The 72089-nt window shown below is 44.9% G+C and overlaps 1 protein-coding gene across 1 annotated transcript; it reads right to left on the reverse strand.

Annotated features, from left to right (window-relative positions):
- Nucleotides 1-20691: 20691 nt before the first annotated feature.
- On the reverse strand, nucleotides 20692-56592 carry LOC116986104 (transcriptional adapter 1-like). Its single transcript, XM_033041273.1, has 6 exons — nucleotides 56584-56592; nucleotides 40729-40819; nucleotides 35755-35820; nucleotides 32921-33018; nucleotides 25458-25667; nucleotides 20692-20914 (listed from the first exon to the last, which is right to left on the reverse strand). The coding sequence occupies exons 1-6, from the start codon at nucleotides 56590-56592 to the stop codon at nucleotides 20759-20761; spliced, it is 630 nt and encodes a 209-aa protein (XP_032897164.1). The 3' UTR covers nucleotides 20692-20758.
- Nucleotides 56593-72089: the final 15497 nt, after the last annotated feature.

The following is a 72089-nucleotide window of genomic DNA, read 5'->3' on the forward strand; positions in this document are numbered from 1 at the left end:
TATGGTCCTGAGGAGTCGCCCAAAGAGTTGTACTTTGTTCTGGTCGCCGCTGGATTTTCAACGTTGAAAATTTTCGGCGACCTGTAACGACCCATGACAGGTGCCAACAGTCGCCGAAAAAGTCACGTAAGTGGGACAGGCCCTTAAGGTAAAGCAATGGGTGTCAATGATCCATATCCATGAGTAAATCCAAAAGCCTCTTAAACACCATTATTCACTGGAACGATGAGAGGGGATCTTACAAAACATATAAAATTCTTAAAGGATTGGACATACAGGCTAGATGAAGGAAAAATGTTCCCAATGTTAAACCAGAGGTCACAGTTTAAGAATAAGGTGTAGGCCATTTAGAACGGAGATGAGGAAAAACGTTTTCACCCAGAGAGTTGCGAATGTGGAATTCTCTGCCACAGAAGGCAGTGGAGGCCAATTCACTGGAAGTTTTCAAGAGAGAGTTAGATTTATCTCTTAGGGCTAATGGAATCAAGGGATATGGGAAAAAGCAGGAACAAGGTACTGAATTTAGATGACCAGCTGTGATCATATTGAATGGCTCGAAGGGCATATTTGTATGAAAACTTTCCCCGCACATCTCCTTTAAACTTTGCCTCTCTCACCTTAAAGCTCTGCCCTCTAGTGTTCCACATTTCCACTCTGGGAGAAAGGTTCTGACCGTCTACCGTATCTATGTCTCTCAAATTTTCCATTCTTCTATCGGGTCTCCCCTCATCCTCTGATGTTTCAGAGCAAAGAATAACAAGCAAACGCAGACTGGGCATTTGGCTAATCGTCAAATCTAATAGTCAAATCTAAAATGTAATCGCTCTTCTACAAAAGCATGGACTAGTAGAACAAAAGAATGGTTCGGTGCCAAGTCTGAATGACTTTGTAAATTCTATGGAACACAATATGGAGGACAGGTTGTCTTTTCAATAAAGACATTAAGATGGCAGCCTGCAGCAATAACATGTGCTTCTTCAAGGCCATAAAGAAGCCAAGATCTAACAAAATAGCTGATGCTCCAGAGATAAGTAATAACTTGTTATTTGATGAGCTTGATTTGGATCCAGCTTTCCTATATTGTGAAAGGCTACAACATCTTTCATTCATGCCATATTCAAACTGGGTAGGAGTGTTTTACTGATCAGAAAAATGTACCATATTCAAACTGGGTAGGAGTGTTTTACTGATCAGAAAAATGTATAATTGTGCTAACTGTCCTTTGTTCTGTGAGTGGGAGCCCAAGAAGCACTGAGCAACGTTTGTGCTGATTGTGGATGGCCACTCCCGTCTGACGAATCAATTAAAGATTGCCATGGTCTACCTTTAACAGTTTTTGTTGCTATCTGCTTTTGAAGAAATGAACTTTGACACTATGTCTCTCAAATTTAACATTCTTCTATCAGATCTCCCCTCATCCTCTGATGTTTCAGAGCGAAGAATAACAAGCAAATGCAGACTGGGCAATCATTTCGTGGAACACCTTCGCTCAGCCAACCTGATCTCCCGGTTGCTGGACACTTTAATTCTTCTCCCCATTCCCACACAGACCTTTCTGTCCTCAGTCTTCTCCATTGTCAGTGTGAGTGAAGCTAAATACAAATTGGAGGAACAGCATCTCATATTTTGCTTGGGCAGCTTACAAATCTTGATTTCTCTCACATCAGGTAGCCCCAGTATTCCCACTCGCTCTCTATCCCTCCCCCACACAAGTCGCACCAGCTACTCGTTTTCACCCTACAAACAGCTTACAATGGCCTTTCCTTTATCATCATAACTTTTTTGCATATCTTTCATTCATTGTACTTTATCTCTCCACATCACCGTCTACATCTCTTGTTTCCCTTATCCCTAACCAGTCTGAAGAAGGGTCTCTACCTAAAACATCACCCATTCCTTCTCTCCAGAGATGCTGCCTGTCCCGCTGAGTTACTCCAACTTTTTGTGTCTATCTTCGGTTTAAACCAGCATCTGTACATCCTTCTTACACAACACACAACCTGTTAGTCTGTTTTGGTTAGGCTGGTACATAAGCTTAATTACAAACTCCTGCTCCATAATGAATCATTTTTTAAAGTCTATTTTACTTCGGAGTCACGTGAGTGACTACGTGAAGACCCCGTCCAGCACGCATGCGCGTCATATCGTCCTCGCATTGCGCAAACGACAGGCTGTTGGAGCGCTGCTTCCAACAGCTCGGACCTGAAGGTAAGTTTTTAACTTGTTCAGGTCTCTTTTTTACTGCAGGAAGCTTTCAGAGCTCCTGCTTGAGGTCGGAACCCCAGCGCCAACCGGCTTCCTTCTTCTACAGGGACCGCCGGGGGGGGGGGGGGGGGGGGAAGACCGCGGGTACCCGACTTCGGAGACCGCGGGAAGACCGCAGGAACCCGACGTTGGAGACCGCGGGAAAACCACAGGTAACCCGACTTCAGAGACCACGGGAAACCACGGATAATCCAACCAGAGACCACGGGAAAACCACGGGTAACCCAGCTTCAGGGACTGTGGGAAGTCCACAAATAACCCAGCCTCGTGGACCGTGGGAAAACCGCGGGTAACCTTGTTCCAGGGACCGCGGGAAGACTGCGGATAACCTAGTTCTAGGGACCGCGGGAAGACTGCGGATAACCCAGCCTCGGGGGCCATGGGAAGACCACGGACAACCCTGCTTAAGGGACCGTGGGAAGACTGCGGACAACCCAGCTACAGGGACCTTGCGAAGAACACGGGTAGAACCGTGCTTGGGGGAAACCTCAGCTGCGGGGACCGTGGAAGACCACGGGCAGAACCGTGCTTGGGGGAAACCTCAGCTACGGGAACCGTGCAAAAGTTGCGGGTAGATCCGTGCATGGGGGAAACCTCAGCCACGGGGACCGTGTGGAAGGCCGCGGGTAGAACCGTGCTTGGGGGAAACCCCAGCTACGGGGACCGTGTGGAAGACACGGCTAGGACCGCAGAAGAGCGGGTAGCCAGCGGCGAATTCAGACTCCGGCAGCCCGAGGAGGGTAAGAGCAGGAGACTGAAAGGCCTAGACTGAAATCAGGCCAGGAGGGCCCCTCCGATATGGGTTCGTCCTCGGACGCTTTACCCATCCTAATTGGCCAGGGAGGGCCATATCAGCGCAGGCCTCCTCGAGAGCCCGTGGCAGCACCCTTTTTCAGGGCTGCCTACAAAACTCCCTTCTGCAAAGGTGAGTGCGAGGAGTCAGTTGGCAACTGACTCTGAATTCAAAGCATGTCCGAGGAACAGGTGCTGGCTGGGAGTTACCATGCACCTGGAAAGACATGGGTCCACATACACCAGCAGCCCTACGACCCAATCAAGGATGGAAATTGAACCCACATCGGGGGCTTTTTGGACTTACCATAAAGCCACCGGTAGCCATGACGGTAGGCGAGTCTGGTTCTTTCCGAAACGTGGGGTTGTGGACCATTTACAAGAAGGTTGGATGAGTTTAGTTTACACTGCACAGTACAAGAGACAGTCTAGGAATATGGCGGAGTTGCCTCTTTAGGCAGACTCGCTATTATGACAAATGAGGCATGTTTATTATCAACATCCCAACTCGCATGTGCAGTATATAGGTATGTTGCAAAGCCTACCTGAAGCGTCGTTGAAGATCTGCTGCTGAGGGTGTGCGCGATTTTGGCGCCGTTTAGAGGGGGCGGGTTTAAAACGCGATTTTCTCTAAGCTGTTCCAATCGAAAATGTTCAGCCTAGTTAATTATTAACGAAAAATCGCTGGAAGACCCCGTCGCAAAAGCTATTATTAGGTTTAAAGGCCTTGAATAATAGTTATAGTAGTTTAAAAATCAATCTCTAAACCCGCGACCGCCAGCAACCGCAGGGTCTCATAAAGCAAATAGCAGAAGTTAGGTTGTATATTTTTACATTAAAAAGGGCTTCTAAAGATCCCTTTATACTAAGTTTAATATTGCGAGTAGCTCAATTTGGGCCCATTATATCGCGCAGTATTTTTCTCGGCATTTGAGGCACAAATCTACCGCAATGTGAACGTTCTAAACCAGCGCGTTCCACAGGGACCCACTGGAAAGCTGATTTAAATGGGCATTTATTTACAGCAATTAAACACTAAATTCCTTCCATTTGGCCTATAAATTAATGTAAATGAGATTTAAAAATCATGTTTTATTGTGAATTATTTGTGAATATTATTTGGACATTTAGGCTATTTAAAAATGTTAATCATTTATTAAGAAATGGATAGATGTTTAGATCTAGTAATTGAAGTCTGAAATTAGCTACAATTAGGTAACTAACTAATTATATGCTTTAATTTCAGGTCATCCAAGTAAGATTATTTTATATTTGTTTCAGAATGCTTCAATCTATGATAACTGAAAATTTCATTCAGTTCTCTTAATTTTTAAGAAAGTTATGGGCTTTTGACTGTTCACGATCACAGCTTTTTTGTTATGTCCATAGAAAATCAATAGGGAACAAGATGCTCATTTCCCAGTATGAAAATGGCCATAACCTTTTAAATACTTGAGATATGAAAGTGAATTAGGTGTCAAATTAAACTTATTTTTATGCTTTATCTGATGGGATAAATTACAGACTTGATTTTTAAAATCTCAAAATTTTGTAACATTGCTACAGTATAGACATTGAAACTTCGTGACTATTAATTCCCATGGGGTCAGCTTCATTCACAGGGCACCGGTGATATCTGAAATTTAACTGGATGGGGCAATGATACAGTTAAAACATTACAAAATAGGCTAACTTCAGTTCCCAAGTTATTTACAAAATGAGTGCTTCGGCTGCTCAGAGTTTTAAAAAATATTGTTAAAACTATCTGGATGAGATTAAACGCTGTATTTTGCTAAATTAGCTATATCAGCCACAAAACCCATTTGAGAAATTGGGTTCTCATCTGTCCAGATAAATTTAAATTGATACCAACTGAATTTATTGATGATTGGGATTACCTTTAACTCTATTTAATCGTCTGGGACTCCGCCCTGAGGTAAGGGATTGGAATTAATTGAAGCCCGTAACAATACTGATCAAGCAACCTTCTGTTCATCAAGTATAATTGGCTTACAGCTGTGCTATTTAGGCCTTTGCACAATCCGAACTATACAGCATGCAAAAGAAGTAGGCACACAAGTACCATGTGGTCATTGTTAGCAGCTCTATGCTATTCCACTAAATCAGTAAATCTTTAATTAAATTACATACTGATGCTATTGTTCAGGATGAGAATTTGCTCATGCCATCTAGTTGCAGATGTGGATGGTAGAGTTACCAATTCCTCAGTTACATGGTATCAACTACCTATAGACACTGGGTGCATTCTGGGGATTAAAGGTTTATGCGAATATGCCTATCTGCATGCTCTAGTCCAAGTTGATACACTTCGGTGGTGGCAAATGTCTGTTTACATTGGTACAAACAAGTCAAAATATCTGGTGATAGTTTACCCAAAACTCATTACGGTATACAATATGGGTGTTGGATCACAAAGTAGTAAAATACATTGTGAACATTAAAGACCAAGAAACTTGCATCCAGGCACAATCACCAGTGGAAAATATGTGGCATATCGGCAGCGTTCGTTACATTCTAGCTACACTAAGGAGGAATGTTCTTTTATGTTTTCCTCCATTTCTGCCTCAACAGACAGGTTTGCAAAATTCAGCAAGTTCCCGCCTCAGGCATTTTTATAGTGCCTGCCGGGCTTAGCCAGCCATGGTTCCCACTGATGTGGGGAATGATAGAACCATATATGGTTATTCTAGACACAAGCATTGGTCTAGCCGTGACGCGGGAAACCGTCCTCAGCATGATATAATCAATTCTTTGTATTACAGAGACTGAGAAGACAGTTCCTGCATCTGGGGTTGTTAAACCAACCATGAACGTGCTCGCTGCATATCGCAGGGATAGCACCAAAAAATATCAATATTTCCACATAAGGAGATGGGAGGTATTAGTTTTACAATTATATTACATATTCGGCACGGATGACTGACGTCTTGTAGTTCAGGCTCATATGAGGGCTTGACAAATCATGATGTCTTAAGTGCCGTCTACCATACCTAAATGTTTCATCATACTGGCTGAAAGGAGTAGAATCCACTCTGGGGGGTCACCCTCTGAGCTCTAGATTATGAAGAAAATCTGCAACTCGACAAACTCCCAGGCCTAGGGACGCAGAGATATGGGGTGTTAACGTTGTGCTACATCGCTTCGCAGAAGGGCTCCAGCTACATCCCTGTCCTTGGGCTAACTCACTTATAAGTGGTTATGCTCATAGCCCTGCATGCAGCACTACGGGTCTAGTCATTTCATAAACGTTGACTGGATAGGATGATTATATCTGCAGACTAAATAACACTTATGTTATGACTTAGTCAAGCAGTATAGACCAGGGGCACCAGATCTCAAACTAGATGTTCACATATCCCATGAACCTTCGATTGTGTATGGTCACACATCTACACCAGAATGTTAGATCACTAGAGCCTAGAGACTCTGAACTAGCAATATTGTTAGTTACATCTACCCTCAAAAGAAGGTATCACTTCAGACCATCTTCAGGTGGTTATGGGTCTGGCTTATACAGGAGTAAATACTGACATTTCAAATCACTCCACCAAGGCTGTAACAACCTCAGCAGCAGGGGGACCACATCCTAGTGGTTGCAGGATGGTCAATCTAGCAATTTTCCACACATTTAGTACTAACCCATTACCAGGTTGGGGGGGGGGGGGGGGGGGAATTACGAACTCTATGTTAAGTTCTGTTCATAGTTCCTCCCGGGTAAGGGAGGTTACTTTTGTCATTATTCATGTAAACAAACCACAAAAAATGTACACTAGGTACAACATTTGGAGAACGAGGGGGTAATCGCTGCGTTTGTACACCTCAAGGTTGTTCCCTTCACTCTCTGCTAAACACCAGACCATGACTTGGAGTTCTCTTCTGTGTGTAAATAGTAAGATTAAACGAGAACTTACCAGTTTGAAGTTTGATCTTTATTTTATGAGGAGTTACGATGAGGGATTATGTGCACTCCGCTCCCGCCCTGTATCATAAAGGTCAACTGGTATTCTAGTTCTTCTGATCTTACTATGTTTATTTCATCTACTGTTGTCTGTGACTTCACACCGCTGCTTTGAAGAATGACACGCATGCGTGCTGGACGGGGTCTTCACGTAATCCCTCATCGTAACTCCTCATAAAATAAAGATCAAACTTCAAACTGGTAAGTTCTCGTTTAATCTGACTATTTACACACAGAAGAGAACTCCAAGTCATGGTCTGGTGTTTAGCAGAGAGTGAAGGGAACAACCTTGAGGTGTACAAACGCAGCGATTACCCCCTCGTTCTCCAAATGTTGTACCTAGTGTGTTATAAATGTGAGGTTATCCATTAAATGTGAGGTTATCCATTTTGGTGGCAAAAACAGGAAAGCAGACTATTATCTAAATGGTGGCCGACTAGGAAAAGGGGAGATGCAGCGAGACCTGGGTGTCATGGTACACCAGTCATTGAAAGTGGGCATGCATGTGCAGCAGGCAGTGAAGAAAGCGAATGGTATGTTAGCTTTCATAGCAAAAGGATTTGAGTATAGGAGCAGGGAGGTTCTACTGCAGTTGTACAGGGTCTTGGTGAGACCACACCTGGAGTATTGCGTACAGTTTTGGTCTCCAAATCTGAGGAAGGACATTATTGCCATAGAGGGAGTGCAGAGAAGGTTCATCTGACTGATTCCTGGGATGTCAGGACTGTCTTATGAAGAAAGACTGGATAGACTTGGTTTATACTCTCTAGAATTTAGGAGATTGAGAGGGGATCTTATAGAAACTTACAAAATTCTTAAGGGGTTGGACAGGCTAGATGCAGGAAGATTGCTCCCGATGTTGGGGAAGTCCAGGACAAGGGGTCACAGCTTAAGGATAAGGGGGAAATCCTTTAAAACCGAGATGAGAAGAACTTTTTTCACACAGAGAGTGGTGAATCTCTGGAACTCCCTGCCACAGAGGGTAGTCGAGGCCAGTTCATTGGCTATATTTAAGAGGGAGTTAGATGTGGCCCTTGTGGCTAAGGGGATCAGAGGGTATGGAGAGAAGGCAGGTACGGGATACTGAGTTGGATGATCAGCCATGATCATATTGAATGGCGGTGCAGGCTCGAAGGGCCGAATGGCCTACTCCTGCACCTAATTTCTATGTTTCTATGTTACTTTCAGAAATTCTAGACATCGCACAACAGGGATATGAAACCAGGGTGGACATACACAATTTTAATCTCGTATTTTAAACAGATGGGCTGAAAGGCCTGTTTCCTTGCTGTATAACTATGATTCCAATTCCCACATTGGGTTGCCAACTGTCCCGTATTAGCTGGGACATCCCGGATTTTGGGCTAAAATAGTTTGTCCCATACAGGACCGCCCTTATCCCGTATTTGACTGGTACTACACGGATCGAGGGAACTGTCAGGTCAGAGCGCCACGTCCGGCCCCGCCTCACACGTCCCGACATAGTGCAGCCCCTGGAGTGCAGCAGCAGCAGCTCCTCGCCCGTGGCCCTGTCAGTCGGCAGCCCGGCAAGCTGTCTGAACTTTGGACCTTTGCTTACCGCTGACACCACCACCCTTCCTTCTCATGGCCGACCATCGGTTCATGAGTTGGATGGGGTGCTGGACTTTGTGAGCGACGTCACCCGGGCCAAAACTCCTCAGCTGGCCCGTAGGCTGGGCTTTGTGTACAGCCCAGCACTCGGGCCAACTCATCATTCACCCAGCCACGGCCAAGTCAGTCAACGAATTGCTGTCAGGAACTTGTCCCGTATTTTGACCTTTTGCCCCTTATTTGGGAGTGAGAAAGTTGGCAACCTTATTGCCACAGGTAATCGCACTCTGCCTCAGTCTCAAGTGGAAAGCTTCCTAATGTCGGACAAGTATCTGCAACTAGTGCTTCCCCATAAATTAGAGGAATAGATCGGGTAGAAGAACAGTCTCTTGCTCAGAGCAGGGGAATTGAGGACCAGAGGACATAGGTTTAAGGTGAAGGGGAAAAGATTTAACAGGGATCTGAGGGGTAACCTTTTCACACAGTTGGTGTCTGGAACAAGCTGCCAGAGGAGATAGTTGAGGCTGGGACCATCCCAACATTTAAGAAGCTTTAAGACAGGGACATGGATAGGACACGTTGGGAGAGATATGGGCCAAATGCTGGCAGGTGGGCCGGTGTGGGAAAGTAGGGCCGAAGGGCCTGTTTCCATGCTGTATAACTAAATGCAGAAAGCGATTTTGATTTGCAAGCCCACAAATTTCTCTGCACACTGCTGATATTTTTCTCAGTTCAGTTCAGTTTAGTTTATTGTCACGTGTACCAAGGTACAATGTACAGGTTTTTGTCACGTGCCATCTAGTCAACAGAAAGACAATACATCATTACAATCAAGCTATTTACAAGGTACAGATACATAATAAGGCCATAATGTTTAGTGCAAGGTAAAGCAAGCAAAGTCCGACCAAGTATAGGTCGAGGGTCACCAATAAGGTAGATCAGCACTGCTCTCTGGTTGTGCGGTTGAGCAATTCCTAGCCCAAGTGATGCTGAGAGAATATCACTACATTATTTTGTGAATCATAGATTGACACTGGATGATGCTGGAGTAACTCATCTCTGGATAGAAGGAATGGGTGAAGTTTTGGATCAAGACCCACCTTCAGATTCTTTGTACATAGTGTACAAACTTGTGAGCATCAGCAAGAGTTCTCCTTCAATAAATCACAGAGTACCTTTCAAAGCCCAACCCAAGAGCTGTTCTTCCCTAGTCTGTGCAAACTTCAGGGCAATGCCAGACAAATAACTGGCATATCTCATTCAGTTTGCACAAATTCAGCCTAGTAGATAAGAATTTTGTTTTGCCAGCATGTTTACAGTTCCAATTAAGTAAACAAAAAAAATAATAATGCTTTGTGAATGGTGAAAATAAATGAAGGGTCACGTACCTGAAATGTTAATGTTTCTCCTTCCACAGATGCTGCCTGACCTGCTGAGAGAGTTTCCAGCATTTTGTTTCGGGTTTTGCAGCATCTGCACGTTTGGTTTTCCCAAGGGGCTCTCGCCTGCATTTATTCCCTTGACATCTGCCAAACTTGACAATGAGTTGTAGAGGGAGCTTCATAAATATTGGAAGTTGGTGAGTGGAGGTGGGCGACTTGTGTCGGAAGGAACTGCAGATGCTGGTTTACACCGAAAATAGACACGAAAAGCTGGAGTAACTCAGCGGGTTAGGCAGCATCTCTGGAGAAAAAGGGATAGGTGACATTTCTGGTCGAGACCCTTCTTCAGGCTACTTGCTTTTTTCACACAAATGGTGGTTGAGGTGGGGACTATCCCAACGTTTAAGAAACAGTTAGATAGGTACATGGATAGGACAAGTTTAGAGGGATATAGGCCAAACACAGGCAGGTGGGACGAATGTAGATGAGGCATGTTGGTTGGCGTGGGCAAGTTGGGCTGAAGGGCCTGTTCCCATACTGTACAACTCTATGATATAGCAAATGTGCATAGATATTATATAACCTCACAATAACACATTAATATGGGCCAGAGAACAACATGGCCATTTTACTGTTAGTAAGATGGATGGACAACACAAGAGCAATGGGAACAATACCGAGCTTCCCACAAAAACGCACAGCTACCCAATGTCTTCAGCATCTGGGGAAGGGTCCCGACCCGAAACGTCACCCATTCCTTCTCTCCAGAGATGCTGCCTGTCCAGCTGAGTTATTCCAGCATTTTGTGTCTACCTAATGTCACACTTACATCAAAAATATACCATTAAGGAATGTACGTAGGAGGTCTTTAATCTAGTGTGGGATGCATTACAAATCCAGAGCCTGTGGTCAAGGGAAAACCAGAAACACACACAGAGACGCACACACAGAGACGCACACACAGACACACACAGACAGACACACACAGACAGACACACACAGACAGACACACACAGACACACACACACAGACACACACACAGACACACACACACACACAGACACACACACAGACACATATACAGACATACACACACACACACAGACACACACACACACACACACACACACACAGACACACACAGACAGACACAGACAGACACACACACAGACACAGACACAGACACAGACACAGACACAGACACAGACACACACACACACACACACACACACACACACACACACACACACACACACACACACACACACACATTGAGGAAATTCAGAGTGTCTCCGAGGATCCTCCAGTGTTTCTACTCAGCGGCTGTGGAAAATATCTTGTCCTGAAATATTATTATCTGGTTTGGGAATTGCTGTGCCCAGGACAAGAAGGCTCTGCAAAGAGTAGTGCGTTCGGCCGAACGCACTATGGGAACTTCACTCGCCCCCCCTGCAGGAACTATACATCAGGAGGTGCAACTCCAGAGCCAATAAAATCATGGGAGACCCCTTCCACCCCTGCAACGGACTGTTCCAGCTGCTACAGTCAGGCAAACGCCTCCGTTGCCATGCTGTGAGAACGGAGAGGTTGAGAAGGAGTTTCTTCCCAGAGGCCATTAGGACTGTAAACTCCTATCTGACCAGGGACTAACTTTTACTATACCACTCTACTGCTTTTTTTTTTAAATTGCTGTTTTTTTCCCTTTTTCCTTCCGCCCACAATATTTAATATGTAAAAGAATATGTGATTCTGTTCCATTCTGTTTGTTGTTTGTTTGTCTTTTTGCACAAAGTCCGCGAGCATTGCCACTTTTCATTTCACTGCACATCTCGTATGTGTATGTGACAAATAAACTTGACTTGACTTGACACACAGACACACAGAGACACACACACACACAGACGCACACAGACACACACACCCAGACACGCACACACATAGACAGACAAAGAGACACACCCACACACAGACACACACACAAACTCACACAGACACACACAAACACAGCCACACACAGACACACACACCAATGTTAGCAGAAACTTGCGGAGGAGAATTTACTACCAACCGGATGAGTTATACATGTCATTTGGCACCTAACTATGAGAGAGAACATGTGATTATTGAATTGCTCGAGATAAGAGATCCTGATAATCTGACTCACTTGGGAAGGCAGATTCCACATCAACCTAACCTTTGATTTTGCAGCAAAAGAACAACAGAGTGCTGGAGTAACTCAACGGACCAGGCAGCATCGCTGGAGAACATTTACTTATTTGTAGTTTGCATTTTTTGTGGTTTGTTTACATAGATATTTAGCACCAAGAGGAAAGGCAGGCAGCAATAGTTCAGTCTAGAGGAGGACTAATAATATTGTGCTTTCAAAACCGAAGGAAGTACAAGCCCATGTTCAAATAAAAGCACGCTGAAGTAATTCAGCGGGTCAGGCAACATCTCTGAAGCCAAATAGGCACCATTTAGGTTTGAGACTTCTTCAGGCCTGTTCATAAATTATAGGAACAGAATTAGGCCATTCAGCCCATCAAGTCTACTCCACCATTCAATCATGGCTGATCTATCTCTCCCTCTCAATACGATTCTTCCCCCTTCTCCCCATAACACCCGCACTAATCAAGAATCTGTCAATCTCCGCCTTTAAAATGTACGTTGTAGTTTAGATTAATATAGAAGCAAGGAACTGCAAATACTGGTTTACAAAAAACCCCACAAAGTGCTGGAGTAACTCAGCAGGTCAGTTACCACCTCTGGAGAACATGGAGGTCACGTTTTGGGTCGAGACCTGAAATGTTGCATTGGTTTGTTCTGGAAAAGCCCAGATTCTAAATGAACGTCCAGCAAGTCCAGGTGTCCCTTGAAAATAGCTCCACTCTCAGTTGAAAGAAGGAACCGCATTCTAGTAATGTTAAGATAAACTGGAAATGTTGGCATGTGAAGTTTAAAGACAGACTTGGAACCAAAGACAGCTAATAGTGGATTAAATGTGAGGCAATAAGTGCAATTTGCCATTAACCTTGTGCAAACCCATTACTATGCCCATGCCAAAAGTTTTCAAAGCAAAAAGCAAATAAACCTAATTAATTGTGTTCTATCGGGTTTTTTTTCCAATGTGCCCATAACCATTTTTACTTAAGGTTATTATTATTAATGATCATGTTATTAGTTTGGTGTTCTGACCATTTAGCTGCTGTAGTATCAACTTCAACACAAGTCGTGACACAGTGTCACAGCAGCAGAGTTGCTGAAGGAAATGGATTACAGAGGTCATGGGGAGAACGTACAAACTTCGCACAGACAGCACCCGTAGTCAGGATCGAACCCGGGACTCTTGCACTATAGGGCAGCAACTCTACCGCTGTGCCACTGTGCTACCCATTTAAAGGGCTCTTAAACGCCACTTATCTGTCTTCACCACCAGCTCTGGCAGTGCTTTCCAGGCACCCACAAACTTGTGTCTAAAAAAAACTAGCTCAGAACATCTTTAAATTATGCCCTTTTCTCCATAAAGCTACATCCTGTGGTCTTTGACATTTCCACACTGAGAAAAGGTGGCTAAAATATTTTGTGAGTGATTTCCTGCTATTGCGATAGATATCAGATTGTACATTTACACACTTCCAGCTTAAGGAAGCTTATAGATTTATAATATAGAACAAACAGTGCAGGACAAGAACAGACCCTTCAGCCCACAATGTCCATGCCAAACAAGATAGCAAGACCATTATCCATATAATTTACAGTCTCATCTTGACCACTTCCGTCTGTGCTGTATATTGATTTTAGAAAAAACGCTACCATATATTGCAATGATATTTGGCCATCTTACTCATAGTCCTCCTCCGCTGATCATGCCCTGAGGATTTTTCCCATCGATGAAAAATAAAAGAATTATGAGTGTTTAAAAAACCTTACGATCCTCTCGCCTGTCAATCACCGTGATGAAGGTAACGCCCCTTCCAGGGTAGGGGCTATAAAACCCCAGATGACTGGACATGACTCAGTCACTCTGCAAGATTGCGAGGGAGAGGCCACGACTCCCATTCCAAGCTGTGAATCAACTGAACTGTAAGTCTGCAATGTACTTGCAATAAATGATTTGTTAGCCCTTAATGAAAACGAAATTAGTTGTTTGGCCTGCCCTGTCTTTGAAACTGCAATGGCAGTGGAAGAGAAATGAAAATGCAATCAGCTGTTTGGCTTGGCCTGCCCTGTCCTTGAAACTGCAGTGGAAGTGAAATGAAAATGCAATCAGCTGCTTGGCTTGGCCTGCCCAGTCCTTGAAACTGCAATGGCAGTGAAAGTGAAATGAAAATGCAATCAGCTGTTTGGCTTGGCCTGCCCTGTCAGAGAAACATAGAAAATAGGTGTAGGAGGAGGCCATTTGGCCCATCGAGCCAGCACCACCATTCATTGTGATCATGGCTGATCGTCCCCTGTCAATAACCCGTGCCTGCCTTCACCACATATCCCTTGACTCTACTAGCCCCCTAGAGCTCTATCTAACTCTCTCTTAAATCCATCCAGTGATTTGGCCTCCACTGCCCTCTGTGGCAGGGAATTCCATAAATTCACAACTCTCTGGGAGAAATATTTTTTTTCTCACCTCAGTCTTAAATGACCTCCCGATTATTCTAAAACTGTGGCCCCTGGTTCTGGACTCGCTCAACATAGAGAACTTTTTTCCTGCATCTAGCTTGTCCAGTCCATTTATAATTTTATATGTTTCTATAAGATGCCCCCTCATCCTTCTAAACTCCAGTGAATACAAGCCCAGTCTTTTCAATCTCTCCTCATATAACAGTCCCGCCATCCCAGCGACCAATCTCATGAACCTACGCTGCACTGCCTCAATCACACGGATGTCCTTCCTCAATTTAGGAGACCAAAACTGTACACAATACTCCAGATGTGGTCTCACCAGAGCCCTATACAGCTGCAGAAGAACCTATACTCAAATCATCTTGTTATGAAGGCCAACATTCCATGAGCTTTCTTCACTGCCTGCTGTACCTGCACGCCAACTTTCAGTGACAAGGACACCCAGGTCTCGCTGTACCTCCCCCTTACCTAACCTAACCCAACCCCATTGAGATAATAATCTGCCCCCTTGTTTTTGCCACCAAAGTGGATAACCTCACATTTATCTATATTATACTGCATCTGTCAGGCATCTGCCCACTCACTCAACCTGTCCAGGTCACCCTGCAACCTCTTAACATCCTCTTCACACTTCACACTGCCACCCAGCTTTGTGTCATCCGGAAACTTGCTAGTGTTGCTCCTAATTCCCTCTTCCAAATCATTAATATATATGGTAAACAGTTGCGGCCCCAACACCGAACCTTGCGGCACTCCACTCGCCACTGCCTGCCATTCGGAAAAGGACCCGTTCACTCGTAGTGTTTGCTTCCGGTCTGCCATCCAATTTTCTATCCATGTCAACACCCTACCTCTAATACCATGTGCTCTCATTTTAGTCGCCAATCTCCCGTGCGGGACCTTATCAAAGGCTTTCTGAAAGTCTAGATACACTACATCTACTGGCACCCCTTCATCCATTTTACTTGTCACATCCTCAAATAATTCCAGAAGATCAGTCTAGCATGATTTCCGTTTCATAAATCCATGTTGACTTGTACTAATCCTTTTACTGCTATCCAAATGCCCCATTATTACCTCTTTAATAATTGACTCCTGCATCATTCCCACCACTGAAGTCAGGTTAACTGGTCTGTAATTCCCTGTTTTCTCTCTCACTCCTTTCTTGAAAAGTGGGATAACATTAGCTATCCTCCAATCCACAGGGACTGATCCTGAATCTATTGAACATTGGAAAATAATCACCAATGCATCCACTATCATCCTTCTATTTCTCGCCTAATGAAAGTTTCTTTCAGTTCCACTACCCCCTCAGATCCTCTGTCCTCCAGTACATCTGGGAGATTGTTTGTGTCTCTCCTTAGTGAAGACAGATCCGAAGTACCTATTCATTTCTTCTGCCATTTCCTTGTTGCCCATAATAATTTCACCCATGTCTGCCTTCAAGGGACCCACATTTGACTTTGCTACTCTTTTTCCCTTAACATATCTAAAGAAGCTTTTACTGTCCCTCTTTATATTCCTGGCCAGCTTCCCTTCATACGGCATCTTTTCAGCCCGTATTGCCTGTTTTGTTTCCTTCTGTTGTCCTATGAAAGTTTCCCAATCCTCTCGCTTCCGGCTACTCTTTGCTGTGTTATACATCATTTCTTTCAGTTTTATTCTATCCCTAACTTCTCTTGTCAGCCACGGTTGCCTCCTACTCCCCTTAGAATCTTACTTCCTATTTTGAATGAAATGATCCTGCGTCTTCCAGATTATACCCAAAAATACCTGCCATTGCTGCTCCACTGTCATTTCTGCTAGGATCCCTTTCCAGTCTACATTGGCCAGCTCCTCTCTCATGCCTTCATAGTAGGTATGTTGCAAAACGTACCTGAAGCGTCGCTGAAAATCTGTCCCAGCCCGTGACCGCGATTTTGGTGCCATTTAGAGGGGGGCGGGTTTAATACGCGATTTTCCCTAGGCTGTTCAAATCAAGGTTTTTCAGCCTAGTTAATTATTAACGAAAAATCGCTGGAAGATTCCCTCGCTTGAGCTATTATTAGTTTTAAGGGCTTTATTAAATTGTTATAGTAGGTTAAAAATTAACCTCTAAACCCCCGACCGCCGGCCAGCGGCCGGATCTCATACAGGGGACAACAGAAGGTAGGCTGTTTATTTTTACGTTAAAAAGGGCTTCTTAAGATCCCTTTATACAAAGTTTAATGTTGCGAGGAGCTAATTTTGGGCCCATTATATCCCGCAGTATTTTTCTGGGCATTTGAGGGTACAAATCTACGGCTATGTGAAAGTTCTAAACCAGCGCGTTCACAGGATCCAACTAGAAAACTAATTTAAATGGGCTTTAATTTACAGCAATTAAACACTAAATTCCTTCCATTTGGCCTATAAATTAATGTAAATGAGATTTTAAAATCATGTTTTACTGTGAATTATTTGTGAATATTATTTGGACACTTAGGCTATTTAAAAATGTTAATCATTTATTAAGAAATGGATAGATGTTTAGATCTAGTAATTGAAGTTTGAAATTAGCTACAATTAGGTAACTAACTAATTATATGCTTTAATTTCAGGTCATCCAAGTAAGATTATTTTATATTTGTTTCAGAATGCTTCAATCTATGTTAACTGAAAATTTCATTCAGTTCTCTTAATTTTTAAGAAAGTTATGGGCTTTTGACTGTCCACGATCACAGCTTTTTTTGTTATGTCCATAGAAAATCAATAGGGAACAAGATGCTCATTTCCGAGTATGAAAATGGCCATAACTTTTTAAATACTTGAGATATGAAAGTGAATTAGGTGTCAAATTAAACTTATTTTTATGCTTTATCTGATGGGATAAATTACAGACTTGATTTTTAAAATCTCAAAATTTTGTAACATTGCTATTCATAGTCCCCTTTGTTCAACTGCATCACTGACACTTCCGATTTAACGTTCTCCTTCTCAAATTGCAGATTAAAACTGATCACATTATGATCACTACCTCCAAGCGGTTCCTTTACCTCGAGTTCTCTTATCATATCTGGTTCATTGGACAATACTAAATCCAGAATTGCCTTTTCTCTGGTCGGCTCCATTACAAGCTGCTCTAAGAATCCATCTCGGAGGCATTCTACAAACTCTCTTTCTTGGGGTCCTGAACCAACCTGATTTCCCCAGTCTACCTGCATATTGAATTCCCCATCACCTCAGTGGCATTACCTTTGTTACATGCGTTTTAACTCCTGCTGCAACTGTCATCCTACATCCGGGCTACTATTTGGGGGTCTGTAAATAACACCAATTAGTGTCTTCTTGCCTTTACAATTCCTCAACTCAATCCACAGTGACTCTACCTCGTCAGTCCCTATGTTCTCCCTCGAAGAGACTGAATTCCCTCCCTCACCAGCAGAGCTACCCCCCTTCCACTGCCCACCTGCCTGTCCTTTCTATAGGATGTATAACCCTGAATATTAAGTTCCTAGGCCCGATCCTCCTGCAGCCACGTCTCAGTAATCCCCACAATGTCATATCTACCAATCTCTAACTGAGCCTCAAGCTCATCTACTTTACTTCTTATACTTCGCGCATTCATATTAATTCCTTACACATCTCACTTTTCACATCGATCCCTATTACACTTGGCCATACTCTCCTATCCCTTCATGAGCTTCCTTTCCTGTTAATTCTGGGGTCACTAACCATCCCTTTACTCTCTTTCCCTTTAACTCCACTGTCCTTGAAACTGCAATGGCAGTGGTAGTGAAATGAAAATGCAATCAGCTGTTTGGCTTGGCCTGCCCTGTCCTTGAAACTGCAATGGCAGTGGAAGTTAGATGAAAATACAATCAGCTGTTTGGCTTGGCCTGCCCTGTCCTTGAAACGGCAATGGCAGTGGAAGTAAAATGAAAATGCAATCAGGTGTTTGGCTTAGCCTGCCCTGCCCTTGAAACTGCAATGGCAGTGGAAGTGAAATGAAAATGCAATCAGCTGTTTGGCTTGGCCTGCCCTGTCCTTGAAACTGCATTGGAATGTGGTAGTGAAATGAAAATGCAATCAGCTGTTTGGCTTGGCCTGCCCTGTCCTTGAAACTGCAATGGCAGTCGGTGTGAAATGAAAATGCAATCAGCTGTTTGGCTTGGCCTGCCCTGTCCTTGAAACTGCAATGGCAGTGGAAGTGAAATGAAAATGCAATCAGCTGTTTGGCTTGGCCTGCCCTGTCCTTGAAACTGCAATGGCAATGGAATTGAAATGAAAATGCAATCAGCTGTTTGGCTTGGCCACAGACACTCTGGAGCCATGATCCTCTTATGGTCTTTGCATCTTTTGCATAAGATGTCAAGCAGGCTTTACAAAAGCAGAAATCCTCCATTTTGTCAGGCACCCAAAATGCCCAATATTACCATGTGTAGGATGCGAAACTGGGATAACTTAGGATTGATGGATGGGTGATTATTGTTCTGTGTTGACCATGAGCTGAAGGGCCTGCTTCCACACTGTATCTTTAAACTAAATTAAACCTCTCACTCATTTAAACTGGAGAAAAAATAAGTCCAATTCATTAAATCTTTCATTAAAAGACAGCTCTGTCATTCCATGAGACCAGAGGTGAAGATGGAAAAGTAAGTACAGTGAATCAACACAATATGTGGCAACGTGTAGAATTCACCTGGAGCTTCAGAAAGTACATACAATAAGCATGTGGACCGCACAAGGCCTACAGCAGCAATGGGTACGCTTGGCCAGGCCGACCCTGCAACGCCACCAGGACAACAGAGCTTCATGGTGAGGTCAAGATCCCTGCGCTTACAACAACTGGGACTTGAAAATGGGGCCAAACTGGCGACTCTGTGTACTGTCTCAGTGTACTACTGCTATACACTTGTACTCAGACTGATTCCTGGGATGTCAGGACTTTCTTATGAAGAAAGACTGGATAGACTCCGATTGTACTCGCTAGAATTTAGGAGATTGAGGGGGGATCTTACAGAAACTTACAAAATTCTTAAGGGATTGGACAGGCTAGATGCAGGAAGATTGTTCTCGATGTTGGGGAAGTCCAGGACAAGGGGTCACAGCTTAAGGATAGAGGGGAAATCCTTTAGAACCGAGATGAGAATAACATTTTTCACGCAGAGAGTGGTGAATCTCTGGAACTCTCTGCCACAGAAGGTAGTTGAGGCCAGTTCATTGGCTATATTTAAGAGGGAGTTAGATGTGGCCCTTGTGGCTAGAGGGATCAGGGGGTATGGAGAGAAGGCAGGTATGGGATACTGAGTTGGATGATCAGCCATGATCATATTGAATGGCGGTGCAGGCTCCAAGGGCCGAATAGCCTACTCCAGCACCTATTTTCTATGTTTCTATGTTTCTATGTTTACTCCATCTGAGATGCTTATCTAACATGTATCTAAGTGCTTATGTATGGTGATACGTACTGAACTGTATAAAAAAATGAATTTCACTGTACTTGGTACATGGGATAAATTAAGTATCACCCCATACCATGCCAGTTTAACTTTCTTTGCTTCTGAGAAGTGGAAGGGAGGGAGTAGGGGAGTGGAGGTAGGGGCGCAACTGAGGACTGCGGCAGAAACCCCAAAATGTTTGTCAGTGGCCTTTCAAATCCTCAGATGAATCACTGGCTTCCTGAACGAGGAACTCAACTAATCCAGAGCTCGATTTCAACCCCTGAATTTAAAAAGGTCACCGCAAAGTCTAATTGGTTCTGAAGCTGGGAGCAAAACTCAAAGTGACTGAATGAAAGATATACATTCCAAACCCATGCCTTATACTACAACACAGCTGGCTGGAGGAGTTGACGACAATTTATATTGCAGATGAACTGAGGGAAAAACAATTACTACATAGCAAGATTAAAATAACTGCAGAGATTAAGAGCAGTGACCAAACCATTATTTGTGAACTTTTATGGCTTTCTCTCACAAATACATGTTAACCTTTTACTTTCCTATCTATATTTTCTTCAACAAATTAATTATGGATTTCTCTCACAAATGCATATTAAGTTGTGTTTTTCTTCAACAAATTGTCAATGAACCTTTATGGATTTCTCTCACAAATACATGTTAAGTTTCTTTTTTTCCGCCATATATTTTCTTCAACAAATTAACATGTCAATATACATTTGATATATTCCTTACCAGTCAATAATGTTGTTGTACGCAATAATGCTGTTCTTTGAATATGGCTGGGGATTGATGCTACTTCCAAACGCATATTTAAAATGGCCGTCACGTAAACGGTATGATCCTCTCCTGGATATCACTGCTGTGAGGATGTCCTTCAGGTGATTCTGGGAGACGTAGGATATTTTTTTGCAATTTAAACAGAAAATGCTAGAAAACAGTAGTGACTCTGCAAAGGGAAACAAAGTTAAAGTGGAGGATTTTTCACATTCACTTCTAACCATTCTAGTCCTTTAATAGAAACATAGAAACATAGAAAATATTTGCAGGACGACGCCATTCAGCCCTTCGAGCCAGCACCGCCATTCATTGTGATAATGGCTGATCGTCCCCAATCAATAACCCATGCCTGCCTTCAAATAATTTCAGGAAAAGGTCCAGTGATTTTGTTTTCTCAAATTCCTTTGAGGGCAGCTGGTGAAGTGAATGCAAAAGTGGGACTGCAAATGTGAATGGGTGATCAATGGTCGGTTTCGCCTCGGTAGGCGAAAGGCCAGTTTCCATGTTGTACCTTTATTAAATGAATATGTTATTGAGTTTTCTTCACATTATTTACTTAGGACTTTGTTGTGTTGGTTGGGCTAGTATTTTGTTGTGTTGGTTGGGCTAGTATTATGTTGTGTTAGTTGGGCTAGTCCTGTAAACTTCCCAAAGCCGTATTTACTTTAATTTAGTTTATTATCATTTGTACTGAGTTACGATGAAATGCTTTTTTGTTGCCTGCTATCCAGTCAGTGAAAAGACTATACATGATTACAATCAATTTTACATCGGCAACTAAAGATACAGAACTGAAACTTGTAGGCTGCTAGTGTTCTCTCTGAGCTATGAATCCCTGTCTGCAACTTGCAGGGAAACAAGCTACGTATCTGAAAAGACAGGACCCAGAGTGGCAACATGCATCGTGGGCAGGTCTTAACAACCCTACCCACAAATCAGATCAAATAAAACTCTGATTTAGACTTGAAATACAGTGCGGAAACAGGACCTTCAGCCCACTGAGAAAGTGCCGACCAGCGTTTAACTCCTTACACTAGCACTATCCTACACACTAGGGACAATTTACAATTTTTACCAAAACCAATTAAACTACAAACCTGTATGTCTTTGGAATGTGGGAGGAGACCAGAGTACCTGGAGAAAACCCACACGGTCACGGGGAGCACATACAAACTTCTACAGACAGCACCTGTAGTCAGTATTGAACCCAGGTTTTTGACGCTATAAGACAGCAGCTCTACCGCTGTGCTGCCCTAATATCTGATAACTAGCAAGACAGTGCTCCAGATTTTCTTGTTGTCAAGGACATGGAAAGCCTTTGATTTCCATGACATTTAGAAGCATTCAAAAATAAATTGTACAACACAATTTTAAATATATACTAATTCCTTGATGTATGAAAGCTCACTATAAATTCTCACTGAAATGCCTTTGGCTCTTTGGGTTGCAAGTCTTCAATATTCCATGTTATCTTTCGTTATATCAAATGACATGTATAAAATATGCTGTACCAAAATGGTAACAAGCATTTCATTATGGATCACAGCACTCTTGGCATCCTCCCACTCCATTGTGTTGTCTGCTATGTAAGTAACTGTGAATTATTACCCTGCATATTGTAGACACAAAATGCTGGAGTAACTCAGCAGGACAGGCAGCATCTCTGGAGAGAAGAAATGGGCGACATTTTGGGTCGATACCCTTCTCCAGACTGATGTCAAGGGAGTGAGTGAGACAGAGATAGTATGTAGTCAGAGACAGTAAGGTTTAAGAACTGGGAAGGGGAAGGGGATGGAGAGAGAGGGAAAGAAAGGGCGATTTGAAATTAGAGAAGTCAATGTTCATACCGCTTGGGTGTAAGCTACCAAAGCGAAATATGAGGTGCTGTTCCTCCAATTTGTGCTGGAGCTCATTCTGGAGGAGGCCCAGGCCAAAAAGGTCACATTGGGAATGGGAGGGGGAGTTAAAGTGTTGAGCAACCGCAAGATCAGGTCGGTTAAGGCAGACTGTCGGAGGTGTTCAGCGAAACAATCGTCGAGCCTGCGCTTGGTCTCACAGATGTACAGACGTTGACACCAGGAACAGCTTTCCTACGCACCATGCATATTGTGTTCCCCTCACAATAGCTTCAAAATCCCCAGCAATTCCCAAGAAGTCACTTTCACCAAGAAATCGCGGCAATAAACATGCTGGAAGTAATTAACAAAAGTAAATTGGTGGACATTAGTTTTAGAGATACAGCATGGAAACAAGCCCTTCAGCCCACTATCTTCACACCAACCATCGATCACACTAGTTCCATGTTATCCGACTTTCTCATCCACTCCCTACACACTGGAGGCTCTTTAGAGAGGGCCAAATATCCTACAAATCCACACGTCTTAGAGATGTGGGAAGAAACCGGAACACCTGGTGGAAAACCACAGGGTGAACGTGCAAACTGCACACAGATAGCATCGGAGGTCAGGATCAAACCCGGGTCTCTTGCGCTGAGGTCAGAGCTATTCATTACATCTTGCAGTGCAAGCTTGCCTTAACAGCACTGAGAAAAGAAAACTTAATATAAGTAACAGTTACCATATCAGTGATTCAAATTGAAGATGACCAAAGACCAAATATTTAGAGTATTGTGTTCAGTTCTGGGCACCATGCTATAGGAAAGGGTACAGAGAAGTTTTATAAGGATGTTGACAGGGCTCGAGGGTTTGATCTACAGGGAGAGGTTGAGTAGGCTGGGACTCTAGTCCCTGAAACGCAGGAGGATGAGGGATGATCTTATAGAGGTGTATAAAATCATGAGAAGACTAGGTCGGGTAGATGCACAGAGACTCTCGCCCAGAATAGGGGAATCTAAGACCAGAGGACATAGGTTTACGGTGAAGGGGAAAAGATTTAATATAATCTGAGGGGTAACTTTTTCATACAAAGGGTGGTGTGTGTATGGAACAAGCTGCCAGAGGAGGTATTTGAAGTTTAAGAAGCAGTTAGACAGGTACATGGATAGGACTGGTACATGGATAGGACAGGCTTGGAGGGATATGGACCAAACGCAGGCACGTGGGACATGTTGGCCGGTGTGGCCAAGTTGGGCCTGTTTCCACACTGTATAACTCGTGACTGTGTGACTATAAGCTGTAACTGAAGGAGTCTGCAAGGCTCATTAGAATTATTGGAAAAGGGAGATTAGAACAAGAGTAGGATCTTTAAAATCATATGGCCATAAGTGATTGTAGAATTAGGCCATTCGGCCCATCATGGCTGATCTATCTCTCTCTCCTAACCCCATTCTCCTGCCTTCTCCACATAACCTCTGACACTTGTACTAATCAAGAATCTATCTCTCTGCCTTAAAAATATCCACTGATTTGGCCTCCACTGCCTTTGTGGTAAAGAATTCCAGATTCACCTCCCTCTGATTAAATAAATTTCCCCTCATTTCCTTCCTAAAATAACATCCTTTAATTCTGAGGCTATGGCCTCTAGTCCTAGACTCTCCCACTCATGGAAACATCCTCTCCACATCCACTCGATCCAAGCCTTTCACTACTATATATGTTTCAATGAGGTTGCCCCTTATTTTTCAAATCTCAAATCAAAGTGGTTAACAGTGAGCTGATGAGTTATCAGGATCATGTACACGTTAGTATGCTGATAATAGATTAACTTAGAGGGTAGAAGATAGAGTTAATTCCAAAACATTGCTGGAAACAGTGGGACAGGCAGCATCTCTGGTGAAAATGAATAGGTGACATTTCAGGACGGGACTGTTGTTCAGACCCAAAATGTCACTTCCCCCTGTTATCCAGTGAAGCTGCCTGACCCGCTGATTTACTCCAGCACCTTGTGTCTATTTTTGTAAACCAGCATCTGCAGTTCCTTGTGTTTCCATTTATCCAGAAACAATTTGGAATACCAGGTCTAAGTGTTACAAAGAGATAGCAGATGAGATGAGTTGAGATGGAATGAGGCAATATTAGGGAAAAATGTCGGCAATGATGACAGGGATATACGGTTCAAAGTCCAAGTTCAGTTTAACCAGCACCTTCAGTTCCTGCCTACAAATTCAGTTTAACCAGGGTAACAACATCCCCAACAGTCAGGTTAACTGTCACATGGTTACCAGAGAGAAGGATGGAATTGGTGACAATTTAAAAGAACCTGTGGCGGCGAACTAAAGTCATAACTTTGGTCTTCCCAGCACCCAGGTGAAGAAAACGTAGATTTATTTAGTTTAGTTTAGAGATACAACACATAAACAGGCCATTTTGCCCACCGAGTCAGCGTTGACCAACAATCACCCCATACACGAATACTATCCTGCACACTAGAGACAATTTACTGCAGCCAGGTTAACCTACAAAAATGGACGTCTTTGGAGTGTGGGAGGAAACTGGGGCAGCCGGAGAAAACCCACATGGTCACGGGGAGAAGGTGCAAACTTTGTACGGACAGCACCTGTGGTCAGGATCGAACCTGGGTCTCTGGCGCTGTAAGGCAGCAACTCTACTACTGCGCCACTGTGCTGCCCAGCTTTACTGCTTGTACATAGGAGACAGATGATGCTGCAGTATAGCAGGATGCAACTCGGGTTAAGTGAACAAGAACCTAAATATGTTTGTAATGAAATAAAACTGAACATTAATGCAATACCTCCAATGTATGCACCACTGCCACCACCGCATCTTCAGAAACATTATCCAACCCACATTCAAATGCTGTTACGATCATCCGGCCTTCTAATTGCCTTCTAGTGGGAAGCACCATGGTGTGAGTGCAAAATTTCACATTATCCTCCTCTTGGGCATCCTTCATCACAAAGTTTTGTATCCCAGACAAAGGGTTCTGTGCTTGGAAACGATGCTGGAGGAAGATGCAAGCACTTCAGCAAAAAGCTTCATGAAATATGAACGGGATCTGATCCTGGCATTAACTTGACAAAAAACGATCAAGTACAATGTTATTCCAAATTTGCTATTTATAAGCAATTCTAACATTATCTCCATTGTAGATGGACCAGGGCAATGTTTGGCTGAATGTTGCTCGATCTGGGTCACTGCCCACATGTACTGACCTGTGGAGGCCCATTCCTATTTTACTTCGGAGTCACGTGAGTGACTACGTGAAGACCCCGTCCTGTACGCATGCGTAACATATCGTCTATCGCATTGCGTGACGACTGGCAGGGTGCACGTGATTCTCCTGCCTGCAACAGACCTGAGGTAAGTTTAAAAAAAAAAATACTTTCAGGTTTTAAAATCTTCTTGCACGAACCTCTACTTAGAGGTGCTGCTAAAAGTCCGGGGCTAAGTCGGGACGGAGGGGAAACCCCAGTCTCGGACTTCAGGGAACCCCGGTCACGGGGGATCCCGCCCACGGACCTAGGCGCTCGGAACCGCGGAATGCGGGTAGCAAGCGGCGGCAAATTCACCTTTGAGCCGCTGGCAGTAAAACCAGCGGCTTCACATTGGTGGAGAACCCGCTCGGTAGACCGCGGGAAGCGGGGAGCGGATGGCGGCGGATTCGCCTTTGAGCCGCTGGCAGTGGAGCCAGCGGCTTCATATTGGTGCCGGGGACACCTGGACAGCCGCTTCGGAGACCGCGGGAAATGGGGAGCGGACGGCGGTGGATTCACCTTCGAGCCGCTGGCGGTGGTGCCAGCGGCTTCATATTGATGCCGGGGTTACCGGGACAGCCGCTCCGGAGACCGTGGAATACGGGGAGCGACCTGAGAACCCGCTCCGTAGACTGCGGGATGCGAGGAGCGGACGGCAGTAAGTACTGTGCCGCTGGCAGTTAAACCAGCGGCTTCATATACCCGCCCCTCGACTTTGTAAATCGCGGCTATCCCTTTGATAGGGACCGCGGGGATATCCCGGCTGCAGTTACTGCGGGGATACCCAGATCGCGGGGGGCGGGGGGGAGGGAAGAAAGCCCCAACTGGAGAACATCGTGGAGAAGCCCTGTTATAAGGGACCGCGGAGAAAAAGCTCGGGGGAGAAATAACCCGCAATGGAAGTGTTTCTACAAGGACCACAGAGGAACCCCAGCTGTAACAAAGCACGACCACGAGACCAGGCTCGGGAGGAGCGTTGCCCCGCAGCAGAAAGTTTTAAAAGGACATGCAGGTAAATTCCTTACTCGAAGGGCGTTTTGCGCTATTTTGTGAGAATATGTTACAGGAATGGACCGCATCCAGACTGACTGCGGAGGACTCACCGCCGGCCGGAGCAACTGTGATTGCATATCCCGCATGAAGCGGTTGATGGATCAGAAGCTCCAATGTGACATGCTCCGGTATATGGAGCCTAGTCACCAGGGGGTCCTGGGACGCCCATGGCAGCACCTTATTGAGGGCTGCATAATGCATCTCCCTCGACAGAGGGGAGCATTAGGAATCACTTCTGGGCTGACTGAAGACAGGGGTTTGGCTGAAGAAACCACAAGTGTGCAGGGGGTGCAGGAACAACACTACCAGCAGCAGGAGCTCGACGAGTGGCCATCGGGTTCAGAAAGACCACATCATCACGCAAGACCTCACATCTTCGACGGCAGCACCCCTACGCACCCACCAGCAAACCACGATGAACTGAAGCTGGTGAAAGCTTGAAGGCCGTACAACCAGGACAAAGGTCTTTTTTAGGCCACAGCCCAGAACGGCCTTCCTGGAAGATGTACCAACCTCATACTCAAGCTCCTCTACCTCCCAGGAGCAGATGTAAAATCATGCACATATGTTTGACGCAGCTCCTGGGTCGGGTTGCATAAGTCCTCCCATTCGGATAAAGGTATGGAACCTCATCGATGATGTCTCCTGTCACGGATACAAGTTGGGAATATTAAACTGGTTTGAATATTTACACTGGTTTGGGATAAAACTAGATTAGTTTATACTGCACACAGGTATGGTTGGAGTTGCCTTTCAAGACAAGGCTCACAAGAATGGGATGTGGACTGATCATTGTCAACAGCCCCAACCCACATGTGCAGTATAGAGGATGCTCTTCATTGACTATAGCTCTGCATTCAATACGGTCATCCCCACCTAGCTCACCACCAAACTCCACCAGCTAGGCTTCAGCTCACCGATATGCGCTTGGATCCTGAACTTTCTCACGGAGCGACCGCAGGCAGTGAGACTGGGCCCGCACCTGTCCTCCACCATCACCCCGAGCACCGGCACACCACAGGGTTGTGTACTAAGCCCCATGCTCTACTCCCTCTTCACTCACGACTGTGTCCCTGCATTCGACACCAACACCATCGTGAAGTTTGCAGACGACACAACAGTGATTGGGCTGATCACCAACGGTGATGAAACAAACTACAGAGCAGAGGTGCAGAACCTGGCGGACTGGTGCGCCAATAACAACTTGGCACTAAACACCTCCAAGACCAAGGAGCTGATTATTGACTTCAGGAGGTCCCATTCTGGAGAATACGCCCCAATCTCCATTTACGGGGAAAGTGTGGAGAGAGTGTCCAGCTTTAAGTTTCTGGGCACCCACTTTTCAGAAGACCTCACATGGTCCACGAACACTGCCGTGCTGGTCAAGAAGGCACAGCAACGACTGTTCTTCCTGAGGACATTAAAAAAAGACTGGTCTGCCCCAACAGCTGCTGACAACGTTCTACCGCTGCACCACAGAGAGCATACTAACGTATGGCATCTCTGTGTGGTATCTCAGCTGCACGGAGGCGGAGAGGAGAGCTCTTCAGCGCGTCGTCAACAGAGCGCAGTGGATCATCGGGACAGAGCTACCAGCCTTGGAGGGCATCTACCACACGCGGTGCCTCAGGAAGGCCCTCAGCATCCATAAGGACTCATCACACCCCTGCCACGGTCTGTTTCAACTACTTCCCTCCGGCAGACGTTACAAGGCCTTCTACGCCCGAACCTCCAGACTCGGGAACAGTTTTTTCCCCAAGAGCTATAGCGGCTCTGAACCGGCCCTAATGAGTGCCCCCCCACCCACCCCCTTTGGACAGTCTCCCTCAGATGGTCACGTCAATCAATTCAGCTTGCTTATTTATGTATTGTATTTATTTACCTTTCTTGTACATCAGTGGAGCTGCACACTAAATCTCGTTGCACTGACGTGCAATGACAATAAAAGATATTATTATTATTATAATTATTATTCTGAATAACTTCCATGTGATCATTTCCGCTCATAGGGTTGAAGATATTTGAAATTTAACTGGATGAGGCAACGATTCACTCAGCTGCGTTACAATGGGCTAACTCCAGTTTCCAGATCATTTACCAAATCACTACTATCAGTGCTTCGGCTGCACAGAGCTAACAAATAAGTAGCATGGCCAATCTGGATGATATTGAACATACTCTATTTTACTAAATTAGCCTTATCAGCCACATAGCTATATTTGAGGAATTGGTTCTCACCCGTCCAGTTAAATTTAAATTAAGTTGATACCAACTGAAACTATTGATTGTTGGGATACAATCATCCATTTATTGGTCTGGGATCAGCTCTGAGACAAAAGATTAGACCTCTGCTATTTTTAGCTGAAACAATCAAAGTCACAATGATGGACAGCTTTGCTCCACTAAAACCTCTTATCCGTAAATCTTCAGTCATTTCCAAACTGATGCTATTGCCCAAAGATGGGTAATTTACTAATACCATCTCTAGTTACGGAGGCAGATGGGATTAGCATGAGTTATCAAGTGTTCAGTCATGGTATCAACTGCCAATGGATACCAGGTGCATTCTGTGCATTAAAGGGTGTGTGGATATGCATATACGGCATGCACAAGTCCAAGGTGATACACTTTGGTGGTGGTATATGTTAATCACAAAGGTACAATCAAATCAAAGTATCCGGTGATAGTTTTACCAAACTGCATTTAGCACTAGTGTATTATTATGCAAAATCAATGACAACACAGAATGAATGTGTGATCACAAAGTATATAATGACAATGTGGATTGATAGAACACTAACTATTGAGTTGCTTGCATCCAGGCTCAATCAACGATGAACGAGGCATACAGTGGCGAAGGGTGCATTCTCGCTACACTAGGAAGGAATGTTCCTTTATGTCTTCCTCCATTTGGCCTCAATAGACGGGTCTTGCAAAATTCAGCAAGATTCCCACTTCCGGGTTTTCATAGTGCCTGCCTGGGTTATACAACTATGGCTCCTGCTGAGGCTAAGAATGAACATAAAACCTTACATGGTTAATTCCGGATAAAAAGATCCTGTTTCAGTTGTGATGTTGAAACCTTCCTCTGCATGATATATCAATCATAGACTTACAGACTCTGAGAGATCGTTTCTGCGGCTCGGGTTGTCAAACCATAAGCGTTAAGAGTGCTCACAACAGATTGCAGGGATAGCACCAAATAGCAGCAATAGAGATGGGAAGCATTGTTTATGCTTCCTTATGTTTAACTCGGCACATAAAAATTCAGTTTTATGGGATTATAACATTGTTACTATTCCATTACTGTGCCATAAGTACCTCCTATTCATTTGGCTGATGAGTACATAAACCACTCTGTCCGGTCTCACCCTCTGATATCCAGAGATTGAAGGTATCGTCAGCTTAAAACCTCCCAGGCTTAGGGACGCAGAGATATGGGTTGTTAACATTGTACTAAGTCACTTCACCGATGGGCATCAGCAACATCCCTGCCCATGGTCATACTCACATACTAGTGATTACGCCATGGCATTGAGTACAGCGCTATGGGTCCAGTCATTGCAACACTGGATAGGATGATCATATCTGTGGGCTATAATAACATGTTTTGTTTATGATTAATCAAGCAGATTAGACAGGGACAAAAGACCAAACTAGTTGCATATCCCATGGACCTTGGGTTGCGTGTGATCACGCATTTACACCAGTATGTCAAGGTTCCTAAGAGCCTTATAGACTGACAGCAATATTATTAGTTACATAAAATCTTGTTAGAACAAATCACTACGAACCTTCTCCAGATGGTTATATGGGTCTGGCATATACAGGAGTGTACATTGACATTGAGTCTCACTCCACCAGGACCGCTTTACCTCAGCAGCAGGGATGGACCACATGCTAGCAGTTGCAGGATGGTCAAACTATTGATCTGTCCAAATATTCAGAATAAACCTATGGCCAGATCAGGGGTATTTGCCAACTCTATGTTAGGTATGGTTCATACTTCCTCCAGGTTGAGGGAGGTTACTATTACCACTATTATTCATTAATAGCATCAACATATCTATATCTATGTCATGTCTGAATGCATTCTTAATGTTGACTCATCATTGGCCTACTGATGCAGTGTATGACGCCTGGACTCGGTTCCACGGCATGAAATCACAGAGCTTTAAAATCTTCACGTAGTCACTCACGTGACTCCGAAGTAAAATAGTAAGATTAAACGAGAACTTACCAGTTTGAAGTTTGATCTTTATTTTATGAGGAGTAACGTTGAGGGATTACGTGCCCTCTGCTCCCAGCCCTCTATCATAAAGTTCAGCTGGTATTATGGTTCTCTTATCTTACTATGATCAGTTCAACAACTGTTTTCTGTGATTTCACACCGCTGCTTTGAAGATTGACACGCATGCGTACTGGACGGGGTCTTCACGTAATCCCTCAACGTTACTCCTCATAAAATAAGGATCAAACTTCAAACTGGTAAGTTCTCGTTTAATCTTACTATTAATCTTCTGTACCCATGAATCAGGCTACAAGGTATGAGTTCATAGGGCTAGGAACAGAATTAGGTCATTCTGCCCCTCATGTCTACTCCACCGTTCAATCATGGCTGATCTAACTCTCCCTCCTAAATTCACCTCCATAACCTCTGTCACCTGTCTAAACAAGAATCTGCCTTAAAATATCCATTGACTTAAACCTCACAGCCTCCTGTGGCAATGAATTGCACAGATTCACCATCCCCTGACTATAGCAAGATCCCTCCCCCCTCCCCTGAGCCCATCTTGCACCCATCTCCCCCTCCCCCTCCATTTCAACACAACTCGAACCTCGTAAATCCTCTAGCTTCACAATTCGCAACTCACTAATCCTTTTATTTCACTCCTTGTACGTGTTCATCTCTGGCCTTTGTCCAACCATCTACCCATCACTAACCTGCCTCGCCTGTGTTCACCTGTGACCTACCATGCTTTGTCCTGCCCCTCCACTCTTCTGGCTTCCTTCCTCCCAAACCTGCAATCAGTCTGAAAAAGGATCCAGACCCGAAACACCACCTATCCATACTTTCCAGGGATGCCACTGACCACTGAGTTACTCCAGCATTGTCTTTTCCTCAGGAGCCTCTGATGCTCAGAAACATTAATCATAAGTTCAAGGAGCAGGATTAGACCATTCAGCCCATCGAGTCAACTGCACCATTCAATCATGGCTGATCTATCCTTCCCTCTCAACACCATTCTCCTCCCTTCTCCCCATAACTCTTGATAGCCCAACCCATCAAGTGTCTGTCACTCTCCACCTTGAAAATACCCTGAAAGGGATGTGATTCGGCCATGAAAATGTGAGTCTTTCTATCTTTAAAAGCCACGGATTGGGTTAAATAGTCATCATCAGAGCATGTTTTGGTTGTAATTACCGATGTTAATTATTTTAAAAGTTGATGTAAATAATTGGAAAAAAAACTAGTTAACCAAAACTAACTAACCAAAACGCATTAAAACAAGCACACCTCCATAAACACATTAAATTAATTAATAAGATTTTTTGTCTCCCCATCCTCCAGGCCTGGAAACCAAATAAAGCCTCCAACTACATAACTGAGATGGAGATATGGTGGGTGACTACAATCTGCGGCTTTTAATATTTAAACTGTAAAGATTTTTATTTAGTGATCATTGGTAACACAATGCAGATAAAAACATAATAACACTTTCTTCTTTTGCATGCTTTTTTTGCCCTGAATCACCCCGTTATAGTCATACAGTGGAAACAGACTCAACTTGCCCATGCCGACAACATTACATCATTACATCCACGGAGTATCAGGAGCCTTTAGTTTGTTCTTTTTAATTACGTGAAACTGAAATAATTTTACCAAAACGTCTTCCAAAACGAGCTCAGCAAGTAGCCAAAAATTGTCGGCTTCAAAGTAACTCACTTCAAACTTTGCTCGGAGGGCTGGGAACTTATTTTTGCTTTTATATTTACCGGGTTTAGCAGCTGATTGACTGTTCCATAGTAGAGAGGACATACCTTCTGTAACGTGAACAGTACAAAGGCAGTATGAGTTGGCTTCATTTCTTAAGAGTCACTCGTAGTCTTTACGAATGCTATTGATAAAATTATCATGCGGGTGGCACAGGACATTTAACAGCAGCTGACTATCAGATCAAGGCAATTTAATGTGAACAAAATGCATGGCACGTGCCACATTCCCCACATGATTTAATAAAATAGAGGAAAGTCCCGCAACACTGCTCCTGTGAAATAAGGTGACAGGAATGAGTGGGTTAGCATATGATGAGCGTTTAATGGCACTGGGCCTCTATTCGCTGGAGTTTAGAAGGATTAAGGGGGAACCAGTTAGTCTAACATCGGTAGTGGGGAAACTGCTAGAGTCAGTTATTAAAGATGGGATAGCAGCACATTTGGAAAGTGGTGAAATCATTGGACAAAGTCAGCATGGATTTACAAAAGGTAAATCATGTCTGACGAATCTTATAGAATTTTTCGAGGATGTAACTAGTAGCGTGGATAGGGGAGAACCAGTGGATGTGGTGTATCTGGACTTCCAGAAGGCGTTCGACAAGGTCCCACATAAGAGATTAGTATACAAACTTAAAGCACACGGCATTGGGGGTTCAGTATTGATGTGGATAGAGAACTGGCTGGCAAACAGGAAGCAAAGAGTAGGAGTAAACGGGTCCTTTTCACAATGGCAGGCAGTGACTAGTGGGGTACCGCAAGGCTCAGTGCTGGGACCCCAGCTATTTACAATATATATTAATGATCTGGATGAGGGAATTGAAGGCAATATCTCCAAGTTTGCGGATGACACTAAGCTGGGGGGCAGTGTTAGCTGTGAGGAGGATGCTAGGAGACTGCAAGGTGACTTGGATAGGCTGGGTGAGTGGGCAAATGTTTGGCAGATGCAGTATAATGTGGATAAATGTGAGGTTATCCATTTTGGTGGCAAAAACAGGAAAGCAGACTATTATCTAAATGGTGGCCGACTAGGAAAAGGGGAGATGCAGCGAGACCTGAGTGTCATGGTACACCAGTCATTGAAAGTAGCCATGCAGGTGCAGCAGGCAGTGAAGAAAGCGAATGGTATGTTGGCTTTCATAGCAAAAGGATTTGAGTATAGGAGCAGGGAGGTTCTACTGCAGTTGTACAGGGTCTTGGTGAGACCACACCTGGAGTATTGCGTACAGTTTTGGTCTCCAAATCTGAGGAAGGACATTATTGCCCTAGAGGGAGTGCAGAGAAGGTTCACCAGACTGATTCCTGGGATGTCAGGACTGTCTTATGAAGAAAGACTGGATAGACTTGGTTTATACTCTCTAGAATTTAGGAGATTGAGAGGGGATCTTATAGAAACTTATAAAACTCTTAAGGGGTTGGACAGGCTAGATGCAGGAAGATTGCTCCCGATGTTGGGGAAGTCCAGGACAAGGGGTCACAGCTTAAGGATAAGGGGGAAATCCTTTAAAACCGAGATGAGAAGAACTTTTTTCACACAGAGAGTGGTGAATCTCTGGAACTCTCTGCCACAGAGGGTAGTCGAGGCCAGTTCATTGGCTATATTTAAGAGGGAGTTAAATGTGGCCATTGTGGCTAAGGGGATCAGAGGGTATGGAGAGAAGGCAGGTACGGGATACTGAGTTGGATGATCAGCCATGATCATATTGAATGGCGGTGCAGGCTCGAAGGGCCGAATGGCCTACTCCTGCACCTAATTTCTATGTTTCTATGTTTCTAACCTCATTGAAACTTACCAAATAGTGAAATGCCTGAATTGAGTGGATGTGGAGAGGATGCTTTCACTGGTGGGAGAGTGTAGGTCCATAGGTCATAGCCTCAGAATTAAAAGATGTTCCTTTAGGAAGGAGATGAGGAGGAATTAATTTAGTCACCAAGAGGATGGTGAATCTATAGAATTCATTGCCACAGAAGGCTGTGGAGGCTGTTAATAGATATTTTTAAGGCAGAGATAGATAGATTCTAGATTAGTACAGGTGTTAGTGGTTCTGGAGAGAAGGCAGGAGAATGGGGTTAGGAGGGAGAGATGGATCAGCCATGATCGGAGTAAAGTTGATGAGCCGAATGAACAAATTCTGTTTTATCACTTATGAAGGGTGGAGACTGGGAGCATTGAATGCTACGCGTGCAGGTGTTAGCTGAGAGAACAGAGAAATGGCTAGTTGAAATAGAAGTAGAAACAAGGAACTGCACCCGCTGGTTTAACAAAAAAGAGACACACTGCCGGAGTAACTCAGCGGCTCAGGCAACATCCATGGAGAACATGGATAGGTGACATTTCCGGTCGGGATCCTTCTTCAGGATGATCTTTGTTACATCTCCCAGATATACCTATTGATATTCACTAGCCTTTACCCTGTTAATTCAGCTAACAACACCACTTACAGTATATCATTCACTTATTGTCAGTCTCCACCCAAGAGCGGGGCAGAAGGACTTTCCTCCATTTTATTAAATAATGTGGTAAATGTTCATGCATCATTTTGTAAGAAACATAAGATCACTGCAAAATGAGGCGGCCAGAATGGGAGGAGTTACAAATGTAAAGGTTGAATAGAGAAGCAAAAACAGGGAGGGATTTGAAAAAATCGATGAGAATTTAAATTCGCCACATCTCAATTAGAAGACGAAAGTCCGTAAGCAGAGGAATAATGACACAGCATGAGTCAGGAGAAGCACTAAAACAGATAAGTATTGGGTATTTTTGCAGAAAATATTAAAATCATTTACCTGGAGCCGAAACCATAATCTGACATCTCGTGAGGATCACAAGCAAGAAGTCATTATGAAAATGCACTGCAAAACAAAAATGAGTTTTTCCTTTAATAATTTCATGCTTAATCCACCACAGTTTATAAAACAAGTCTGTGCTCATCCAAGACCAAAACCGTTGTCAATGCAAAAAAAACATGAGCAACCCCGTCACTTTTCCCTGCTGTCTCAAAATTATTTGCTTTTCATGTACAAATCTAATTCAATTAAAAAAGTTATTACTGAATCTATTGTCTCCAATCATTTAGGGATTTGGCTGCAGTGAGACTGTCCTTGCTACCTTTAGCCTCACGGTCGACAATGTTCACCTAAAGTATCCGAACATTTCGGATGTTGAGCTGAATATTAGCTAAATATATTTCACAGTGATTCCCCACATGCACAGAGAGAGAACATACCTCATCAGTCTGGTGAGTTGTTCATCAAGTTTACTCCAGCTGATTTAAATTACTGTATTACGATACAATAACACTTTATACATCCCTGGAGGTCACCTGTTTCCCTTGGAAAATACTGTAGCTTAGTTGATTGTCATGTGTACAAAGGTACAGTGAAGAGCTTTTGTTGTGTGCTAACCAGTCAGTGGAAAGACAATACATGATTACAATCCAGCCATCCAGTGTAGATACATGATAAAGGAAATAACATTTAGTGCAAGATAATGTCCAGTAATGTCCAAGTAATGGTAGTCCGAGGGTCTCCAATGACAAAAGACAATAGACAATAGGTGCAGGAGTAGGCCATTTGGCCCTTCGAGCCAGCACCGCCATTCAATGTGATCATGGCTGATCACCCCCAATCAGTACCCCGTTCTTGCCTTCTCCTCATATCCCCTGACTCCGCTATTTTTAAGAGCCCTATCTAGCTCTCTATTGAAAGCATCCAGAGAATCTGCCTCCACCGCCCTCTGCGGCAGAGAATTCCACAGACTCACCACTCTCTGTGAGAAAAAGTGTCTCCTTGTCTCCGTTCTAAATGGCTTACTCCTTATTCTTAAACTATGGCCCCTGGTTCTGGACTCCCCCAACACCAGGAACATGTTTCCTACCTCCAGTGCATCCAAGCCCTTAACAATCTTATATGTTTCAATGAGATACCCTCTCATCCTTCTAAACTCCAGAGTGTACAAGCCCAGCCACTTCATTCTGTCAGCATATGACAGTCCCGCCATCCCGGGAATTAACCTTGTAAACCAACGCTGCACTCCCTCAATAGCAAGAATGTCCTTCCACAAATTAGGGGACCAAAACTGCACACAATACTCCAGGTGTGGTCTCACTAGGGCTCTGTACAACTGCAGAAGGACCTCTTTGCTCCTATATTCGATTCCTCTTGTTATAAAGGCCAACATGCCATTCACTTTCTTCACTGCCTGCTGTGCCTGCATACTTACTTTCATAGACTGATGTACAAGGACTCCCAGATCCCGTTGTACTTCCACTTTTCCCAACGACGCCATTTAGATAGTAATCTGCCTTCCTGTTTTTGCTACCAAAGTGGATAACTTCACATTTATCCGCATTAAACATTATCTGCCATGCATCTGCCCACTGCCCAAACCTGTCCAAGTCACCCTGCATTCTCATAGCATCCTCCTCAGTTCACACTGCCACCCAGATTTGTGTCATCTGCAAATTTGCTAATGTTACTTTGAATCCCTTCATCCAAATCACTGATGTATATTGTAAATAGCTGCGGTCCCAGCACCGAGCCTTGTGCTACCCCACTAGTCATTGCCTGCCATTCTGAAAGGGACCCGTTAATCCCTACTCTTTGTTTCCTGTCTGCCAACCACTTCTTTATCCATGTCAGCACTCTACCCGCAATACCATGTGCCCTAGTTTTGCCCACTAATCTCCTATGTGGGACCTTATCAAATGCTTTCTGAAAGTCCAGGTACAATACAACAACTGGCTCTCCCTTGTCCATTTTCCTAGTTACATCTTCAAAAAATTCCAGAAAATTAGTCAAGCATGATTTCCCCTTCGTAAATCCATGCTGACTCGGACCGATCCTGTTACGGCTATCCAAATGTACGGCTCTCATCTTTTATAATTGACTCCAGCATCTTCCCCACCACCGATGTCAGGCTAACTGGTCTATAATTCCCCGTTTTCTCTCTCCCGCCTTTCTTAAAAGTGGGATAACATTAGCTACCCTCCAATCCACAGGAACTGATCCTGAGTCTATAGAACATTGGAAAATTATCACCAATGCATCCACGATTTCTGGAGCCACTTCCTTAGGTACCCTGGGATGCAGACCATCAGGCCCTGGGGATTTATCAGCCTTCAGTCCCATCAGTCTATCCAACACCATTTCCTGCCTAATGTGGATTTCCTTCAGTTCCTCTGTTAGACCAGATCCTCTGGTATCATAGAAACATAGTAAATAGGTGCAGGAGGAGGCCATTCGGCCCTTTGAGCCAGCATTGCCATTCATTGTGATCATGGCTGATCGTCCCCTTCCAATAACCCGTGCCTACCTTCTCCCCATATCCCTTGACTCCACTAGCCCCTAGAGCACTATCCAACTCTCTCTTAAATCCATCCAGTAATTTGGCCTCCACTGCCCATGGGAGTTCCATAAATTCACAACTCTCTGGGTGAAAACGTTTTGTTTCACCTCAGTCTTAAATAACCTCCCCTTTATTCTAAGACTATGGCCTCTGGTTCTGGACTCGCCCAACATTGGGAACATTTTTCCTGTATCTACCTTTTATAATTTTATATGTTTCTATAAGATACCCCCTCATCCTTCTCAACTCCAGTGAATACAAGCCTAGTCTTTTCAATCGTTCCTCATATGACAGTCCCGCCATCCCAGGGATCAATCTGGTGAACAAGCATGTCCTTCCTCAAATTAGGAGCCCAAAACTGTACACAATACTCCAGATGTGGTCTCACCAGAGCCCAATACAACTGCAGAAGAACCTCTTTACTCCTATACTGAAATCCTCTTGTTATGAAGGCCAACATTCCATTAACTTTCTTCACTGCCTGCGGTACGTGTAAGCCAACTTTCAGTGACCGGTGTAAAAGGACGCCCAGGTCTCGCTGCACCTCCCCCTTACCTAACCTAACCCCATTGAGATAATAATCTGCCCCCTTGTTTTTGCCGCAAAAGTGGATAACCTCACATTTATCTATATTATACTGTATCTGCCCACTCACTCAACCTGTCCAGGTCACCCTGCAACCTCCTAACATCCTCTTCACAGTTCACACTGCCACCCAGCTTTGTGTCATCCGCAAACTTGCTAGTGTTGCTCCTAATTCCTTCTTCCAAATCATTAATATTTATGGTAAACAGTTGCGGCCCCAATACCGAGCCTTGCGGCACTCCACTCGCCACTGCCTGCCATTCTGAAAAGGACCCGTTCACTCCTACTCTTTACTTCCGGTCTGCCAACCAATTTTCTATCCATGTCAACACCCTACCCCCAATACCATGTGCTCTAATTTTAGTCACCAGTCTCCTGTGCGGGACCTTATCAAAGGCTTTCTGAAAGTCTAGATACACTGCATCCACTGGCACCCCTTCATCCATTTTACTTGTCACAGCCTGAAAAAATTCCAGAAGATTTCCCTTTAATAAATCCATGTTGACTTGGACTAATCCTTTTACTGCTATCCAAGTGCCCCATTATTGCCTCTATAATAATTGACTCCAGCATCTTTCCCACCACTGAAGTCAGGCTAACTGGTCTGTAATTCCCGTTTTCTCTCTCACTCCTTTCTTGAAAAATGGGATAACATTAGCTATCTCCAATCCACAGGAACTGATCCTGAATCCACAGAAAATGATTATCAATGCGTCCACTATTTCTAGAGCCACCTCTCTGAGGACCCTGGGATGCAGACCATCAGGCCCAGGGGATTTATCATCCTACAGTCCCATTAGCCTACCCAATATTATTTCTCGCCTAATGACATTTTCTTTCAGTTCCTCTGCCCCCTTAGATCCTCTGTCCTCCAGTACATCTGGGAGATTGTTTGTGTCTTCCTTAGTGAAGGCAGATCCGAAGTACCTATTCAACTCTTCTGCCATTTCCTTGTTGCCCATAATAATTTCACCCGTGTCTGCCTTCAAGGGACCCACATTTGACTTTGCAACTCTTTTTCCCTTAACATATCTAAAGAAGCTTTTACTGTCCTTCTTTATATTCGTGGCCAGCTTCCCTTCATACTTCATCTTTTCAGCCCATATTGCCCGTTTTGTATCCTTCTGTTGTCCTATGAAAGTTTCCCAATCCTCTGGTTTCCGGCTACTCTTTGCTGTGTTATACATCTTTTCTTTAAGTTTTATTCTATCCCTAACTTCTCTTGTCAGCCACGGTTGCCTCCTACTCCCCTTAGTGGGAGTATCGCTCTCCAGTTGGTGGTAGGATGGTTCAGTTGCCTGGTAACAGCTGGGAAGAAACTGTCCCTGAATCTGGAGGTGTGTGTTTTCACACTTCTGTACCTCTTGCCAGATTGGAGAGGAGAGAAGAGGGAGAGTCCGGGTTGAGACACAACCTTGATTATGCAGGTAACCTTGCTGAGGTAGTGTGAAGTGTACATGGAGTCAGTGGAAGGGAGGTTGATTTGTGCAATTTATTGTGCTCTTCGATGGAGCTGTTCCCAAACCATGCTGTGATGCACCCTTGATACATTTTGAATGAATACAAAAGGAGGGTTGCATGGGGGAATACAAGCATTGATAAGATGTTTTCTGCGGTGCATCTGTTGAAGTTGGTGAGAGTTGTTGGGGACATGCCGAACTTCCTAAGGCTTCTAAGGAAGCAGAGGCGGTGGGAGGCTTCATTGGCCATTACTTTGACATGGCAGGTCCAGGACAAATTGCTGAGTACAAAGTCACCTCATTATTTTCAGTCAATAAGTGTACAGATATATCTCAAAGGTAAAGGGAATAAGCAATCATATATCTTGCCATTATCATGAGCAAGGAGTCTACTGGCTTCCAAATCAAACTCCTCTTTACTTATATTTTGCTTGAAACAAAGTTTCACATTTGCCCGTATCTGAAAAATGGTAAAAAAAAAAAACTGGAGATGAGAATTGTGTACCAGGCAGCATCAATAAATAATTTTTATAAGTGCCTTTATGGTACAAGAATGTCACAATGCACAGTGTTACACATTGCATGGGTGCAGGCACAGTAGAGCAACGGTAGAGTTGCTGCCTCACAGCACCACAGACCCGGGTTCCATCCTGACTACGGATGCTGTCTGTTCGGAGTTTGTACCTTCTCCATGTGACCGCGTGGGTTTAAGTTTCCACCCACACTCCAAAGACATGCAGATTTGTAAGTTAATTGGTTTTAATGAAAATTGCCCCTGGTGTATGGAGAATAGTGATAGTGTACTGGTCGGCATGGACTTGTTGGGTCGAAGGGCCCCTTTCCGTGTTGTATCTCTAACGTCTGAGGTAATATAATGATGTTGCCAGGACTCGTGGACTTGAGCTACAGGGAGGGATTGGGTAAGCTCGGACTTTATTCCTTGGAGTGCAGGAGGCTGAGGGGTGATCTTATAGAGGTGTATGAAAAGTGAGGGGAATAGGGTGAATACACAGTGCTTATTTCCCAGGATAGAGGAATTAAGAACCAGAGTAATAATTGAGCCTATGGAACTGATGTTAGATGGGTCGTCGCACCAGGCCCATCTAACATCGCCGCCGGATTGGACCTACCGAACATTCCTGCCAGACCGGGGCTCTCCGAACATGGCCGCCGCACCGTGCCCTACTCACCTCGTCGCCTCACGGGGCTGGCCGAACCACGCCGCCCCACCGACCATCCGCCCACAGGGACCTCCCACCCTCCGCCCGCCGACCTGGACTCTACCCCTTGCGCACTCCCACCATCGATTCCGCCAACCCTCGCCACTCCACCGCCCTCCCTCCAGCAGCCCGCAGCCGTCGCCTAACCTGCAGCCTGGACTCAGCACCGGGCCTGAAGCTTCAGCGCTGCAGATTCGCACTCCCCCGGGTTTGACTGCGCTGGGTCCTAGTGCTAGTCACCCTAACCCTGGTAACCTCAGAGCCTGTTCCACTGGGTCTTCCCCATCCTCCTCAAACTATGTGACCCCAGCTCTTCCCCACCCACACCACAGTCTTCATACCCCCCTCCTCCCTGACCACCCACCATGCCCCCACCACACATCGCCTCAGCCACAGTCCGCTCACCTGCCTTCCTCCGGTCCCAACCCCCATCCTTGCAGTGTGTTCACCATCCCCCCTGACCTCCCCCTCTGTGACACCGAATGGTCTGTCCTCAGCAGAGGTCTTACCTTTGTCCCCTTCCGTCCCCACCTCAATGAGTTCCGCGCCCACCACGATTTGGAGCTCTTCTACCATCTCCTCTGCCTCACAGCGTTCTTCCATGGGAAGGAGTCCTCGCCCCTCATTGATGATCCCTTTTCCCGTCTCCAACGTCCCCTCCTCATGGACCCACCCGCATGGCCTACGGCTTTAGAACTTTTTATCAAAAACTGCCGTCGCGACATCAACCGCCTCAACTTCTCCACTCCCCTGCCTCACTCCGATCTCTCCCCTCCTGAACGCACTGCCATCGACTCACTCCGCAACAACCCAGACTGGGTTATCAAACCCGCCGACAAGGGAGGTGCAATGGTAGTCTGGCGCGTCGATCTCTACAAAGCTGAGGCCACGCGCCAACTCTCGGACACCTCCTCCTTCTTACTCCTGGACCATGACCCCACTGACGAGCACCAGGCTACTATCTCTAGCACCATCACCGACTTCATCAACTCCGTCTCCCTGCCCCCACGAGCCTCAAACCTCAACATTCCCCAGTCCCGCACGGCCCGATTTTACCTTCTCAAAATCCACAAACCTGACTATCCCGGTAGACCCATTGTCTCTGCCTGTTCGTGCCCTACCAAACTCATTTCCACATATCTTGACTCCATCCTATCCCTCTTGGTTAAATCCCTCCCTACCTATGTTTAAAACACCTCAGACACTCTCCGTCGTCTCCGCGCATTCCATTCTCTAGGCCCCCATCCTCTCATCTTCACCATGGACGTCCAGTCACTCTACACCTCCATCCCCCACCAGGATGGTCTCAAAGCCCTCTGTTTTTTCCTCGACCGGAGAAGCAACCTATACCCGTCCACTGATACTCTCCTCCGCCTAGCGGAGTTGATCCTTATCCCTCAATAACTTCTCTTTTGACTCCTCCCATTTCCTCTAAATACAAGGAGTAGCTATGGGCACGCGCATGGGCCTCAGCTATGCCTGCTTCATTGTCGGGTACGTCGAACAATCCTTGTTCGAGGCGTACCAGGGCCCCATCCCCTACCTCTACCTCTGCTACATTGACAATTGCTTTGGTGCCACCTCCTGCACCCACACACAACTGACTGACTTCATCCGCTTCACCACTAACTTCCATCCGGCACTCAAATACACCTGGACCATTTCCGACACTTCCCTACCATTCCTTGACCTCACTATCTCCATCGCAGGTGATAGACTTCTGACCGACATCCACTATAAACCTACTGACTCCCGTGGCTTTTTAGACTGCTCTTCATCCCACCATGCTTCCTGTAAGGACTCCATCCCCTACTCCCAATTCCTCCATCTAGGCCGCATCTGCTCCCAGGATGAGGTGTTCCACCAGGGCATCGGAAATGTCTTCATTCTTCAGGGAACGGGTGTTCCCCCTCCCCTAGTATAGATGAGGCTCGCATCAGGGTCTCTTCCAACCCCCGTAACACTGCTCTCTCTCCCCATCCCCCCACTCGCAACAAGGGCAGAGTCCCCCTAGTCCTCACCTTTCACCCCACTAGCCGTCACATACAACAAATAGTCCTCCATCAGTTTCGCCACCTCCAACGTGACCGCACCACACGCCACATCTTCCCATATCCCCCCCATCTGCCTTCCGCAAAGACCGCTCCCTCCGTAACTCCCTTGTCAATTCTTCCCTTCCCTCCCGCACCACCCCCTCCCCGGGCACTTTCCCTTGCAACTGCAAGAGATACTACACTTGTCGCTTTACCTCCCCCTCAACTCCATTCAAGGACCCAAGCAGTCATTCCAGGTGCGACAGAGGTTCACCTGCATCTCTTCCTACCTCATCTATTGCATCCGCTGCTCTAGATGTCAGCTGATCTACATCGGTGAGACCGTGCTTAGGCTTGGCGATCGTTTCGCCGAACATCTCCGCTCGGTCCGCAATAACCAACCTGACCTCCCGGTGGCTCAGCACTTCAACTCCTCCTCCCATTCCGTATCCGACCTCTCTGTCCTGGGCCTACTCCATGGCCAGAGTGAGCACCACCAGAAATTGGAGGAACAGCACCTCATATTGGAACAGCACCTTGGTTAGTCTGCATCCTAGTGGCATAAACATTGAATCCTCCTAATTCCGTTAGCCCTTGCTGTCTCCTCCCCTTCTTAGCTCTCCCTCAGCCCTCGGGCTCCTCCTCCTCCTTTTTCCTTTCTTCTCTTCTCCCCCCCCCCCCCCCCCCCCCCCCCCCCATCCCCTATCAGTCTGAAGAAGGGTTTCGGCCCGAAACTTAAGCCTATTTCCTTCGCTCCATAGATGCTGCTGCACCCGCTGAGTTTCTCCAGCACTTGTGTCTACCTTCGATTTTCCAGCATCTGCAGTTCCTTCTCAAACACTTTGCAACTGATTCACAGTTATCGATAGTGAGAGCAGATATTGGATGGAGGGAAAATGCCAGATGTTATTGTGGGGAAGGTGACTTGGAAGGTTATTAAAACTTTGCAGCAATTGGAAAGGGAAATTTATGTCAAGAATGAGAGTTTTTTTCTTCAATTTCAATAGGTCTTGGGTTAACTAAAGTTAATAAGGAAAAGAGCAAACATGAGTGGAGATTGATCCCTTTTGAAAAGAGGAGGATGAAGAGCTGGAAGCTCAAGCTGGGGATCAGCTAAGGTGAAGAGGATGTGAACTGTGATTCAGAAAATGTCAGGCAATCACGTAAGTGTTCAAAATCTGTAGGAAGCAAAAATAGTGGGTTGCATTTTTTCCTAAGAGATGCAGCGTAGAAACAGGCCCTTCAACCCACTGAGTCTGTGCTGACCAACGATACCCGTACACTGGTTCGATGCGACAGATTAGGGACAATAGGACAATTCATTGCCACAGAAGGTTGCAGAGAATTGGGTATTTTTAAGGCAGAGATAGATAGCGTCTTGATTAGTATGGGTGTCTGGGGTTATGGGGGGAAGGCAGGAGAATGGGGTTGCAAGGGAAAGATAGATCAGCCATGATTGAATGGTGGAGTAGACTTCATGGGCCAAATGGCCAAACTCTGCTCCTATAACTTATGAATATGAATTTACAGCAGCAAATTAACCTACAAACCTACACATCTTTGGAGTGTGGGAGGAAACCCACATGGTCACAGGGAGAACGTACAAACTCCATACCAGCATGAATTCATAGTCAGGATCGAACCCGGGTCTCTGGCCATGTGAGGCAGAGATTCTACTATTAAATTACATTTTAGTTAGAAGAAATTGAAGTTCTTTTAATACTGGATAACAGGCCTACGCTCTGTGCATGGATGGTTGGAAGGATGAAGCTGGACATCATCACTAGACATGTGGGAGGCAACGCCCAAATCTGCAGGTTGCGTTACCAAGGAACAACATGTGGGAGAAATGCAGAGCCAAGGATAATCCTGGGGGTTTCCTAGAACAAATCTCCTGGCAGAAGAAACTCAAAATGCAACCTGATCAATGTGGAATCAATTCCATCAGGTTGGGTAATGGAGGGAAGACACTGGAGGAGATTACAATGACTTGTTCAGAGGCAGCAGAAAAATGAAAGATAACATAGGATACTGAACATCAATGCAGAACTGGTTATATATAAAACCCCTGGCAAATATTCTGACATTGCAAAGTCCAATATTATCTATTTTTTAAATGTTGTCCAACCTCATTTTGTATTCATTGAAATTCTATTTACTTTAGCACTAAATTTCCCCTCTCCTGTTATTTAAGTCCCCTAATTAGGAAATTATAGGCATTTATTTCAAAAATGTCTCCAGAAGCAAGAGACCAAGCCAAAAAGGACCTGGATCAGAATTTAAAGCATAGGGTGTTCTCAACTCTGATTTGAAATCAGCAGGAAAGTCACAAAGTATTTGTCTTTCTGGAGGCCAAGGAGCAAGTGTGACTTTAATTGGATGTGTTTATCAGGGAGTGGATATTGTCCTTGGGGATTATATCAATGCCCTCCTGAACTGCTATACAGGAAAACAAAATGGCTCCTCAAAGGTGTTTTATTGTCACGTGTTCACTGCACACTGAAATTCTTTATGCATCGCTCACATATGCAATACAATACAATACAATACAATTTTATTGTCATTTGAGCCTCAGTGAGGCTCAAACGAAATTCTGTTTCCACAGCCATACAAACAAAGACAATTCCTAGACATACACACAATTTAGTTCACACAAACATCCATCACAGTGAACCCACTGTGATGGAAGGCAAAGTCTTTTCTCTCCCCTGTTCTCCATGTCTCTCCCGATGTCCAAGCCACAGGCGAGCGATGATAAGTCCCACGGCCATTTTAGGCCGCACCGGGCGATTTACGGCCCCGCTCCCGGTCTAAATGTCTCGAAGTTGGAGCCCCCGGCGGGCGCTGGAATGTCCCACGGCCATGAAGCCGTGCCGGGCGATGTATGACGCCGCTCCGGGTCGTTCCAACCCCGCGACACGGGCTGGAGAAGTCACGTTGCGGGAGCTCCGGGAAGCGGTCTCTCTCTCCCCCCGGACCCGCGAGCTCCCGATGTCCCAGTCCACCGGACCTGCGGCTGCGTTGCTGGAGCCTCCGAGCCCCAGGAGTCGAGTCACAGCAGCGAGTCACCACCGCTCTCCACGTTCCGAGGCCGGCCAGCCCCACGATGGTGAGTAGTCCGCAGTTCTGCAGTCTCCCGAGCCCCCGGGTCGTCCACGGTGCTAGGCCCCAGCGACAACGGAGACCCGACAGGGAAAAGGTCGGGTCTCCCAGACGACTCCAGGCCGCTCCCGATGCCTACACTCCGCGACTTGACCGCCCGCAGACTCCGGGCCCCAACTCTGGCCCGCTTCGCCTGCCCGAGTCCCGCGACGCCATCTTGGCCACTAGGAGCGACTTCCATACTCACCGGGACGCCGCCTTCACCGACCTCCACATCGATGCCGCCGCCGACCCTCACCTGCCGACCGATGACGCCCAGCCTCGCAGCTTCTACGGTAACTTGGACCCCCTCCCCATCGCCGATTCCTCCGACATCGCCGCCGGACCCGACCTACCCGGCATCGCCGCCGGACCGGGGCTCCCCCAACATGGCCGCCACAACGCACCCGATTCATCTCGCCGCCGACCCGCTGACCCGCCGACCTTCCGGCCACCGGGACCACCCACGCATCGCCCGCGGACCCCGACTCAACCACCACTGGACTACGACCATCGGGTCCGGTGACCCGCGCCACTGGACTCCGACCATCGGGTCCGTTGACCCGCGCCACTGGACTCCGACCATCGGGTCCCTTGACCCGCCCCACTCCACCCCCCTCCAGCAACCCACAGCCGTCGCCTTACTTGGAGCCTGGACTCTGCACTGGGCCTGGAGCCTCCACGCTGCTTACTCCCACTCTGCTGGACTTAACTCCACTGGGTCCTAGCGCCCGTCTGCCCAGCCTTGCCAACCTCAGTGGCTGCTCCACTGACCCTCCCCTATCCCCCCCCAACCATGTCACCCCTGCTCTTCCCCACCCACATTACAGCCCCCTCTTTCCCCCCCCACCCCCTGACCACCCACCACTCCTCCAACACCCACAACCCCCCCCCCCCTCCACACATCGCCCCGTCCCCAGTCCACCCACCTGCCTTCCTCTGGCCCCAACTCCCACCCCTGCCGGGTGTTCACCATCCCTCCCCCTCTCCCCCACCCAACGGTCTGTCCTCAGCAGAGGTCTTACCTTTGTCCCCCTCCGTCCCCATCTCAATGAGTTCCGCACCCACCATGACTTGGAGCGCTTCTACCGTCGTCTCCGCCTCACAGCGCACTTCCATGGGAAGGAGTCCTCGCCCCCCAATGATGACCCCTTTTCCCGTCTCCAACGCACCCCCTCCTCGTGGAACCCCTCTCATAAAGTCCCGGCTCTGGAACTCTTTATCCAGAACTGCCGCCGCGACGTCAACCGCCTCAACTTCCCCACTCCCCTGTCTCACTCTAATCTTTCCCCCTCTGAACGCACTGCCATTGAATCACTCCGCAAAAACCCAGATTGGGACTTCCGGCGGCGTCATGGAGAATTAAGGCGCGGCACTGAGCTTCTCCCCCGAAAAAAATTGTAAAAGTCGTTTAAGTTAGCACCGATTTTTAAAAAAAACTCACCGAAGTCGCCTGGTGTTGTGTAAGGGTGTTATCATCAGAAGGTGACGTGAAAATCGGGGAGATTAATGGTGAAATCGGGTGTTTAAATGAGTTTAAATGAGCAGAGATAATCGTTCAAGGGCGCCAGAGAAAAATACTATCAGCCTTCAGCTCGAGGAAGTTTTGGATACTCTGCAAACGACAGAAGAAGAAGATTCTTACAGCCAAGGGTCTCTGCTTGAAATGGCAACAAAAGGAGACAAGAAGGAGAAAGAGGTGAAGCAAATGCTTTTAGATATGACTGCTACAACTAACATGACACTGGAGAAGATGCAAAGTATTGAGTCTCACATGGAAAGTAATAAACAGAGTATGGAAACTAACATGGAGAGTATTTCTCAAAAAATTGATAATACTTGCAGTGAGTTAAAAGAACTCAAAAAGCAGTATAAAGAATTTGATAAGAGATTAAAATCAGAGTGTGTCAGAATTGAAAATGATTACAACAAGAAATTTAAAGGTGTAAGTGATGATATCGGAAAGCTGGATGACATAATGGAAGAGATGGAGAATGAGATAAAAGAGATTGTCTCGGAAATAAAGAATTTGAAACAATCACAGAAAACTGAAGAGGAAAAACTTGGAAGAATGACTGATAAATGTCTGGACCTGGATTCAGGAAATCGGAGATATAACCTGAGGATTCTCGGAGTAAAGGAAGGACGAGAGGGACATGAATCTCAAACATGTACTTTCGGTACTGACTTACTCAAAGATGTGTTGGAATTGTCGGAAGAACCAAGAACAGACGTCGCTAAACGAGTTGGAAGAGGAACAAATGATTCAAGACAGATAATTGTGAAATTCCGTGACATCTCTTCAGTGGAATTTATATTGAAAAAGATCACTCATGGGAAGAAACTGACATACCGTGGGGATGATGTGCGAATATTTCGCGATTACTCTCCTGAGGTAGTCCAGAAAATGAGATTGTTTACACCGGCAAGACACACTTTGAGGGAAGTCCCGGGAGTAAGATATGGAATTTTGTTTCCCGGAAAAATGAAGATAACTTATAACGGCGTTGAACGCTCATTTGCAGCTCCCGGAAAAGCTTTAAAGTATGCAGAGGATATCGTTAAGAAAACATCGGGTCAAGTTGCCGACAATGAAGAAATCTGAACTTTTTACAAAGTTCTGAACTGATTAAAATGGCTGAGCTACTCAGACAATTATAAAGCTTATCTCGTTGGAATGTGTTATTCAGAGAGCTTGGTTATATTCAACCTTGGATGCAAAGCTCAAAGTTTAACCCCTTGGCACCTGCTTGTACGGTAGTTAACCCTTTGGTACCAGCTTGTATGATGTATGGTAGTTATAGAATGGGATATTATGTAAGAATACAGGGTGGATATATATGGGAAAGTTTAGATTAGATTAAGATTGGATAAATTAGAGGGACATATATACTTATATAATCGTGTATATGTTTGTTCTATATTTGTTTTGTTTTTTTATTCCTTATGTCTCTTTTTTCTCTCGGCTGTCACTAGCACTGATTTGATAAACTCATATAAGAAAAAACACAATATGAAACGATATGTAACTTTTTATGAGGATTCGCCAAGGGGGAGGAGCTCAATGTATAACAACATCACGGAGGTCTATACATTTTTAGCCATCGTTGATGGCTATTCGTCTTTAAGGTATCTTCCCTCAGATACCTTAATAGCACCTTTTTTTTTAAAGCACAAGCAAGATTTTTATCTGTTTAATTTTTTTGAAAGTAATTGTGTATCACATTCTTTTTTTCTTTTTCTAAGGCACTTTACAAGAAGGAGATGCAATATAAATCTAATAAACCGGGATGACCACCCAAGTCCTAAAGTTCTGAGGTATTTGTTTGCACCATATGATTCAGGAATATTACCCTGATTTACAATGCAAGACGATAGACAAATAAAGAATGGAGGAATTACATTTTGTAGTTGGAATATACGGGGTGCCAACGAACCAATTAAGAGGGGTAAAATTTTTGCCCAACTAAAATCGTTGAAAAGCGACATAATGTTTTTGCAGGAGACACACATGAAACAACAAACACAAATAAGATTAAAGGCGAATTGGATAGGCCAAACATACTACTCCTCATTTACTTCTAAATCTAGGGGTACAGCTATTCTTATTAGGAAAGGCATTCCTTTTAAATTAAAGAATACCATATCAGATAAAGAGGGAAGATATATTATAGTTTCGGGTGAAATTTATGCAACCCCACTAACTTTGATAAATATTTATGCTCCGAATTTTGATAACCCCCACTTTTTTGATAAAATTATTGACATAATATCAGAGTTTAATTACCAAAATGTGATAATAGGGGGGGACTTTAACTGTGTTTTAGATTCATATCTAGATAAATCAGCAAAACAAAAGAAGAGTAATTTAAAATCTAAAACTAGCGAACTTCTAAATACATATATAAAAAATACGAATATAATAGATGTATGGAGATCTGCTAATCCAGTTGGAAGGGAATACTCGTTTTACTCTTCGGTGCATAAAACTTATTCAAGAATTGATTATTTTTTAGTGGATATGAAATTAATGCCATATACAAACAACCCAACATACCACATTAGTAGTATCTCAGATCACTCCCCATTGACATTTTCAGTAAAATTTGAGGGAATGCCGGGCAAAAATTTTTTTTGGAGGTTTAATACACATATTTTAAATGACGTGCAAGGCTATCAATATTTAAAACAACAAATGGAACTTTTTTTCGATACAAATGATATACCAGGTACTTTGCCTTCTTTATTATGGGAAACTTTTAAGGCATTTATGAGAGGAATTATAATTTCATATCAAAGTTTTCAAAATAAAAAGAATAAGACAGAACAATTGTTGTTAGAACAAGAAATCAGACAGTTAGAGATGGATAATGCCAAAGATTCCACGACAGATAAACACAATAAGATAATATTACTGAAATTTAAACTTAATCGAATTTTATCGGCAAGGGTAATAAGACTATTCCAAATGACAAAACAGGAACATTTTGAGTTTGGTGACAAACCACATAAGCTTTTAGCTCGCCAATTGAAAAAACAAGAAAAGGAAAATACTATAACCAAAATTAAATCAGAGAAAGGAGAATTACTAATACTACCTAAAGATATTAATAATAGATTTGCCCAATTTTATCAAAACTTATATACATCTAAAATTAAAAGAGAAGATAGTAAAATAAAAAAATTTCTAGATAATTGTAATCTTCCAATACTGGACCTTTTGGAACAAGAGGAATTAGGAGCTCAAATTACAATCAAAGAAATAGGTGAAACAATAAAATCGCTGAAAAATGGTAAGACACCGGGACCAGATGGTTTTAATAATGAATTTTATAAAAAATTTCAGGAGATAACAACCCCTTATTTATTTAATTTATACTCCCATGCTTTTAAAGAAAACAAACTACCTGAAACACTAACAGAATCAACTATTACACTTATTCCAAAAAAAGATAAAGATTTAGAAGATCCGGGCTCGTACAGAGCTATATCACTTTTAAATACAGATCAGAAAATTTTAGCAAAGATTTTATCAAGAAGATTAAGCAAATATATTAGTAAATTGATAAACCCTGATCAAACGGGGTTTATACCTAAAAGATACTCATTTAATAATCTGAGACGTCTGTTTAATATAATGTACTCGCATAAAGTAGAGGAAGAAGATATATCAATTATTTCTTTGGATGCAGAGAAAGCATTTGATCAGGTAGAGTGGCAATACTTATATAAAGTACTACAAAAATTTAATATGGGAGAGAATTTTATAAGATGGGTAAAATTATTATATGATAAACCGATGGCAAGAATTTTAACTAATAACATGTTATCTCAAAAATTTCAACTATCAAGGGGTAATAGGCAGGGATGTGCACTATCACCCCTGCTATTTGCCCTTATGATAGAACCCCTGGCTGAAAGTATAAGAATTCATCCGAATATTCAGGGCTATAATACCAGAGACTCAAAGAATAAAATCTCATTATATGCAGACGATATACTTTTATATATTACAAAGTCACAAACGAGCATACCAAATTTATTAAACTTAATAGAGGAATTTGGGTCTTTTTCTGGATATAGAATAAACTGGAATAAAAGTGAAATCATGACATTAAAACCTCAAGAACCTACACACTTACTGAAGTTCCCCTTTAAAATCGCAACAGAAAAATTTAAATATTTGGGTATTCAGATTACTAGAAAATATAAAGCATTATTCAATGCTAATTTCATGCCTTTATTAAATAAACTTAATACGTTGATTAAATTTTGGAAAACACTTCCCTTATCATTATTAGGTAGAATAAATGCAATAAAAATGATCTTCCTACCACAATTACTATACCTATTTCAATCTATACCGGTATATATACCAAAATACTTTAAAAAAAAATTAGACTCTAATATTACTAATTATATTTGGGACTATAGATCACATAGAATCACAAAAAAACACTTATGTAAACCAAAAGAGGTCGGGGGACTTTCACTTCCGAATTTTATGTATTATTACTGGGCAGTGCATATTAAGAATATGATTTATTGGTTGGATAGTGCTACCCAACAGACAGAATGGATAAAAATGGAGAAGGAGGATTGCCATCCTAGTAATATAGGAACGATCCTCTTCTCCCCAAAAAAACTGAATAACACAATATATAAGAAGAACCCAATTATATATGGTACAATAAGAATTTGGAAACAAATAAAATTATCTTTAAAATTAAGAAATCTATCACTGTTAATGCCAATAGCGAATAACCCTTTATTTAAACCATCTCTTATTGATAAGACATATAACCAATGGGAAAGTCTCGGAATTAGAAGGATCGGGGATATGTATGAAATGGGAAACTTACTATCATTCCAACAATTACAATTAAAATTTAAATTGAAAAACAACCAATATTTTAAATATCTTCAGATTTGCGATTTTGTGAAAAAATATATACAAGGATATCAAAAAGTAACTCCTGACTTATTGGAAGAGGCAATGAATATTGAAGCTGACTCACAAAAATTAATATCATATTTATATAATAGTATTCTAAATATAGACCTACCATCGACAGAGGTACTTAGAGAAGAGTGGGAACGGGAACTAATGATAAAAATTACGAAGGTTAAATGGGAAAAATACCTGATATATATTCACAAATGTTCAATTAATGTAAGACATAATTTAATTCAATTTAAAATTGTACATAGATTATATTACTCAAAAACAAGATTGAACAAATTTTATCCAAATATATCCGCCACTTGTGATAAATGTCTAGCCCAAAAGGCAACTATAACACACTCCTTAGTCTCCTGCATAAAACTTTATAGATTTTGGAATGATATTTTTGAAATATTTACAAAATTATTCAAGACAAGAATGGAACCTAATATTGAAATGATTATATTTGGCGTAATGGAAGATGGGAATAAATTGAACACATCTCAAAATCTATTCCTTAACTATGGTTTAATAATAGCAAAAAAATTAATTCTTAAATTTTGGAAGGGTACATCAATACCAACGCTTAAAATGTGGATTGCAAGTACGTTGGACACCGCTCATCTTGAGGAAATGCGATTCCTCCTAATGGATAAATCAGACCAATTCATAACGAGTTGGTCTCCATTCGTCGTTTTTTTGGAATCATATGGTGCAACACAATTGTAAAAAATAACTGTTTCAGGACTGGACGAGGGTTGGTCAAGACTATAAATAATGATCTCCTTTTTTTTTTTTTTTTTTTTTTTTTTTTTTTCTTCTCTCTATTCTCTCTCTCAACTTTTTTCATTTACTCGTTTTCTTTTTTCACACACTATATATTTCACATCTTTCTATCCTTTACTATCTAACTTCTTTTTCTTATTCTAATCTTTTTTCAGTGTAACAAAAAAAAAAAAAGAAGTTGTACATAAAATGTATTATGAAAATATATATTAGGCACTTTGGTGCCATATGACTGTACTTACTTCTAATAAAATAAAATATTAAAAAAAAAAAAAAAAAAAAAAACCCAGATTGGGTCATCAAACCAGCCGACAAGGGAGGTGCCGTGGTAGTCTGGCGCGTCGATCTCTACAAAGCTGAGGCCACGCGCCAACTCTCGGACACCTCTTCCTACTTACCCTTGGACCATGACCCCACTGACGAGCACCAGGCCACCATTTCTAGCACCATCACCGACTTCATCAATTCCCACGCCCTGCCCGACCAAGCTTCCAACCTCATCGTTCCCCAGCCCCGCACAGCCCGTTTTTACCTTCTCCCCAAAATCCACAAACCCGGCTCTCCCGGCAGACCCATTGTCTCTGCGTGTTCGTGCCCCACCGAACTCATCTCCACATACCTTGACTCCATCCTATCCCCCTTGGTCAAATCCCTCCCCACCTATGTTCTAGACACCTCAGACACTCTCCGCAGCCTCCACGCATTACACTCTCTGGGCCTTCACCCCCTCATCTTCACCATGGATGTCCGGTCACTCTACACCTCCATCCCCCACCAGGATGGCCTCGGAGCCCACCGGTTCTTCCTCGACCAGAGGAGCAACCTATACCCAGCCACTGACACTCTCCTCCGCTTAGCGGAGTTGGTCCTCACCCTCAACAACTTTACATTTGACTCCTCCCATTTCCTCCAAACACAAGGCGTAGCTATGGGCACACGCATGGGCCCCAGCTATGCCTGCCTCTTTGTCGGGTACGTTGAACAATCCTTGTTCGAGACGTACCAGGGCCCCATCCCCGACCTCTACCTCCGTTACATTGACGACTGCTTTGGGGCCACCTCCTGCACCTACACACAACTGACTGACTTCATCCACTTCACCACCAACTTCCATCTGGCACTCCAATACACCTGGACGATTTCCGACACTTCTCTACCATTCCTTGACCTCACCATCTCCATCGCAGGGGACAGACTCCTGACCGACATACATTACAAACCCACTGACTCACATGGCTATCTGGACTACACGACTTCCCACCCTGCCCCCTGTAAAGACTCCATCCCCTACTCCCAATTCCTCCGCCTACGCCGCATCTGTTCCCAGGATGAGACATTCCATACCAGGGCATCGGAAATGTCCTCGTTTTTCAGGGAACGGGGATTCCCTTCCGCAACCATAGATGAGGCACACACCAGGGTCTCATCCATACCCCGTAACACTGCTCTCTCTCCCCATCCCCGCACTCGCAACAAGGGCAGAGTCCCTCTGGTCCTCACCTTTCACCCCACCAGCCGGCAAATACAACACATAATCCTCCGCCATTTCCGCCACCTCCAACGTGACCCCACCACTCGCCACATCTTCCCATCTCCCCCCATGTCTGCCTTCCGCAAAGACCGCTCCCTCCGCAACTCCCTCGTCAATTCTTCCCTTCCCTCCCGCACCACCCCCTCACCGGGCACTTTCCGTTGCAACCGCAAGAAATGCAACACCAGTCCCTTCACCTCCCCCCTCGACTCCATTCAAGGACCCAAGCAGTCGTTCCAGGTGCGACAAAGGTTCACCTGTATCTCCTCCAACCTCATCTACTGCATCCACTGCTCTAGATGTCAGCTGATTTACATCGGCGAGACTAAGCGGAGGTTGGGCGATCGTTTCGCCGAACACCTCCGCTCAGTCCGCAATAACCAACCTGACCTCCCGGTGGCTCAGCACTTCAACTCCCCCTCCCATTCCAAATCCGACCTCTCTGTCCTGGGTCTCCTCCATTGCCAGAGTGAGCAACAGCGGAAATTGGAGGAACAGCACCTCATATTCCGTCTGGGGACCTTGCGTCCGGATGGCATTAACATTGAATTCTCCCAATTTTGCTAGTCCTTGCTGTCTCATCCCCTTCTTTAACCCTCTAGCTGTCTCCTCCCACCTTCCCATCCGCCCGCCCTCGGGATCCTCCTCCTCCCCTTTTCCTTCCTTCTCCCCCCCCACCCCCCATCAGTCTGAAGAAGGGTTTCGGCCCGAAACGTCGCCTATTTCCTTCACTCCATAGATGCTGCTGCACCCGCTGAGTTTCTCCAGCAATTTTGTGTACCTAGGGATGAGATTTAAACAGTTTCCCCCTGCCCCCCCCCCCCGCCCCCCACATATACACATTTAAAACTAGTATTAAAAAACACCAAACACTACATTTAACTAGACAAAAAAAAAAAAAAAAAAAAAAAGACAGACAGGCTGTAGGGGCCGCTGCAACGGGTGAGTCGTGCCGCCAATGCACGAGTCGCCATATTTTGGCACCATTTATAAAAAGACTAAAGTCTAGTCCACGCACGTGCTCGATGTACTGGAGAGGCTCCCGATCCAGGTAAGCCCCAGGCTTACCTCCTCCATCACCGTCGACCGGCTCGGCCCGTGAACCGACGTCTCTCTCCTTTCCCGACCGGGGCCGAGCTCGGCGACTTCCCAGCTTCCCCACTTCAGGCCGTGTTGTGCCTTATGGTGTTAGACTTGAGGCCACAACTGCATGCTTCTGCATCATGCATGTTCCATTTGTGCAATAACCAGCCACATTGTCCTTGGCTTGTACAAAGTCCCATGACATCTGACCACCATCCGCAAGTGTGCCAGAGAATCTGTGAAATTCATTGCCACTGACAGCTGTGGAGGCCGTCAATGGATATTTTAAGGAGGAGATTCATAGGTGCTTGATTAGTACGGGTGTTAGGGGTTATTGGGAGAAGGCAGGAGAAGGGGGTTGAGAGGGAAAGATAGATCAGCCATGACTGAAATGCGGAGTAGACTTGATGGGCCGAATTCCGCTCCTACAACTAATGAACTTATTGCAAACAATAACAAAGCCGAGTACAAGATGGAGATACAGGGCTTGGTAATTTACCCAGGGGATATATTTGTTGATTCTGGATTTGTACATATTTTCTCTCATTGACTGAATGTGTTTGGTTCTGGTTCATCATTAGTTATTCACAAATAAGTGAAAAAACATTGTTATGTGCTATTAAAGTTGCCTGGGGTAAATGGGATGAAAAAGCTTGCTCTAGTCTGTATTAATGGTGCTGAAGTGGAGATGGTCAAGATCTTCAAGTTTCCATGTGTAAATTTGGCCTGATTCAACCACATTGACACTACAGCCAAGAAAACACTGCCTTTACTTCTTCAGAAGGCTTAGTAAAATCAGCACATCTCCAATGACTTATCAATTTCTATTTTACTTCGGAGTCATGTGAGTGACTACGTGAAGCAACATAGAAACATAGAAAATAGGTGCAGGAGTAGGCCATTCGGCCCTTCGAGCCTGCACCGCCATTTGATATGATCATGGCTGATAATCCAACTCAGTATCCCATCCCTGCCTTCTCTCCATACCCCCTGATCCCTTTAGCCACAAGGGCCACATCTAACTCCCTCTTAAATATATCCAATGAACTGGCCTCAACTACCTTCTGTGGCAGAGAATTCCACAGATTCACCACTCTCTGTGTAAAAAATGATTTCCTCATCTCGGTCCTAAAAGTCTTCCCTCTTATCCTTAAACTGTGACCCCTAGTCCTGGACTTCCCCAACATCGGGAATAATCTTCCTGCATCTAGCCTGTCCAACCCCTTAAGAAGACCCCGTCCAGGCGCACACGCGTCATATCGTCAGACGCATAGCGACTGCGACCGCGTTGGAAGGAGCAGAGCCCTCCAAGCGGTGAGTGAAAGAAAACCTGAAGGTATGTACTTTTACTTTCACTTCAGGCCATTTTTCTTCCGTGGAGACTTTGTGCTGGGAAGCAGGCAAGTCTAAATATGGAGAAAAGTGGGAAAAATAAAGGGAAGCGCATCGCAGCTAAAACTCAAGAGGACAGAGTGTCTGAGAGTAGCGGGCGCCCCGTTAAAAAGTCTGCTTTAGAAAAACCAGCGACTACAAAAACGGTAGAAAAAAGTACCGTTGAAACACCTATAGGGTGTATGGCCAAAAAGAAAACAAACAGGCCAGTAGACTTGGATGAGTCGGACCCGGAGGTCATGTCAGATCTGGTCTCACCATTGGAATTCCTCATGGGGAAAATGATTTACAAAGGAGTACAGTTACTACGGGCCTACAGTAGAGCCAGCGTATGGAACACTCAGGAGAGGTCCTGGGAAACGTTGGCCTACAAGTGAGCAAGCGCCAGAATGCCTTATGAAAAAGAATATATGTGTTGGCCTAGCAGAGAGCCAGCACCAGAAATGTCTGAAGAAAGACAATACAGACGTTGGTCTACAGGAGACCCAGCGTTAGCAGCATCCAAAAAAGTGCTGCCAGAGTATGGTTCTATGGAAGAGCCTGTGATACCCGAAAAAGGGTGTACTAAGCGTAAGCCTATAAGAGAGCCAGCGCACGAAACACCTGAAGAAGAAATACCAGGTGAACCCCACTATGAGGAGGAATATCCAGAAGATTCTGATAATGAATCATATGGGGACCAGAGCCCAATAATAGAGCTCAAAGTACCAGGTCTGGCCCCAAGATTCTCAAGTCCCAGACTGAAGGGACAACCATTGGCAGAAGAAATAGCAACAACTATAAATTACCTGCTTTCCCATCACTTAGAAGAACTAACGATGGATGAGACTATCAATAAAATGAAATCCCGCAGAATTGCGCACTGCTAGCAGTCCCAGCAGTAAACAGTGTAATATGGGGCTATTTGGACACCGCAGTACGCGCACAAGAAATGAGGTTACAGCGGGTGCTGAGATTAATGGGGTCAAGTATTACGGCGTTTGCCAGAGACCTGAAAGAAGGACATGTGACAACGACACAACAGGATGTTTGGGAAGTGCTATAAGACCTAACATACATCCTAAGTTTGCAGGGCTCTGTAAACCATCAAATATACAATTGCCGAACTTACTCTTTGGAGAAGATCTAGCCAAAAGGGTGAAGGTCCTGAATGAGGAAGCAAAAACCGTGGGGATGTTTGGCAGATCAGTTTGAAGGCAATATCCATACCGAAGGGTGGCTGGAGCTGGTGAAGGAACAAGTCGCTCGTACCCGTATACGCGTTATTGGTGCACTGCTCCAGGACGTGGAGGACATGGCATTCCCACAAGGGGCAAGGTACACCATGTGACACCAGCAAACCCTGAGGTAGCTGGGTCTGGTTCTGAAAGAAACATATTAGTTGTTTCACATTCGCAAATTGAGGGAAGGGTACAATTCTTCCTAAAAGAATGGCGAAAAATAACATCTGATGCATTTATACAGTGCAGTATTATGGGGTTCAGAATTGAATTCTACCCACATTTCAATCCTCCTACTCAACATGTTCCAAAGCAAATGCATGTTTTCTCTAAAGAAGAGAATAGAAACAATCAAGCAGTACTTGACATTAAGTAGGAAAGGGGTTATTGAAAAGACAGTTTATCAAAACCACCAATTTATATCTAGTATTGTTTCTAGAGCAAAAAAGGACGGTGGTTGTGGAATCATTCTTGATCTAACAAGTCTTAACCCTTTTGTACAGTATAAACATTTCAAAATGGAGACATTTACTAATGCTATGCAGCTAATTGCAAGAGAATGCTATATGGCCAGCATAGATCTGCAAGACGCATATTACTCTGTGGCTGTGCATGGTAATGATCAAAGATATGTGAAATTTAACTGGATGAATCAATTATGGCAGTTCAAAGCATTGCCTAATGGCTTCGCCTCAGCCCCTCGACTGTTTACAAAATTGTTAAAACCAGTCCTAGCATTGTTAAGAGCCCAGGGCCATTTGGTAATGGCTTACTTGGATGATATTTTAATTGTGGGTGATACTGAAGCTACAACAGAAGCATCAGTGTCAGAAGTCAAGCGTGAATTAAACGTGTATCAGAAGAATTTATTCAATTACGGGCTAATAATGGGAAAAAAGCTCATACTCAAAATTCTGGAAAAATGCGCCCACACCAACAATAAAAATGTGGACATCCAATATGTTTGAAACATTACATCTGGAAGAGATGAGATTCCTCTTAGCAGGTAAAGCAGACCAATTCCAAAAGACGTGGTCTACGTTTATGGACCTATTACAAGCATGAGGTGCAATAGTAATTTTAAAAATAAATAAATAAATAAATGGTATCAGGACCTGGCAATGGGAGGTAAAACAACAAAAACAGACTTGGTTGGTAGTCCCCTTTCTGCGGAGTTTAATGTTATAATAGAGCGATTGTCCCTACTTTCTTTTTCTTTCTTTTCTAGGGTCTACTTTCTTACTTTACTTCCTTCTCTAACTTCTTTTCTAAGGGGCTTTCTTTTCCCAACACTCTCTTGCACTTCATGACTCTTGCGCACTTTCTTTACTTTCCTTACTTCTATCTTTTTCTTAAAGCTCAAAAAAATGAAGTGGTACAAAAAATGTATTAAGATATATGTGTTGTGTATTATTGTAATTTACCGTACTTCTAATAAAAATAATTTAAAAAAAAAAATTAAAAAAAAGAAAAAAAAGAAGTCAAGCTCACATTTCAAAGGCTGGGTTTCTTAATACATCCAGATAAATTTAGATTGTCTCCAAATAAAACAATTGATTACTTGGGGTTCACTATTAATTCAGAACACATGATAGTGACTTTACCCAAGGACAAAAAGCTGCAGTTAATTGAGGGTTGTAACAAACTCATTACAGAGCATCAACCATCAATTAGGCAAGTGGCAAGCTTACTTGCCAAACTTATTGCATCATTTCCAGCTGTGCAGTTCGCTCCACTGCATTATCAACAACTGCAGCGAGCAAAGGTACAAGCATTAAAAAGACATTCGGGGCATTTTGATAGGCCCATGCAATTATCAGCAACAGCAATTGCTGGTGTACAATGGTGAATTAAGAGTGTTTCCTATTCTTCCAGGAAAATTCTGGTTGAATCACCTGCTATCATTCTACAGACTGATGCAAGTACGCTAGTTTGGGATGCTACTGATACCATTACCAGCTGTGGAGCTAGATGGAATGTGGAAGATGAACCTTTGCTCGAAGCACATGGAATTAACAATTTAGAATTATTAAGTACATTTCATGGGCTTAAAGCTTATTGCTCTAATGTGCAAAATCTGCATGTGCAGCTTCAGATTGACAACACTACGGCAGTAGCATATGTCAATCATATGGGTGGAATCAAGTCAGAAGCTTGTGACAGATTGGCAAACATTATCTGGCACTGGTGTATTATTCGAAACATTTGGCTTTCGGCGATTTACCTACCAGGTAAATTCAATATAATTGCAGATCACGAAAATTTAATGATAATACAGAATGAATGTTAAATTGTGACATTTTTTATAACATTGTTGAAAAATGTGGAAGGCCAGAAATTGACTTGTTTGCATCTAGACTGAACCACCAATTGCCTCAATATGTTTCATGGGAAGCAGATCCAGGTGCAACAGCGGTGGATGCATTCTCGCTAAATTGGGGTGGAATGTTTTTATATGCATTTCCTCCCTTTTGTCTTATTAGTAGGTGTCTACAAAAAAACAAGCAGGATGAAGCTTCAGGATTGTTGGCGGTCCCAGATTGGCCTACACAACCATGGTACCCACTAGTGCTAAAAATGGTCACAGAGCCTCTTATGCATATTCCAAGACAAGAAAACCTACTTGTGCACCCTGTAACTGGTGATTTTCATCCTTTACATGATTATATTGATTTGTTGATTTGCAGATTCTAAAAAGGCCATATCTCGGAAGAGGACTATCAGATCGCACTATGGATGTAATTGCAGGAACCTGGAGGGATAGTACCCAGAAGCAGTACATTTCTTACATTAAGAAATGGGAGGTGTTTTGCTCAAGACAGAATATTTCATACCATACTGCAGACATCTCAGATGTTTTAGAATTTATGTCAACACTACATTTTGATGTAAATTGAAGTTATAGTGCGATCAATACTGCAAGGAGTGCCCTCTCCGCATATTTATGGAGAGCATCAGAACAACAGGTTCTAGGATCACACCCCTTGGTCTGTAGGCACACGAAGGGAATCTTCAATGCCAAACCACCCAGGCCCAGATATACAGAAATCTGGAATGTGAGGGATGTGCTCATGTTACTTCGGGAATCGCGTCCCATTTCAAATTTGTCTTTAGACAAAATTGCCATGAAGGTAGTCATGCTAATGGCATTAGTTTCAACACAAAGAGTACAGACATTACATAAATTATGTATAGACAGAATGGGAATGACAACAGAGGCAATTACATTCTATGTCTATGATTTACTCAAACAGAGCAGACCAGGAGTCACGGAGTGTAAATTGGTCTTTGCAGCATATCCTACGGATCCAAGACTATGTGTAGTGGCACATTTAAAATGTTACATTGAGGCCACCAAGGACTTAAGAGGTGCAGAATCAGCATTGTTTATCAGCCATAAAAAAACACATAAGAAAGTGTCAGTAAAGACTATCTCCAGGTGGCTGAAGCAGGTGCTGTTGGATGCAGGGATTAATACTGACAAATTTAAATCTCATTCCACCAGGGCGGCGGCAACATCGGCGGCCAAGGATTTGGACGTTCCAATAGAACATATCCTCGTGGCCACAGGGTGGGCAAGTGAACGAATGTTTCACAAGTATTACCATAAAGAGATTACAGACCCTGGTGTATTTGGTGGTGCTGTTTTGGATTCAGTATTAAATGATCCCCAGTGATAAAAAAGGGGACAAACATATTTTGTTATGATAAATAAAAACCAGTAATTGATTACATTAATGTTATGGTTGTATGTTATTGATTGTTTTCACTCATTTAGAGTCAATCAATGCAGTGAGACGCCTGGATTGAATCTACGGCATGAAATCACAGAAGCTTTAAAATCTTCACGTAGTCACTCACGTGACTCCGAAGTAAAATACAGGTAGTAAGATTAAACGAGAACTTACCAGTTTGAAGTTTGATCTTTATTTTATGAGGAGTTACGTTGAGGGACTCCGTGCCCTCCGCTTCCACCCTCATAAAGATCAACTGTAAGTTATTGAATTGAATTGAATTGAATCCTTTATTTGTCATTCAGACCTTTCGGTCTGAACGAAATGTCGTTGCCTGCAGCCATACATGTAATAATAAACAACACACAATAAACACAAATTAACATCCACCACAGTGAGTTCACCAAGCACCTCCTCACTGTGATGGAGGCAAAAGTCTTAGGGTTGCTGTCTCTTCCCTCCTCTTCTCCCTCTGCGCTGAGGCGATACCCCACCAGGCGATGGTAAGTCAGTCCCGCGCGCGGTTCAAGCTCCGCGGCCCGGGGGTGGTCGAAGCTGCCGCCCTCCAGTCCAGTGGATGCAGCTGTTGTCACAGGAGCTCCGGAAAACAGGCTTCAACCTGTGACCCGTGAGCTCCCGACGATGTCATCCACTGGCCCGCGGCCGAGCCCCGGATTCAGGTCACCACTGCCAGAACGCCGCCTCAGCCACCGGAGCACCGTCTCCGCCCCGCACCGGGCCGCCCTCACGGGAGAGTCTCAGCCCCGCAACGGGCCACCCACACGGGAGCGCCTTCCAGCCGGGAGCCGGGCCGCCCACACGGGAGCGCCTTCCAGCCGGGAGCCGGGCCGCCCACACGGGAGCGCCTTCCAGCCGGGAGCCGGGCCGCCCACACGGGAGCGCCTTCCAGCCGGGAGCCGGGCCGCCCACATGGGAGCGCCTTCCAGCCGGGAGTCACGGGAGCGTCTCAGCCCCGCGCCGTCCGCCCACACGGGAGCGCTTTCCAGCCGGGAGCCGGGCCGCCCACATGGGAGCGTCTCAGCCCCGCGCTGTCCGCCCACACAGGAGCGCCTTCCAGCCGGGAGCCGGGCCACCCACACAGGAGTGTCTCAGCCCCGCGCCGTCCACCCTTACTGGAGCGCCGAGTCGTGCCACTGCCCGAACGCCGCCGCAGCTCGAAGACGGCCAGCCTCGCGTTGGTAAGTCCTGGCTGGCTCTACCTCCGGAGCCTCGAGGTCGGTCGCAGGTTGGAGGCCGCCAGCTCCGCCATTAGGCCTCAGCTCAGACGGGGGAAGAGAAGGGGGATATGACAAGAAAGTCGCATTCCCCCGAAGGGAGAGACAGAAAGCCCTGTTTCACCCCCACCCCCAAACATAACACAACCTAATAACCAAAAGTTTAACTGAACAAGACAAAAAAAAAAGAACACAAAAAAGTAAAAACAGACAGACTGCAAGCGAGCCGCAGCCGCTTCACAGCGCCGCCACTTCCTTATGTTTGTCTCACGTAGCTTACTATTATGCTTCTGTAATTATCATTGTGATTGCACACCGCTGCTTTGAAGATTGACGTGTGTGCGCCTGGACGGGGTCTTCTTCACGTAGTCCCTCAACGTAACTCCTCATAAAATAAAGATCAAACTTCAAACTGGTAAGGTCTCGTTTAATCTTACTATTAGAGAGAGCATTCTATCTGGACACATCAAAGCTTGTTTCTCTGCCCGAGACAGCAAAACATTGCAGAGTTATGATCACAGCACAGTTTATCATACAAACCAGCCAGCCATCACCTCCAACTCTCAAACGTGCTATTGTGAGTTCTAACACGGGAGACAATTACAAAGCAAAGGTTCATGGATGTTCTCAAAGGGTCTTTGCAGCAACCCAACATTCCCATACCACTGAGTCCTGGGAACCTCTGACAACCAGCCGACAAACTACCCAACAACCCTACCCGGGGATCAGTTAGTGGCCTCATCAGCCACCTCAGAACCCACGACATTAACGTGGACCCCCCCCTCTTGCTCTCCATACCTTTTCCTCTCCATCTACCCCTCTCAGTCCCTATACCTCGCTCCACCCCCTCTGCTTCCACCACCTTTCCTCCTTCGGCCCTCTGTCTACCCCCTCCACCTTTTGCCCGGCAACTCCTTCCTCTCCCTCTATCCCCCCACACCAACCTATTCATTCTTTTACATCCTTTCATCCTACTACTTCTATGCCCTCCTAGTAGGTATGTTGCAAAGCCTACCTGAAGCGTCTTTGAAAATCTGCCGCTGCGGGTGTGCGCGATTTTGGCGCCGTTTAGAGGGGGCGGGTTTAAAACGCGATTTTCTCTAGGCTGTTCAAATCGAAGATGTTCAGCCTAGTTAATTATTAACGAAAAATCGCTGGAAGACCCCGTCGCAAAAGCTATTATTAGGTTTAAAGGCCTTGAATAATAGTTATAGTAGTTTAAAAATCAATCTCTAAACCCGCGACCGCCAGCAACCGCAGGGTCTCATAAAGCAAACCACAGAAGGTAGGTTGTATATTTTTACATTAAAAAGGGCTTCTAAAGATCCCTTTATACAAAGTTTAATATTGCGAGTAGCTCATTTTGGGCCCATTATATCGCGCAGTATTTTTCTGGGCATTTGGGGCACAAATCTACCGCAATGTGAACGTTCTAAACCAGCGCGTTCCACAGGGACCCACTGGAAAGCTGATTTAAATGGGCATTTATTTACAGCAATTGAACACTGAATTCCTTCCATTTGGCCTATAAATTAATGTAAATGAGATTTAAAAATCATGTTTTATTGTGAATTATTTGTGAATATTATTTGGACATTTAGGCTATTTAAAATGTTAATCATTTATTAAGAAATGGATAGATGTTTAGATCTAGTAATTGAAGTCTGAAATTAGCTACAATTAGGTAACTAACTAATTATATGCTTTAATTTCAGGTCATCCAAGTAAGATTATTTTATATTTGTTTCAGAATGCTTCAATGTATGATAACTGAAAATTTCATTCAGTTCTCTTAATTTTTAAGAAAGTTATGGGCTTTTGACTGTTCACGATCACAACTTTTTTGTTATGTCCATAGAAAATCAATAGGGAACAAGATGCTCATTTCCGAGTATGAAAATGGCCATAACTTTTTAAATACTTGAGATATGAAAGTGAATTAGGTGTCAAATTAAACTTATTTTTATGCTTTATCTGATGGGATAAATTACAGACTTGATTTTTAAAATCTCAAAATTTTGTAACATTGCTACTCCTAGATCCTTCTACCCCCTTTCCACTTCTTTCTGACCCCCTTCCCTCCTGCTATATCCCCCTCCCAACCCTACTCCTCCCTCTCCCACCTACCTCTCCCACTACCCCTTTTCCACCACCTTCCACACTTCCCCAACCCCTCCCTAGCACTCCTCCCTTTTTTCACCTTACTTCTCCTAATCCCTCTCACCCCCTCCCCTCCCATTCAACCCTACTCCCTCACCCATGTGTCCACTTCACCCGTCCTCTCACTCCTCACTCCCACTACCACTTCCTGCCTCCGCCTCCACTTCCCCCACCACCTCTCCCCAACGCATTCTCCCTCCATCCACTCCCCTCTTCCAGCTTCACGCCTCCTTCCCCTTCGCTCTCCACCCTATACTCTCCCTCTCTTCCTCTCCCACCCCCTCCCCCTCTCCCTCCCCCCTCCCCCTCTCCCTCTCCTCTCCCTCCCTCTCCCTTCACCCCGCTCCCTTCCCTCTCTCCCCTCCCTCTCCCTTCATCGCCTCCCTTCTCTCTCTCCCTCTCTCCCTCCTCCTCCATCCCCCTCTTCCTGTCCTCTCTCTCCTCCCCCTATTACTCCCCATCCAGACACTCGCCTGTGATCACATTGACAACCAAGATGAGGCTCCGACCCTCCCCCGCCGCCACCACTCACTGCTTCATGTTCTCCCCCAGCGCCTCCGCTGAGAGAATGGAGCAGCTGGGCATGTTTACTCTGGAGTTTGGATGGATGAGAGGGAATCTTATGGAAAGATATAAGATTATTAATGGTTTGGACATGATAGAGGCAGGAAACATGTTCCTGATGTTGGGGCCAGAACCAGGGGCTACAGTTTAAGAATAAGGGGTAAGATATTTAGAACGGAGACGAGGAAACACTTTTCTCAGAGAGTTGTGAGTCTGTGGAATTCTCTGCCTCAGAGGACGGTGGAGGCGGGTTCTCTGGATACTCCCCCTGGTGGCCATTAGGATCCATCACACCCTCATCTCCACACCCACTGCCGCGCCCCCTGGCTCCGGGAGGACTCCTCACCCCTGCCTGAGGCGGAGGGAAAGTCCGCCACCACCTCCTCCTCTCTGACCACCCTGACTCCCAGCCTGAAGAAGGGTCTCGACTAGGGTTGCCAACTTTCTCACTCCTAAATAAGGGACAAAAAGTCAAAATACAAGTCAAATTGCCGGCGGCAACCCATTGACCGACTCGGCCGTGGCTGGGTGAATGATGAGTGAGGACTACACACAAAGCACAGGCGGCGGGCCAGCTGAGGAGGTTTGGCCTGGGTGACGTCGCTTGCATATTCCAGCACCCTGTCCAACTCATGAACCGATGATCGGCCATGAGAAGGAGGGGTGGTGGTGTCAGTTGTAAGCGAAGGACCGAAGGTCAGACAGCTGGCCGGGCTGCTGACCGACACGGGCAACAGGAGAGGCGCTGCTGCTGCACTCCATGAGCTGTACTACCTCGGGACAGGTGAGGCGGGGCTGGACGCGGCACTCCAACCCGACAGTCCCCTCGACCCGATTGGTAGCAGTCAATTACGGGACAAGGGTGGTACCGTATGGGACAAACCAATTTAGCTCAATATACGGGATGTCCCGGCTAATACGGGACAGTTGGCAACCCTAGTCTCGATCCTGAAATGCCACCCGTTCTTCTCACCAGATATGCTGCATGTCCCGCTGAGTTACTACAGCTTTCTGTGTCCACCTCCAACCACCACCACCAAGGTCTACTGGGTCTCCCAGTTGTGAACAAGCTTAATTCCGCTTCCTATTCTCTTCCTGTCCTGGGCCTCCTCCATTCCCATTGGAGTCCACACACAAATTGGAGGAACATCACCTCATATTTCACTTGGGTAGCTTGCAACCCAACGGTTTTACATTGAATTTCCAATTTTAGCTAACGTAACTAATCGAACCCCCCCTCCCCCCCCACCTCTTCTTTCCCCGTCCCTCTCTGCCTTGCCCCTTGTCCCGCCTGGATTTGTTCCTATTTCACCTCTTCTGCCTACATTCCTTCCTCTGGCTTCACAAAGTGCAACTGTTCCTTCCTTTTATCTCACACCTTTTGCCTTTGCATCATCTTTGTCCAATGATCTGCCTATCAACCCCTCCTTCGCTAGTGTTCAACTCTTTCTGTCTGCCGAACGGTCTCGACCCAAAACGTCACCTATTCCTTCTGTCCAGAGATGCTGTCTGTCCCGCTGAGTTACACCAGCACTTTGTGTCTATCTTTGGTATAAACCAACATCTGCAGTTCCTTCCTACATATTTCACCTCTTACCTGCCATGCTTTGGCCTGCCTCTCCTCTCTGCCAGATTTCTACCCCCCCCACCCCCCTGACAAATCAGTCTGAAGAAGGCTGCCGACCCAAAACCTCACCTGTCCATGTTCTCCAGAGATGCTGCCTGGCCCGCTGAGTTACTCCAGCACTCTGTGAAACGTCACCTATCCATGTTCTCCAGAGATGCTGCCTGACCCGTTGATTTATTCCAGCACTCTGTGAAACGTCACCTATCCATGTTATCCAGAGATGCTGCCTTACCCGTTGAGTTACAGCATAACATGGGATGAGTATTCCATTGCACTCCTGACGAGTGCCTTGCACTTTTACCCATTGTCACAACCATTTTCCCCAATGTAATTTTCTGCAGTATGAGGTTTCATTGGAATGCATGTGTAGAAGAATATATTGATATCCTTTCTTACTTAATTTAGGTAAAATCAAAGATAGACATAAAATGCTGGAGTAACTCAGCAGGTGAGGCAGAATCTATGGAGAGAAGGAATTGACGATGTTTCGGGTCGCCACCGGACAGCTTGCCATCCAATGTTTAGTCAATCCCTTAGTCAATGTTAATAAAACAGATGATTAGGTCTTTGTGCAGTACTATTAGTGGGATCTAGCTGTCACAGGCTGGGACCACAAATGGGGGGTGTCAGGGAAAGTAGGAGGGGTGTGGTGGGGGGTTGGAGATGGGAGGAGGGAGAGAGAGGGGGAGGATGTGAGGGGAGGGGAGGGAATGGAGAAGGAAGGATTGGGGCAGCAGAAAGAAAGGGGGGTGGGAGGAGGTGGATGTTTCGGGTCGAAACCCTACTTCAGACTGAAGTCAGGGGAATGGGCTGGACAAAGAGTGAATTTAGGCGGAGACACTAAGATCAGTGGGAGAACTGGGAAGGGGGAGGGGATGGAGAGGGAATGCAAGGGCTATCTGAAGTTAGAGAAGTCTATGTTCATACCGCTGGAGTGTAAACTACCCAAGCGAAATATGGAATCCTTATATAACACGGCATTATATAGGTAGATACAAAATGCTGGAGTAACTCAGCGGGTCAGGCAGCATCTCTGGAGAGAAGGAATGGGTGACATTTCGAGTCGAGATCCTTCTTCAGACTGACATTATATATGCGCCTCCCTATTCCCGGGTACCAGGAAAAAGTTTCCCCAAGGTTGAATAAGCTCGAACAGCTAACAGTGACCCCCTTATTTTTTTTCGAGTCCGGGATGAGCAATAATGGTCCACCTCTCTCAAAACCAAAGAGATGGATTTCAGATGGGAGAGACCACTGAGTCACACCTGACCATAGCTACTAGACCAGCAACAGCGAAGGAAATAGGAGAAACTGGACTAAGTGGGACCCGTCACACGGGAGGGCTCCCAACGCAATATTCCACCTCTTCACCAATTCCAATATTGGTGGCCAGTGGGGGGGGGGGGGGGGGGGTCTGGTGGGCTGGCAGCTCAGTCACTCAGGCCTGGTGGGCTGGCAGCTCAGTCACTCAGGCCTGGAGGGATGGCAGCTCAGTCACTCAGGCCTGGAGGGATGGCATCTCAGTCACTCAAGGCTGGTGGGCTGGCAGCTCAGTCACTTAGGGCTGGTGGGCTGGCAGCTCAGTCACTCAGGCCTGGAGGGATGGCAGCTCAGAAACTGCAAGAAATGCTGCCCAAAACAGGTGAGAGACTGCGAGAGAGAAGGGGAGGAGGGTGGAGAATCAATTTTAGACATTTTTCATCTTTTTCTGCATATCACAGCAATGAAGGAGGAAAGTCTATCCTGGCCTGGATCTCACAGGGAGCCAATAAATGGAGGGAGAAAAACACTGGGGTGAGGTTTGCAGGGAGGTTGCAGGGAGTGCAGGGAGAATACTGAAGGGACTCCTCCTGGGCTAGTGCAGGCCTGATGGGCTGAAGAGGCTCTTTAAAAAAAAAATTTGCAGTGAAAAGCACATTTTCTGGACATTTCCTGGCCTGGCATGGGCCTTTTGGGCCAAAATGCTCCTGGTTTAATACGGGCATTTTGGGCAAAAGGGACGGGTTTCTCAGCTAATATGGGCCTTGTGGGCCTAATTTAATGTTTTCAGGCAAGCCAAACAGCTCATTTCATTTCATTTCCATTGCCATTGTGGTTGGCAGACACCTGAATGCATTTTCATTTCACTTCCCATTTCATTAAGGGCTAACAAATAGTAAGATTAAACGAGAACTTACCAGTTTGAAGTTTGATCTGTATTTTATGAGGAGTTACGATGAGGGATTACGTGAAGAACCCGCTCAGTGCGCAGGCGCGGCATACTTCCAAGCAGCGGTGTGGAATCACAGATAGACACAGTTATTTGAAGTAAACATAGTAAAGATAAGGAGACATCAATTTATTAGTTTGATCCATATAATGAGGGTGGGAGCGGAGGGCACGTAATCCCTCATCGTAACTCCTCATAAAATACAGATCAAACTTCAAACTGGTAAGTTCTCGTTTAATCTTACTATTTTACTTCGGAGTCACGTGAGTGACTACGTGAAGACTTCAAAGCTCTGTGATTTCAAACCGTGTAACAGTTCATACTTCACTCGCTGCCGAAGTCATTCGAGGGAGGAAGTATGTTATCGTAATCAACCATGAATCTGTTTGTAAAAACAATAATGGTGTTATTAACAACAACAAGACCAATTGCTCCCCCGGGCTTAAATTATATATTTTTTGCAGATTCTTTTTCTGCAAACGATACAGGTTCTGTCAGTGGTTTGTTATAAAAGTTTGGAACGTAAACTCCCTAGACCACCCTGCAGTATCCAGGATGTGGTCCATAGGCTCGTCCATCCTCTTAGTTACTGACGTGGAAGCTGTTCTGGTGGAATAAGATTTTATACACGTTAGTATTTACTCCAGCAACTCCCAGTACCTGCTTGAGCCACTAGAGATAGTTTAGCTCGTCACCCGACCATGAGGTTTCCTGTGGCTGACCCATAAGGCTTTTTCCTCTCCCTCGGTATTCCTTATTGTGTCGATCTCTAAGTGGGTCATGACACATAAAACGTGGTTCAGGTGGGTATGCCCGGAATTTCATGACTGGACCTGATGTTCCTGGTCTGTTCTGTTTGGCCAACCCTTGAATGGGCATGTGACACTATCTGGTGTTATAACCATGTTGTCCCATCGCAGTAGATGGGAGAGCTGGCTCTTTGTGTTGATGTAAGGCCACCAGCATGTCCATCTTCAGGGTAGGCTGTTCCAGGGTGAGTGACCTGGCTGGTGATCATCCCCTAAGGTATGTCAGGATTTCACTGACATCCCAATTTGGGTGTACCTATTTCTGGGGAATGGATTGATATACCTCTCCTGTATCTGATCACCAGTGAGCGGTACCCAAGTTGAGTAGGCTAACAGAACATGTCCTTCATTGTGGTGAAGACCTGCCAGGAGCTCCAGTACAGTTTTTTGTTATAGTTGAATGTGTAATTCCTGTTTTGGAAACAGTGTACCATTTCTTGATGCTCCTCAGGTATGTTCCCTAGGATATGCAACGGAATGCTGTCATCAGGTTGATAGTGCTCCTGATCCAAGCACAGCAATGGTCTTCCCAATTCTGCAA

The sequence above is a fragment of the Amblyraja radiata genome, chromosome 23 (assembly GCF_010909765.2).
Source record: "Amblyraja radiata isolate CabotCenter1 chromosome 23, sAmbRad1.1.pri, whole genome shotgun sequence".
NCBI classification, from domain to species: domain Eukaryota; kingdom Metazoa; phylum Chordata; class Chondrichthyes; order Rajiformes; family Rajidae; genus Amblyraja; species Amblyraja radiata.

Excerpts from the sequence above, each read along its gene's own strand:
- LOC116986104 (XM_033041273.1), bottom strand. Across the intron at positions 33,019-35,754 it reads GATTATGGTTTCGGCTCCAG|AAGGTATGTCCTCTCTACTA; the intron begins GTAAATGATTTT and ends TTCACGTTACAG. Across the intron at positions 20,915-25,457 it reads CAGTGGTGCATACATTGGAG|AATCACCTGAAGGACATCCT; the intron begins GTATTGCATTAA and ends TACGTCTCCCAG.